General features: G+C 33.6%; 6 protein-coding genes across 8 annotated transcripts; 4 read left to right on the top strand and 2 right to left on the bottom strand.

The window, feature by feature from the left end:
- Window positions 1-1,064: 1,064 nt before the first annotated feature.
- LOC131612994 (monothiol glutaredoxin-S6-like) lies at window positions 1,065-2,259 on the top strand. The gene has a single exon (XM_058884723.1). It carries the CDS (start codon window positions 1,353-1,355, stop codon window positions 1,662-1,664), a length of 312 nt encoding a protein of 103 aa, XP_058740706.1. The 5' UTR covers window positions 1,065-1,352; the 3' UTR covers window positions 1,665-2,259.
- An 8,898-nt stretch (window positions 2,260-11,157) lies between these two features.
- On the top strand, window positions 11,158-11,469 carry LOC131615164 (monothiol glutaredoxin-S6-like). Its single transcript, XM_058886654.1, has one exon. It carries the CDS (start codon window positions 11,158-11,160, stop codon window positions 11,467-11,469), a length of 312 nt encoding a protein of 103 aa, XP_058742637.1.
- A 7,362-nt stretch (window positions 11,470-18,831) lies between these two features.
- Window positions 18,832-20,155, bottom strand: LOC131612993 (uncharacterized). The gene is made up of 2 exons (XM_058884722.1): window positions 20,002-20,155; window positions 18,832-19,228 (listed from the first exon to the last, which is right to left on the bottom strand). Exons 1-2 carry the CDS (start codon window positions 20,055-20,057, stop codon window positions 19,036-19,038), a joined length of 249 nt encoding a protein of 82 aa, XP_058740705.1. The 5' UTR covers window positions 20,058-20,155; the 3' UTR covers window positions 18,832-19,035.
- A 5,732-nt stretch (window positions 20,156-25,887) lies between these two features.
- On the bottom strand, window positions 25,888-29,314 carry LOC131610855 (BTB/POZ domain-containing protein At1g03010-like). Of its 2 annotated transcripts, none has more exons than XM_058882910.1 (4): window positions 28,978-29,314; window positions 28,298-28,364; window positions 26,772-27,953; window positions 25,888-26,585 (listed from the first exon to the last, which is right to left on the bottom strand). In XM_058882910.1, exons 1-4 carry the CDS (start codon window positions 29,067-29,069, stop codon window positions 26,037-26,039), a joined length of 1,890 nt encoding a protein of 629 aa, XP_058738893.1. In that variant the 5' UTR covers window positions 29,070-29,314; the 3' UTR covers window positions 25,888-26,036. The 2 variants fall into 2 exon arrangements, with proteins under 2 accessions (XP_058738893.1, XP_058738892.1); XM_058882909.1 differs by lacking the exon at window positions 28,978-29,314 and adding an exon at window positions 28,437-28,945 and having other exon boundaries at window positions 25,889-26,585.
- A 7,815-nt stretch (window positions 29,315-37,129) lies between these two features.
- LOC131610854 (peptide chain release factor APG3, chloroplastic) lies at window positions 37,130-44,005 on the top strand. The gene is made up of 14 exons (XM_058882908.1): window positions 37,130-37,446; window positions 37,539-37,619; window positions 39,128-39,185; window positions 39,307-39,410; window positions 39,900-39,951; window positions 40,319-40,368; window positions 40,632-40,697; window positions 40,785-40,949; window positions 41,365-41,437; window positions 41,555-41,687; window positions 41,946-42,003; window positions 42,093-42,140; window positions 42,522-42,605; window positions 43,652-44,005. Exons 1-14 carry the CDS (start codon window positions 37,231-37,233, stop codon window positions 43,721-43,723), a joined length of 1,260 nt encoding a protein of 419 aa, XP_058738891.1. The 5' UTR covers window positions 37,130-37,230; the 3' UTR covers window positions 43,724-44,005.
- A 3,950-nt stretch (window positions 44,006-47,955) lies between these two features.
- On the top strand, window positions 47,956-53,615 carry LOC131610853 (uncharacterized). Of its 2 annotated transcripts, XM_058882906.1 has the most exons (14): window positions 47,956-48,279; window positions 48,359-48,431; window positions 48,656-48,677; window positions 48,765-48,843; window positions 48,950-49,131; window positions 49,257-49,413; window positions 49,680-49,920; window positions 50,112-50,353; window positions 51,175-51,438; window positions 51,732-51,842; window positions 52,184-52,408; window positions 52,496-52,699; window positions 52,843-53,019; window positions 53,109-53,615. In XM_058882906.1, exons 1-14 carry the CDS (start codon window positions 48,061-48,063, stop codon window positions 53,304-53,306), a joined length of 2,394 nt encoding a protein of 797 aa, XP_058738889.1. In that variant the 5' UTR covers window positions 47,956-48,060; the 3' UTR covers window positions 53,307-53,615. The 2 variants fall into 2 exon arrangements, with proteins under 2 accessions (XP_058738889.1, XP_058738890.1); XM_058882907.1 differs by lacking the exon at window positions 48,656-48,677 and having other exon boundaries at window positions 48,140-48,279.
- The last annotated feature ends 18,474 nt before the right edge of the window (window positions 53,616-72,089 follow it).

The raw sequence follows: 72,089 nt of genomic DNA, 5'->3' as shown, positions 1-72,089 counted from the left end.
ATTGACATCCCTACCCGCACTCATATAATCGAATAGACAATTATCAACTGAGATTGTATAACATAATAAAGAACATATTTTTTTGACTTTTTTTTTAAATAATTTTTAAAATGTTACATAATTTTGTGTAAAAAAAAAATTGTACAAAGAAATTTTTCATAAATAGAAGTTCAAATGAAGATCTATTTGAATAGTTGTTTTTAAAATGTTATTTCAGATATTTTATCATTTTATTGAAACTTTTTTGGATATCAAATTTTTAAAAAATTATTCAATTTTAAAGCTATTTTAAATAATTGTTTATAAAACGTATTTAAAATATGACTTTTTAAAAAAATTATAATTTCAACTATGTTTTCATTTTCAATAATAATATATATATTTATAGTATAAAATGTCAATTAGTCTTTCAATTTAAAAATAACAAATAAAAAATTTCTAAAGATTTTAAAAAACAACTTTATAAATCCAATTTTAAAAATAAATAAAAATCTATCTTTGAAATCTAAAACAAACATTCTCATAACATCTCTATAAGCTCAAATAGTAAAATTCTTGAAATCACATCTACTTAAAACCTTGCTCATTACCATTATATGTCCTCATTAATATTCCAATGCAAATGAGGGTGGCTTCATGCTGCAGCCTAATATTGCCAACAATTTGGGTTGGATACATTTCATCCCTCAAACATAAATTATTACTCATTTCCTCTAGAAAAGACATTGTGGGAATCTCTTGATATTTTCTTTTGGCATCAAAAAAAATGAAAATTAAATCACTAGAGGATTATCTAGACAGTAGAGAACCACAAGGATTATCTAGACAGGAGAGAACCACAAATTTAAGCACCAAAAATTTACATATAAATTTAAAATTTGAACGGAGTCTAAAAAAAAAGAAACTGACACGGAACATGACACCTCACTGTAATATAAATAAACGGAAAGTAATAACATGTTTTAGTGTTGTGCCGTGTCAGACACTGATACGTGTTAAACACCTGACACGTTTTTGTTGAGACGTGTCAGTGTTATAAAGCTAACAAACTCTTCTATATTTTAAGTGACATGGCATAATTTTCTACCCTCAAAGTTTATCCAGGAATCAAACACTTGTACATAGAAATGTAGCTCACTTCCACTGTGTGCTAACTTGTGTGAGTTTAGAGAATCCATTCATGAACATAACTTTTTAAGGTTTATTCTTTCTCAGATGTTTATTCTTCTATGTCTAAACAATCCATTCTGGTATAAATACATCTCCTCTCAATCTCAAATTTCCACAAACCAAATCAAACAAAAATTTCCATACAACCCTTCTAGCAACAAACCAAATTACATCATATAGAAATGGATTTGTTAGCATCATTGACAGAGAACAAAGCAGTTGTGATCTTCAGCAAAAGCACATGTATCATGAGTCACACAGTGCAAGCACTCATGAGAAATTTCGGAGCCGAGCCGATAATTATCGAGATTGATAAAATGGCAAATGGATATCAAATAGAGAGAGCACTGATTCAGCTTGGTTGCAGACCAAGTGTACCAGCAGTTTTCATAGGACAACAATTCATAGGTGGTACTGATGAAGTTATAAGCCTCAATGTTCAAAACAAGCTTGCTCCATTGCTTTTAAAGGCTAGAGCTATTTTCATTTGGTAGTTTATAGCTATTTATATATAGCTATGCAAAAACTCACTCCAATTTGATCATAGATAAGAGGTTTTGTTTGTTTTGTCCCTATCTTTGGATCAAAGTTGATGATAAACTAGTACTATTACTATGAGGTGATTTGATATAGAGCTTCTTTATCTTGCTATGTTTGAACCTTGTTTTTCTTCTTTGTTTTCCCTTTTGAGAAGAAGAACCTTACTCTTTATTGTTGTATATATATAATATTATATTGTAATGATTTTGCTACTTTTGTATTAAAAGATAAGTAATCTATTTTGAGTTTCTGCGGTTACTATGTGAGATCATTTAATTTTGGCTGAAGTTTATCAACAGTGAGTAATAATATATTTTCAATATATGGGAATTTATGAAATTCTGTCCTGAAGAATCAATAATTAAGAAACATCAATGCCCAAGTAACTTAACTCTAACATGCATGGACAATGATAGAGCATCACTAAACAAAAGTATATATGCATTGTTTAGTACAATGATTGATCTAAGTGCCATCCAATTTTGGCCTATCACATAGGGAGGTTTAAGATATGTGTGTACCAACAATTGATTGCTACAAGTAGTAAGGAATATCTCTCTCTCTCTCTCAACGATTTTTATTATAAGTAGAGAGAATAAGTAGGGAAAAAAAGATAAATGACACGGTTATGAAGAGATATATTATGACAGCGCACACAAGAGATAATTCTAGTTTGGTCTTAAGTCATATGACCTATTCCATCCCCCAAGAGTTTTCTCTTGAGATTTCCACTAAAATAATAACTTGAAATTTTACACATGTTCAATTCAACAATCTTAAACCAAAATTTTACAGGTTTAGTTTTTTACCTTCAAATTTATTACAAGACCACAAGAAAACTAAGGTCTTGAGTAAACAAATTCAACACAATAGTAGAACACTATAACTTTTTTCACTTACTTTTTTCTTGTTATGCCACAACCCAAGCGAGTTTCTTGGATATAATCATTGAAGAACATGCTCTTGGAAATTTAAAATGTACGTGGCTTCAAATCTAGCTACATGGAAGCATATGTGTCATCGAAATCTATGTCTATTTGTTGATTGTACCCTTTCGCAACAAGTATGAGTTTATTTCTTAAAACATTATATATATATATATATATATATATATATAGGGTTAATGAACTTTTTGATCCCTCTAAATATTTCAGATTTTGTTTTTAGTCCCTTTAAAAATTTCCTTCAAAGAATACTCCTTCTAAAATTTTTCATCCACACTTTTAGTCCCTTCTGCTAATGTCCGTTAACAGAGCTGACGTGGCACTGCCAGCGTGGCAAAGATGCTGACATGGATGTCACGTGACATTTGGTCCCCATTTTATATTTTTTATATAAATTTTATTTATAGCGACAGAAATTCCGTCGCAAACATGAACCTCATATAATAGTCCAAAATTTGTAGCTAATCTGTCGCTAATTTGTAACTAATTCCTAGCTAATTCAAAGACATCATTTTTATGACCTAGAATTTGTTTTTTTTTCATGATTTTCTACAAGAAATTTTATCATATTATAAGGATATCTCTCACAAAAACTTAATTTTTTTACTTGAGATAAATTAAATATGATCAATAGTAGTTATACATTAAGAGAAATTAGTTACTCTTACTCATAGTAGTTATACGTTAATAACAAAGAAGATTGAAGTTGAATATCATCTGTATCGATTTATTCAACAACACTTCTCTTTCAATATTCCTTTCTTTCTTTCTCCCTTGTTGTTCTTGATGTTTTCCATGAGAAGCAACTAACAATTCTCAGCCAAAAGTGTACCCTGAAGTCTGGTTTCAACTATTATTCATAGAGGTTTGTAGCAGCATCTCGCTTAGCGAGACCTTTAGCTCGCCTAACAAGCTTGTTTTTTTTTCCCACATGTTGTTTGTCAGCTCATCTAAGTGGACCTGGCTGCCTTACTTCACTAGGAAAGGCCTTCTTTTCACCTAGCCATACATACTTCCTTCCTCTTGAAGTTACTTAACCTGTAGGGAGTCTCATAAATTTCCTTAATTCTCTATGAGACAACGTCAAAATCGCATAGCGAGATTCCATTTTCTTCACCATGAAGTAACTTGGTTTTGAAGACATGTTTGAATTATTTTGTCTTGCCTTATCTCGTTCAGCAAACTATCTTCCTCGCCTAGTAAGGACATTCATGCATGTATTGCTCTATATTTGGTTGAGTGAGATCTTGGTTGGCTTTGCGAGGTGAGTGTCTTTGCTTCACTAGGTGTACCCATGTCTCGTCCAGCGAGATATATTTACCTTTTCTCGTTACTTTAGATTTTCTTTGACCATTTTCACTTGTACTTCTGAATAACATAGTTAAAAATCACACACAAGTATTTTATCATCATTTCGTGTGATTACTTGTGATTTAAGTTAATAAGTGATTATGTAAAACAAGTCAAATAGAAAAATATAGGTGAAAATATTGAAGTTGTTAAGCCAACCCCCTCTCCCCCCGTCATCGCTGCAGATAAAAAGAATATATTTCTCCCCGTTTTTCATTATCAAAAAGCGAGGTAGATATATAGAGATGATAAACAACACATTGAACATATATGTTACTTTGAAAAATGGAAGATTAATATAAGGAGAAGAAGGCCTTAAATAAATTAACTCATGCATGATTGATTTATGATTCCAAACTTAGTTCTTATAAAAGAGAATTTTCTTTAGGAAAAAGTTTTGTAAAACTATCTTCCAGTTGTTTAGATGAAGACACTAACTCAATTATGCAATCTCTTTTTTCAACGTAATCCCTAATGAAACGATACCTAGTCTCAATGTGTTTCGTTTGAGAAATAAGTATTGAATTCTTGGGGAGGTTTGTGGAGGTAGTGTTATCGCATTTTATCAGGACAATTTTGAGATTAACTCTCTAATTACTCAAATTTTGTTTCATCTAGCTAACTTGCGCACAAAAGTTACTCATAATGACGTATTCAGTTTCAATTATGGATAACAAAACACTTACCTGTTTCTTGCTATGTTAGGAGACAGGCGAGGTCCCAAAAGAAAATGACATGTAGCCCTGGTACGTTTCCAATCCAATTTATAACCACTGAAATCATAATCAAAGCACCCAATTAAAGCATTATCATACCTCCTGAGATCTAATAAACCCATAAGTGGTGTGCTAGTGAGATACCTCATGATGTGAGCATATATAGAAAGATAACAAACTTAATATCACGATGTGATGCAATAAGATACAGAAGGAAACGATTATACCTCGATATTTGCTTTCTTCAACTACTTTGCCTCCTTAGTTCTTATCCAAAATACACAAAGTGATCATTTGAGTTAAGATTGGTTTTGTTTTTTCTGTATCGAATCTTTTTAATAGTTCTTTACAATATTAAGCTTAAGGTGTTTTGCTTTTATTGATGAATTTGTAATTCAAGATAGTATTGAAGCTTTCCCATCATGAACATTTCAAATTTATTTTGCATCTTATCTATGTCCACGAGGACTCGTTAGTAGTACAAAATATAATATCATCAACATATATTTACACAAGTAAAATCACATGCTTGATTTTCTTAGTAAAATATGTTGTATCAACAGTCCCTCTTTAAAAATTATTTTCTAAGCAACGTCCATACCAAACTACATAGCCTTGTTTCAGATCATAAAGAGTTTTTTAATAACTTGTAGATATATTAGAGCCATTGAGAGCAATTGTAATAGGAACATCAATGTCATACTTATCCATTATATGACAAAAGTTCCTACTGAAACAATCATCCAAAAGGAGCACATGGTGGTACTTTAACAAATCAGTGAAACATTGATGAATAGCGGTAGTAATAAAATAAAATACTCTATAACAAATAATAAAAGGGAAGAGGCAAAAGAAAACCTATGTTCTTAGTACACACAAAAATATAGTAAGACATTTTCAACAATTAATTTCTCTTGATTATAAACCATATAACTTTTATTCTTCTTGAAACAATAATATCATATTGGTGTAGAAAGTATAATTTGACTACATAGCTTCCACTTTGGTGGTGAGTATGTTACAAATGTAATCAATTTGTTAAAGGTAACAAACAAGAAATATTAAAAAGTATAATGAATCTTTTTAGAGAGAAAAGCTCTCCCCTTTCTCTAAAACTAGGGCTTCACTTTGTGGGTGAGTGTCGCCGCTCCTCCAATCTCGGAGCTTCTCTCCTCCAACATGGAGGCTTTTTCTTCCCTAGTGGATGTTTCTCTCCCTTTGTGGGATGTCCTTCTCTCACTTTCGTTCTGTTGAAATGTCCATCCCTATTGGTTTCTTTCCATATTCTACCTTCAACCTCCATCGTGTTCTCACTTTTCTCCGTCAACAGCTACCAGGTGCTCGCAGCAGCAATTTTGAGTCCATCTTCTCCAACAATAAGGCCAAAGTTTTGGAACAGTAAACAACATGGTGTTCGTCTGCCACCAGAACTCCCACCACCGGAAGTTTCGGATCTGCTGGAACATGGTGTTTTGGTATATGTTTATGTTGTTTTGTTAATTGTTATTATGTTTAATGTTATTATGGTTTTGTGTTTGATTCAATGGTATGTTTTGCTCGTTTGTTTTTCCTACTTTAAGTGTGTAGTCAAGGTGTTTGTTTTAATGCTCCAAAGAGGTTTGGATGTAGGTAATATGTTTTTTAGGAAAAATCTTAGTGTGGTATTTGCAAACCTGGCTCTTTTTTCCAGTCAACAAATGCTTCTCCCTGAGATGGTAAGTTTTATCAAGATAGAGAACTTGTATAATCGAACCGTGCGTGATAAAGCCAAAGATATGATTTGCAACTGGATAGATTTAAAGATTGTGGTTCCAAAACTCCTTTTTGTCTTGTGAAAGATTGTTTCTGGGTGGCTTGGATTAAGAAAACGGATTGAGGATGCTCCATTAGGTTTTATTTTCTCAAAGTATATTGTTGTCTAAATCTTAGTTGACTTAGCTATTAATATTGCTTGTGGAATGTGGATGGGAAATGGCCTTACACAATGTCTTTTATTATGTCTGTACTCCTTGTTTTTCATCTAATGAAAATGATGCTTACTGTAAAAAAAAAAGGTCTTCTTTCAACAAAGTGGTGTCATTTGTAACCTACAAGAAAACATTAGACTTACAGGATGAATTTGTTAGGTGTTTATCATCTCGTAAAAAAAATTACTTGCGGGGTGTTTGTCACCTCGCAACGTAAAATAAAAAAAATAAAAAAATTTATTCCTTCTTTCATCTCGCAACTCAAGGTGGAAAACTTAAATTTTTCTGAAAAATGAATTGCAGGGTAATAATTACTCAGTAACTTTTTTTTTTTAAAATGAGGAAATTTATCGGTGCAATTATTTACGTGACAGGTGGATGTTCAGATAAAGACTGGTTTAGATGATACGACGTGTATTTCACACCGCAACTCCTTTAAAAGTTGTAGAGTGGATTTCACCTTGCAACTTGTTAATATAATCCACCGCTTCAGTTCACTTCATCCTTTTGACACTAGTGAACGCGCTACTGTATTTTTTGGAAATGACATTGCAAAGTTGGGAGGTGTTTTTCACCTAGCAATGTTGTAAGGTGATTTTCACCATATAAAAAGTTGCGTCTAACATTTTTGTGGAGTATTTGTTCTATCTCACAATAAATTAGTTGCAGGTTATATTTTAAATTTGTGAGGTGAAAATCACCCGCAAGTTTTTTTGGTGAGATCTCACAATGATAACAACTATTTTATGTCCTAGCCATTTTATTTAATTTTATCAAATAACTAGACTTCACCTGATTATCCATAATTATGGAAAGAGGCTCGCTATTTGTACACCAAAAAATACATCATTCATGTACGTACACCGTATCAAATATAGCATATGTATATGTATTGTTGTGTCAGAAAAAAGGAAAATTAATAATTAAATACTTTAAAAAAGCAAAATTGTATGACAATCAGTGTTTTAAAAATCGACTGGTGAGGGTATTGGATCACTGGTTTATTGGTCGAACCATTGGGTCACTGGTCGAACCGCATGACTAAACTGGATTTAATCGAATAATTCAGTTCAATAGACCAGTCGTTATAACAAAATTATATAGGTATAAAACATGTCAAATCAGATGATTTAGTCTCTATAAAATATAACTAACACTTAAATTTTTTGAAAATATCATATCATAAATAAATTTACAAGTTCATAATTTAAATTCAAATTTTAAACATAAATATCACACATAATAAAATAGTAAAAAATTATAAAGTAGAACTGCAAACAAACTTTAACCACAATATAATCTACTTAAATAATATATAATTAAATAATTTATAACCAAATAATTTCATTGTCTACTAAATTTAATTTAAAAGAAGGAAAATTGTATAAATGTTGGGATTTCCTTCTTCAATATCAAAACTATATGCAACAAAGTCAACCGTCCGCAACATCTTTATTTTTATTTTTTATTTTTTATTTTTTATTTAAGTTCTTTTATTTTTATTCTTTTAATTTTTATTTTTATTTTTCATTAAAATAATCAAAATGGCGTCGTTTTAATTTTTTAAATAATTTTTTTGTTAAAATGCAATTAAACCACATGTTCATGAAAATTGCCGATTTTTCCAGTTTTAGCGGTTTAAACCGATTTTGACCGGTTCACACCGGTTTAATGACATATCTGATCCAACAACTAAACCAAACCAGTTATCTGGCCGGTTCCCGATTTGACCGGTCCGACTGACCGGTTCGGTCCGGTTTTTAAAACACTGATGACAATATCTCAATACATCCCATGAGTCTTTTACGCACCACTGATTTGGCAAAAATGCCCTCGTGCTTCCGTAGATGCATCTCCGGAAGCACATTTTTTTGTTTAACGTTATTTTCTTCCGTAGATGCATCTACGGAAGCCTTATAACATAGTAATTCTTGGATTTTCCCAATTAATTGGGAAAATCCCAAATTAATTAAGTTCATGGCATGTTCCGTAGATATATCTACCGAACATTCTGATTTTCCCAATTAAAAAACCATTTTTTTTTAAAAAAAATACTTCCGAAAATGCATTTACGGAAATTGAAAATATTTTTGAAATTTCGCGTGGTGTATAAGATATTCATAGGATGGATTGAGAAATCGGAAAAGATGAAACATCCACCAACTTTATATTTCAGTACTTCACCTAATCATGTTTTATAGTTAGGATAATTTAACTTTATCATTTAGTTATTCATCTAATTATCTATTTAATAATATAGTAAAAAAACTTCTAAAACGCAATTAAATATAATTTATGGATAAATAAAATCATAAATAACAACTATTCTACGTGTCATTTTTATATACTAATAGCAGTTGTTAATTATGTATATTAAACTTTAAAAAAACCACTGTCTTGATGCATAAATCAACAACAATATCGTAATTATGCATATATGTGTCTGGAGATATTTGTTAAGGGTTTTTGTGATCTCATTGCAATTGATTGTACTTAAGAAATAATATTCCAAGTAACTAACTGCGAATGAGGGTAGCTGCAGGCTGCTTCTTAACATAGCCAAGAACTTGGGTTAGATGCATTTTACTCCCTCCAACATGACTAGTCATTAGCTTTAGAAAACACAATCTCGGAATCCCATGATATCTTTAAACAACCTAAAAGTTTAGTTAAAAATATATACATTTAGGGGACAGGGTCAAATGATACAAAAATGTCAAGTTTAATTCGATAATTCTTTATGAAGATCCATATAATAAAATTATCGCATATCCATATAATAAAATTCACAGTTATATTGAAAGCTTACATCATATAGATCAAGTCCATAAAATTTAACACCAATCGAAAATCATTTGATATGTTAAATAGAATGATCAAAATTAACGGTTTTGTTGAAGTTTTGTAAGACGTTAGTTTTTATACATTCCGTTGACATATCAAATAATTTTTTATCAATGTTAAACTTAATAGACAAAATCTATATCATAATAACTTTCAATCAAACCGTGAATTTTGTTATACGAATATGTAAAGAGTTATCATAAGTGTCATGTTATAAAATTTGATATCTTAGTGTCACTTAATCATGTCATATATATATATATATATATATATATATATATATATATATATATATATATATATATATATATATATATATATATATATATATATATATATATATATATATATATATATAGGGCATATCATATGAGAATGACATATTTATATGAGAATGTGAGAATGAATCTGAACCATTGGATTTTAAAATAAATGGTGGAGATTATGAGTGAATCTTTTTTTTCTCTCTCCTGTATCTTGAAATAAATGAAGTAGGAGAGAGAAAAAAATAATTCACTCATAATCTCCACCATTTATTTTAAAATCCAATGGTTCGAATTCATTCTCATATTCTCATATAAATATGTCATTCTCATATGATATGCCATCTATATATATATATATATATATATATATATATATATATATATATATATATATATATATATATATATATATATATATATATATATATATATATATATATATATATATATATATATATATATATATATATGTATATATAGGAGGGTTATATTGACTCCAAAAGTAAGTGTTCAACACTTACTCCAAATCATAACCATTGATTATCATTAATCCAATGGTTTTAATTAAAGTTTTAAATAAAAAAATATTTCCAAAAATAATTAGATTAAATGATCAATTAAAACCGTTAGATTAATGAAAATCAATGGTTATGATTTAGAGTAAGTGTTGAACACTTACTCTTGGAGTCAATATAACCCTCCTCATATATATATATATATATATATATATATATATATATATATATATATATATATATATATATATATATATGGGACGTATCGAATGAGAAGTTTTAATAATAACCACTGAATTTGAATTAATGACTCAGATTTATCTCATATTTTAAAATATTTAATTAATGTTTAAGTGAACATAATATTTATGTAATATATATTTAAAAATATCAAACATATTTTAAGATATACAAGAATCCTCCAAAACTTTCCCCTTCAAAAATTAACTCTCAAACGGACCCTTTCCTTTGTATCTTAAGGGACTTTGGATAGATGGGCCAATGCTACAAGTAAACACATTGCTATGATTCTAACTAGCCTCTTTTCATGTTAAGTGAAATGGTATAATTTTCGACCCTCAAAGTTGATCTAAGAATCACACACTTGTACAGAAATGAAGTTCACTTGCACTCACTATGCAAACTTGTGCGAGTTTAGGGAATCCATTATTGACATAACTTTAAGGTTTATTCTTTTTGAGATGTTTATTCTTCTTCTATATGTGTAACTAAGTGAATGAATGAAACAATGCATTCTAGTATAAATACACCTCCTCTCGATCTCAAATTTCCACAAATCAAATCAAAATTTTCATATAATCTCTCTAGTAACTAACCAAACTCAAATGGATATGTTGGCATCATTGATAGAGAACAAACCAGTTGTGATCTTCAGCAAAAGCACTTGTTGCATGAGTCACACAGTGAAAGCACTTATAAGCAGTTTTAAAGCCAACCCTATAGTTATTGAGATTGATAAAATGGCAAATGGACATCAAATAGAGAGAGCACTGATTCAGCTTGGCTGTCGACCAAGTGTACCGGCAGTATTCATAGGACAACAATTCATAGGTAGTACTGATGAAGTTATAAGCCTCAATGTTCAAAACAAGCTTGCTCCATTGCTTTTGAAGGCTAGAGCTATTTTCATTTGGTAGTTTATAGCTATGCAAAAGCTCACTCCAATTTGATCAAACACCATGGGTTCTTCTTTTTGCTATGTTTGTACTTTCCATTCTTCTTTGTTTTTCCTTTTGAGGACAAGAGAGCTTTACTTTTTCTTTTAGTATATTAATGTAAAGATTTTCCTCACTTGTGTTTATTAGAAAACAAATAATCTGATTTTGAGTTTTGCGGATATCAAGTGAGACAGACTTATTTTAGTTGAAGATTATCCAAATAAATAAATAATAATAATAATAATAATAATAATAATAATAATAATAATAATAATAATAATAATAATAATAATAATAATAATAATAATAATAATAATAATAATAATTTTTAAATTATTAATTTATAAATATTAATCATTTATTTACATTAATTTATAAATATCAATAATTATTTATATAAATATAAAAAAATATAACAACAACAACAACAACAACAACAATAATAATAATTAAGAACATTTTTAGCTTTAATTATAGTTATAAATTATAGATATAAAAATATTAATTATTACTATTGTGATTATTATTATTGTAAATATTATTATTATTATTATTAAAATATAAATATTTTTTTTAGGAATATATTAATAATAATAATAATTAAGAGAGTTAAATATATAAAGCCCCACTATAATATTAACGAGATTTGATTTTAGTTTTGGTAAAGTTTTTTTTTTAATCCTCTTATCATATGTGGCATTTTTAATTTTTTAATTTTTATTTTATTTTAATTTATTAATTATATATTATAATTTAGGATTAAACACAGAAATTATCTCAAAAAAATTGTTTGTCATAGGATTCAAACCCAGTCAGCTTCGCTCATGTATCAAGTACCCAACCATTGGGCTAGCGCTTCTATAATATAAATCATCACTTCAAAATAAATTAATATCAAAATAATTTATCATAATATCAGATCTGCATTATCTTTCCCAATTTCAAAACCCTAATAAATTTCTCAATCTTCTTCTACTTTATTTCCTGCAAAATAACAACACTACCAGAGAAAAATTCATTTCAATTCCCTCTACAGCTTTCTCTTTCTGTCTCTAGGTTCTTTCTCTCACCCATGAAATCCTTTCTTTCTCCTACTTCTCATATCAATTTTATTGAAGTTTCCTCAAATCAACAAAACAAACACGACATATCATCCATGATTAATTACATATCAACATGTTCACAGAAACAACAACAAAAGAGGTCGGATCGACGCGAGGAAGTTGCAGACCGCGAGATTTGATGGCGGTGAGATTCAATTATGCGAGATTCATGCGTTGGTTGTATTTTCAATTTTATTTGCGTATCAAAGATGGTGGTCGACTCGTTCCTATTGTGATTCTTCCACTCTTTGCTTCATATTTTATTTGCGTTTCAATTTCAACTGTGTTTCAATTTCAATCTAAAGGATTTATGAAATAATGTTATAATGTTCAATTTCAATTTGTGTTTCAATTTCAATCTAAAGGATTTATGAAATAATGTTATAATATTTCAATCTGTAGTTCAATTTCAATCTAAAGGACTAAGGTTATAATGTTCAATTTCAATCTGCATTTCAATGTGTTTCAATTTCAATCTAAAGGATTAATGTTATAGTGTTATAATGTTTAATTTCAATATGCATCTCAATCTTTGTTTCAATTTCAATCATGTTATAATGAAGACTAAAGGATTTACTAAATATAATATTTAACAGTCTGAAGCATTAAAACAAAATTGGTTCAGAGCCTAATGGATTGGAGGCTGCCTGGTAAGCTTTGGAAAAAATAAAATATACACATAAATAATCCACGTGGATTAGGGTCTTACTGATGGAATCTTAAATTACAAAGAGGGGATCCAAAAATTTTTTTTACAGGGACTAAAATCAAATCTCGCTAATATTATAGGGGGATTTGTATATCTAACCCTAATTATGAACATTTTTTACTAGTTATGATTATAGTTATAAATTATAAATATTAAAAATAATTCTTAATTATTATTATTATTAGTCAGAGAGAATGTTGACTTCAATATTAAAGAAGATGGTGTTCCTAGTATCTCGGAGGACGACCAATTATACTTGTTTGCATCAATCGATTTCACTTTCTTGATACCCTTTTGAGGTATCTCGTCAACTCAAAAGATCTCGAAAGCCTTGAGTCAATCGACACACTAGGCTTGGTATCACGTTCAAGATGAGCTTTAATCTCAGCGTCGCTTGGATCCTGTCTATTAATAGTAGTATGCTAGGTCTTGATTAAATTTCGAGTCTCTCCCATATTTAAAGCAACAAAGTTGAGTGCATGATCACCTCTCACATCCTCATCAGAAAGAAGAGCGTTGGAGAAAGTTTCTCTATAAAGATAACCACTAAAAAACCTCCCAGACTCAGAATTATCAAACACAATTGTAAAGATTGGAACTGAATGATTGTTAACTGGGCGATGAGAATCTGAACTAGAGAATGTTTCTTCCCTAACTAAAAGGGAAGAAACATTACTCTTAGAACCACTAGACAAACTTATGTGATGGTCATTTATATTACCCATGTCAAATTAAATATTAGGTACTATGAAATAAGTTCAAGGTAAAAAGGGTACTTGGAGAGAGTAGAGTATGACGAAGATGGTATATATTAAATACAGAATGGAAAGCTTGCTTTGGAGAAGGCGAACTCTCAAAGAAACGCTTTTGAGAAGGAAGAAAATCACTCTTGCCAAAGGAAACTGACTCTCATAAATGGCGAAAATTCTCCCAAAAAGCCAAGAGACCTTAATATATATGAGATGGGGCGTCATACCAGATCAATGGAAAACTGAAAGTTAAAAATCAACGGCTAGATTTCCCCTTGGAAATACAAGCGAACTCAAGTGTCATTGAATGCTCTAGAGAAAAGCCATGCTATGACCTGTGAGTCTAAAGTTACGCGCCCGAAAAACTAATGAGACGTTTCAATGATGGGAAATGCATTTAATGTACTTGTTTCTCATTACTTATGCAACTACTCAATGGCCCTCCCACTTCTCATTGTGGTCGGACACAATAGTAAGATGCCGACCAGGACTTTGAAAGACTTCTTGGTTGGCAATCGTACATTTAGTAAGCTTTAGGACAACTGTTTTGGACCAGCCAAAAGATGCGGAAGCCCAACCATGCATGGTCCAATTGGAATCATCCAACGTATATAATCAATACACGTAAGATTCAAGGTACACTTTTTTAATTTCCATCTTTCACTACACTCATCTTAGACTATATAACTCACTTGAGCGTTGGAGTGATAATAGAGCAGGTCCACCATGAGCCATTGTATTGGAGATCAACATTGTCGTTTTCATAGTCATACGTCATCAATCAATACCTATTATGTTTCATCTTTTTCTAGAAGTTTTAGGTTGTTTATTCAAAAATAAACAAAGAGAATTGTTCATCTTATTAATTAAGCGGTAGTATTTCTAGTTAGTTTCTAACTTATAGTTTTTTGCTTACTGTTTCTAAATTATAATTGACACGTCTATTTTTATCAAAAACATTTTCATGAAGGAAATATTATATTCTTTTTCGTAAAGATTAAAGAGATTAAATTAATTAATGCATGCGCCACATATTCTTCTGTCATTTGTCTTATATTATATTCTTTACAATCTTTTAAGTAAGATCTTAGTTTACTATTACTTTTATGTTTACCCTAATCTTTAACTCTAAACTTCTTCATCAAGAGTTCTTAACTTTAAGTGCTTTCTTTAGTATGGCTTGCTTTGGTAAAAATTCAAAAATAGTGTCGCATAAATTGGAATGTATCCATTTATAGTATGGAATGTATATTAAACTTACACTTAGCCGTCATAGAGAAAGCCAAAATAGCACAGTTGTGAATGCATGCTTCAGATTTTTGAGTAGGATATTCTAAATGAACGAGAGAGAATGAAAAAAGATATGCATGTAGTAATATATTAGTAATGAAGTTGTCGAGGAATCCATAGTCCCCACTGCGATGCCAAGAACTGACCTAGCACTAGTTTTTGTGTCCAGTGTGCTACTTCTCTTAACGCATATGCCGACCTCCTTTTCGTCTTTATTTTCTGAGGGTTTAGTATATGCCCTAAATAACTAAATTTCTTTGGAGAGAAGAGATGTTATTTGAATATACTCTTATAAATACCGTTTATAAATACTATATAAAATAAAATTAATGAAAGATTAAAATTTTATCAAAAAATATAAATTGTATCAAATCAAGACATTTTTGTGATAGGATTCTTTATGTTTATGATATCAATACTACTACTTTTTTACCAATCAGCTCTGTTGGAACAAATTTTTTTTCACTAAGATGGCTTATTTGTGGTAGTAAAAACTGTGACAGAAAATGCGTTATTTTTCTGATCTCCATCTTTCACTACATTCATCTTAGATTACGTAATTGACTTGGGTGTTAGAATGATAATGTTGCAGATCCATTCTGCGTAATTGTAATAAAAATCAACATTATCGTTTTCAGAGTCATATGTCATCAATTTCAAAGTCATGTCATCAATTTCAGAGTCATGTGTCATCGATCAGTACCTATTATGTTTCCAGTATGAAACAATTTTCATCTTTTTCTAAAAGTTTGTGGGTTTGATTGTTTAAAACTGACCATGTAACTTGTTACACTACTTTGGAAGGTAATTTTCTTTTTGGCTCTTCGCCTTTTGTATCCGAGTATAAACTTTCATTCTAAATTAATATAACTTGCTTAAAAAAAAAAAACCTCTTACATCACTTAAATTATTTATTTTCAATTAAAGTTGAAAACCAAGCCTTGAACTTTCATCTCTCTATGGGTGAACTAGATTCAATTTACACTTATGCAGATAACTTTTTATAAGTATTCTACAATAAACAAAAGTTGGCCAAAGCCAAAAGTAAAATTTGGACGGTTTGAATTCTTAAGTAGCATTAAACAATTGGAAAACAATACATCTAATAAGTCAATTCCTGTGTTCGAATAACCAATACTTAAGGCCATTCTTAAAATAGTGCAAACCAGAATCTTCGAATTCTTAGGTTTAAAACTAGTATGCCGAAAGAGCATGGTTTCGGTAGCTCACAACCACCGAAAGCTTGAAGAACGAATAGAGAAAATTCATATAAAATATGTTGGCGGCGAAGGATCAGATACATTAATCACATTGAATTTTAAACAATGGCATAAAATGGAAAATTTATATATGTACGAAGCAAATTATTTTACTTAATTATCTGAATAAAATTATTAATATGTTATTCAAGATTCTGCACAAAAGTTTGGTCATGTTAATGACTTTAGTTTACTTTTGACGTGTTTTGCATCGTTTGTTGTTTGAGTGTAATTTTGTGTGTGTTACACACAGTCTTGGGTGGCTGGATGTGAGACGTTAACATATGGACGTACCCCAAAGTCTTCAGAGACACACGCTTGGCTAGTTGGTAATAACTATGCCGTACTTATTTCTTTCTCATGCCAAAGCCAACATCAATTACGCACACATTAGATTGAATTTTACCACTTAAGGCTATGAATAGAAATAGATCAGGCCGATAACAGGAGTCTACAGATTAGTTTATATAGGTTCAGGTCACACATTATTTTTAAATAGAAACGATTTAGACTTTTTTATAAGTCTATTTAGTTAAAAAAGTTAGGTCTCAGGCCCTAAAAAAATCTTTTAAGCCTATCAGGCCGACCTATTTAAATAAATATGAATACTTTTTCATGATCATTAAGTTATGTTTTGTACTTTGAATTAAAAATACATAGATAAAACTTGGTTATCTTGAAGAACTTGTGAAAATAAGATGAAAACACTAAATGAACATTGTTTTCATAAGTTTTTTTAAACAAATAGTCTCCTAGAACTTATGCTAATAGGTAAGTTAAAATAAGTTAGTCTATTTAAATATTATTTTAATTGCTTATTTACAAATGTCTAAAACAAATAGGCTTTTATGTAGGTTAACAGGCTAACCAGACCTTCGAAAAGGTCAGGCTTAGACCTAAAAAATAAGCTTACAAACAACCAAAATAATCAAAGCTTAAATATGGATTTTGGATCCGCTTATTTTATCTTTAAAAATATGTATTTTAAAATTAATATTTATGAAAATTATTTGAAATAGTTTTAAATTTAAATAATTTTTTAAAATATTGATATTAGAAAAAAGTTATATCAAAAGATGAAATATCTTTATTTAAATTTTAAACTAATTTTTCATTTTAAATTTTAAAAAAAAAAATTTTTTTAAACAAAAATTTGTAACATTATGAGAATTTTTTTAAGGGTTAATTACAGTTTTAGCCCCTTTATTTTTTCTAATTCACGAAATTGGTTCCCTTATTTTAAATTTAAACAGTTTTGGTCCCCTTATTTTATATTTAAACTGTTTTGATCCCCTTTCATAATTTTGTACTTAAAATTAACGGTATTCTTAATTTTTTTAATAATAAATTACTTATAAAACATGACAAATCATCGTATATAAATCTATTATTAAACTTTGTAGATAAAAATATAACTTAAAAAATAAAAAATCTCATCGTTTTACTTTGAAAAAACATGAAAGGGAGACTAAAACTGTTTAAATTTAAAATAAGGAGACCAAAACTGTTTGAATTTAAAATAGGGGGACTAATTTCGTGAATCTAATAAAATAGGGGACCAAAACTATAATTTAGCTTTTTTTTTTTTAAAAAAAAAGTCGAACAAATGCATCGTTTCTATTTTGTATTTTGAGCACCTCTATTCATGACACTTATTAGAGATATAATTATATTATTTAGCTATTTTTAGTTTAACTAATTGATTATTTAGAATTATTAGTTATTATTAATTATATAAATCTTAATACTATTACATGTAACAAATATTCTCTCATTATTCAATATTTTTCACTATGATTTCTATTAAGAATTGTAATAAAAATATCCCTAAGTGCATTTTTCATTATAATTTTTAAGAAGAATTATAATAACAATATCTTTAAGTGCACTCTCTCTTAAGAATGCATTTCCATATCATCTGTCCACATAAATATATCGTTTGCCAAATCATAAAGAATCAAGGCCAAATACATAAGTTATGAAAATAGTAGGCATTTCAAAAACCAAAACTGTGAATTTCAAAAATGAAAGAAACAAAACATGGAACCAAAACTAAGGTTTGTTTAAATTTATCTATTGACAAATTTTGTAATAATGTTTGAGAAAGATTATAACAACAGCCTATGATATTGTTTATAAACTATTTTCAACTTAGGTTCATAAATTCCACAAAATAATTAATAGATTATACAGAAACAATTTAACTTTAGCTAATGATGCGTTTACCCAAGTTAAGATAATATTAACTTGCATTCAGCAAACTTATTATCAATAACCAACATTTACAACATTAAACATCTTCATGTTCACAAATTATTAGAGAGGGCAATTTTGAGCTCAGATCAAAATTTCAGAGCAGAACTGAAATCAGTATAGAAGGCCATAAATAGAGGTTTCATCAACTTGGTTTGCCAAAATGTTCTAATTTGTAACCTTCACTTGTGAATATAGTCTTTCAAAATATGATTATTGTCCTGAAGGATTGCATTTCTTCGCCAATTAGCTACTGCTTTGGCGACTGTAACATTAGCATTACGAATCTCATCGGTAGAAAACTTATGCTCTGTGATTCCTAAAGGTCCAGGTTGTAGCACCTTAATAACAGTTTCTACATCTTTCTCAAGTTCCCTGTCACAAAATAAAAACAAGTCTTTTAATTACATAAGCAGTAATAAACTTGCCCAAGCCCCATTTTAACAAAAATATTCTACATTCCACATTCTAATCTACCCAACCATACATTCATTCATTTTGATGTACTAGTTTCCTATGGAGCATACTCTTGATTTAGATGATAAAATGGGATTTTATAACAGTTGATGAAAATAAAAACTGCTAAAGTTTAATATTTGTCATGAACATCAACATCTGATTACTATCAACTAATAAGATTGCTCATTTGTAACCAGTAACTACAAACACTAATCTCATGAGTTTATAGATTCATTTTAGAGGTTAACATCACCCTAGTACCTTTTTCTTCCATGCTTGATTAACCACTACTAGTTAAGTGTGCAAATCAAATAGGGGTTTTATTTTGTCATGGTTTAACGGTGTCGGTGACAAATAATTCATGACATCCTTTTTAGCCACAGTTCAACACTCTGTGTTGTAGTCCGTCTTGCACGTGCTCAGAGAGGTCTTAATTGCTAAATTCATTCTCACTCTCAATTATAAACATAGGCTTAAGAAACATGCATCTAAAGATGGTTACAATTATAAACATCAAACTCAATGCAATCAAAATTCATAATTAATAATAAGAAATGTAAAGCTTTTAATAATTCGTAACCCTAACATTTAGTTCTAGAGAACAAAGAAATAAAGCTTTAATCAAAAGATGAATGAATGAAAGAAACAATTAAGAGCGCGATCAAGTAGAGAAAGCAATGGTGAATTACCTAATTAAGCCAGAAAATGGCAACGAACTTCGAAACCCTGCAAGAGATAGCTTCATCCCTTCACTTCACACACGCTATTCGCAGAAATCAAATCCACAATGTTTCCGTTGATACGGCGTCGTATTCACAGGATGTTCACACAAGTGGCCTGGATATCGTTTGGGCTTGTGGGCTTCTGTATAAGCTGACCCATTATCTAACTAAAGAGAAAATTGGATTTCGTATCTACCTGTTTTGACTGTGTACCCCCTCCCTCCAAATATAATAATTCCAATGCAATTTCTTGTCTCTGTATCACAGGTAGTTGTGGATGTCAATGAGAAGGATCACCTTGATGAAATTGGTGTGAAGTGTTTGGTGCAAGTGTGAGTAATTAAAGTCTCACATTGCCTATGAATGAGTGGAATGTTGATTATATATAAGAGAGATGACTCATTTACCTAACACCTTAAGGTTTTGGGTTGAGATGTGGCATCTTCCTCTCTTGTGGTCCTGGAGCATTTGTCTCATTAGCCCTCTCGACTCTCCTAGACTCCCCAACATGAAGATCGAAAGAACAGAGGAGTTTTAAATACTCATGAGTTCCAAATTTACGTAAAATACGTAGGTACTTATCGACTTATTTTAAGCAGCAATCAACATTAAAAAAAATCTTTTTAATCTATGAGAAATGTTAAAACACCTGTTTGGACTTTCTACTTGCATATTTATCAAAAACACGTGAAAAGGATGAAAAACCACTAAGCAACACACAAAGAACTTGTCAAGATCGACTTTCTACAAACAAGGATCTTTAGGCTACAATATGGGTGCGCTAGACAAGTACAGGCGAGAGGAGACTCTCTGGCTAAGTAAATTCATATGGAAGGAAGAATTTGTGCTCTAAGCGAATATGGGTGGTGCACCTAGAGAGCTAGGGAGGCTAAGGCTAATTGTAGGGTGAGCTGGCGTTTCTTAACCTTGAAGAAAGTATGAGCACTAGGTGAGGATGGGCAGTGCGCCTAGCGAGTGTAACTTTCTCTAGCCTATAAATAGGAAATTCAGCTTCGGTTCTTAGATATTTTTGGTGGATTCAAGAGAGTACAGAAAAATAGTAGGTTCACCTTGGTCTCACTTAATAGGAGAATAAGATAAGGGGGTTAAAGGCCAAAGCGCTGCTCGCAGTGACACTTGCAGATGGTTCTTCGAATTTGTCTTCTTCAGATTACCTATATAACTACGATGAGTAAGCATAGCTAGAAATCTCTTTATTGGGGGGGGGGTAGATGTAGTTATTGTATATTAATGTTTCATTAGATCATGGCATTTTATGTAATTTTACTTAAGCTTTAACATTGATGATTCTCCGTTCTTAATGTTTATTTTAGATTATCTATGTAAAATCATTCTTCATTATATGAATTGACATACGAAAGGTGTTGGCTGTTGTTACTAGATCCAAGTCTTCATCTATTGGCTGTTAATGCCTAGACAAAGGGTTAGGCTTAACATTCGTAGAATACTGCCAACTGTTAATCCATGTTTGTATGTCACTGTTGAAACTTAAAGATGTTATATCTAATAGTGCAAAATATCACACATTAGGTAAAACAATTGTTCTCACATTGTTGAGTCAGAAAACATATACGGTGAGAGTAACATGTGTTAATATTAATAGTTGATTAGAAGAGCGTATTATTAGCCAATAATTATGCATTAGTATAATAATGATGAAATATATCCCTAGAAAATGTTCTCACTATTAACATCGAAATCTCCATTTATTTTCTATCATTTACTTTTCTGCAACCAAACAAATTTAAACTCTTACTTAGAATCATAAAATTTGTTGAATTTGTCTTTAATCACAACTAGTCCATATGGATACGACAATATTGCACTTGCTTACTTTAAAACTACGCAACAAATACTTTTTGACTAACTCTTGGTTAACCAGGATCTTTTAACAAGGAGTTGGACCAGATTAGAGAGTCTTATGTGCTGTTGTTTTCGTCAGATAATTTTCACGGGCAAAAATTCTTTAAGTGGGAGAGAGTTGTAAAACCCTGATAATTAGATTTAACTATTTAATTATTATTTGATGTTTTTATGTGATTATGTGATGCGTGACGTTTATGCTGATGTGTGTGGGGTAGTAGAATTGAGGTGTTAATTAGAATAATAATATAATTTCTAATTTAGCATTATTATTTAAATAAAATAAAATTAGAGATAATGAGGAAGAGTTAGTAAGGGCATATTAGGAATATCACTAATAAGGGTCCTAAGGCTAACTAGATAAAAAGAGAAAAAGGAAGAAATTTTATTAATCGTAGAATTTTGGAGAAAACGAGAAAAGAATAGAGAGCTAGGGCAAGAGAGGAGAAGAATAACGACTGTAGAATTTGGGAAGAGAATCAATCAAGATAATAATCTAAGGTAAGGAGGGTTATCTTAATTGTTATATTTTCCTTAAAGGATTGATAATTGTATGTTGGTTTGGGTTTGGGGATTTTATGATGAATTTGATGATATTGATGAAATACCATGATGAATTGTTTGAATTGCATGATTAATATGTTGTATGATATTAGTAATTGTTGTATTGGTGAATAATAACATAATTTAGACTTGAATCCACCATTGTTGAGGATTTGAAGGTCTAGGGTTTGATGAAGAATGATGGAGGTATGATGAACATGTGTGTTTTTGTGATTAGAATGATTAATCCATGTTAAAACTAGGTTAGTAGATCTTAAATCGCATGAAAATAAGGATTAAAATCAGTTTTTGGATAAAAATTTGGGTCTGGTATGATGCAGGTTGCGCAGGAATTTTCTACAGAATCGCAGAGCCTGCTTAGTACGGTGGAGCCCGCTCAATGCGCTCTTAAAAATAAAAAGAACCAAATTACAGTAGAGAGCCCGCTTAGCGCGGTATAGGTGTGCTTAGCGCGAGTCCCTGAAATTGAAAATTAATGTTTTTTTTAAAATGATTTTAGAATATAGTAACTTATATTTTATTATAATTTCTGAGAATTTTCTGAAATTTTAGTGTGCACGTTTGGGTAGGTTTATAAGGTATTTTGTATGAAATTTGGCTTGTGAATTCTTAGGTTTCTATACTTGATTTTGATGAATGTTATGTGTTGATTGATAACATGATTAATTGATGATTGTGTGTTGAGTTGAACAAGATGCTTGTGATGTTGTATGTTTGAATGATGACATGACTTTGATGAATAAATGAATGATGATGCCATTTTGACTAGTTGTGGTCGTTGATTTTTGTGAAGTTGAGCATCATGCATTCATAGCATATTCGTAGGACGATAAGTCCAGTGATGTTGTAGGACCATATGTCCAATGATAGCCCTTAATCCTATTGTGCAGATAGAGTGCAATTTGTTGATATGCTCCGGTTCCAAGCGGGAATCGATCCTATGGTGGGGATCTTTGGAGAACGATGACTGAGTCATCATTGAAGTACTGGTACCAAATGTATGAGTCCATTGTTATTGCATCACATTGTTGTGATATTGCGTGAACTAACGATGCTTGATTATTTGTGACATGATTGATGATTTAAAGTGATGATATGGTGAATAGGTGATGATGTGCTGGTGTGAGTTAGTTCACAAACCAAAAATATATTTATGGTTCTAAACCGTAGTTATATTTCTATTTAGTACCCAACTCTTCCAACATAATTAATATCTAACATGGCGTGAATCGGAAATATATTTTCAGTTTTCAGAAATATTTTTGAAATTTCGCGTGGTGCGCTAAAAAAACATGAGGTGGAATAAGAAATTCTGTATTTTTTTCCTTCTCCACGTAATTACTCACAATTATTATATTTTAAAATTAAACTTGCTAGTTGTCTATTTAATTGCATGCATGTGCAAAAATATTCCCCTTTTAAAAAACTTTAATTATTTGGTTTTTTCTCTAATGAGTAAAAACTAAGGTGGTAATAGTAGTTGTTTTCTATATAGTATACGGAGAGAGAGGTGAGCACATAACTCTTGAGATTGACCCTCTTAATTAACCAAAAAAAGGAGAACGTAGGGCAACTAGTGCAAAATAAAACATAAAGGAGTTCATTTCTCATGATGTGTTGTTCCTCTTTTTTCATGGCACCATCATTTTCTTGCTTTTGCTCAAAACCTTTTCTTGTCGGAAAAGTTTTATCCAAGCAGAGTGGGAAGTGAGGAGAGTCAAATATTTTTTGTGAACATGGTATGATTACGCATGAAAAATGGTGTAGAAGTGGGAAATAATCAATAATCATTGCTTGTTTTTATTTGGTTATGAATAATCATTGCATTTTTTGTCACTCTAGTCATTATGCTACCACATAATCAAATTATGTGATTCTTTGACACCAAAAAAATATATGATATGATTCATTGTATCTGACTTTTTGTTATAAACTTTCAAGTCCTTTACTCAAAGGCTCTAATTTGTAGCCATGTTTTGATTTTGATGTCTTAGAAACTCTTGTCATAAAGTGTTAATCCCATGTACATCTACTTTGTCAATATTAAGGTGAAATAGGTTAGGTGTATCTTTACTTATTTAGTATTGACGGCAACAAATGTGTAGGGTGTTTTACATGAATTTGATAACAGTTAAGAATTTTACATAGCATAATATATAATTCGAACATATAGGGACAATTTTTACCTTACATGCTGATGTAGAGTTAACTAATATTAAAATTATAATTTTATCTTAATATTAAAAGTCTATCCATTTCGGTCACCATCATTTATATATGCGCATCAAACTAAATAGATGTGATGTTAAGAGTCTCACATCGGACAATATATGATCTAAACATGTGTTTATAAGTGGAGGCAATCTTCACCCTACTAACCGGTTTTGTAGGGATGAGTTAGGCCCACAACCACATTTCTTAACATGGTATCAGAGCCTCGGGCCACCTATTATAGTTTCCGCTATCGGGTCACCCACTATTTATTTCCACTCCACGTTTCAGTTGTCTAGTCCTGGGCGTGAGGTATAGTGTGTTAAGTGGGGACAATCTTCACCCTACCAACCGGTTTTGTAGGGTTAAGTTAGGTCCAACCACATTTCTTATGTGTTGGAAAAACAAATTTTACATATTGACAATTCAGTATATTCGTCGTTATACTAAATCCAATAGTGTTACACCTGAGAGATATAATGAGAGATATTTAAGTTACACATTAGTTAAAAATAAAATCTAAAAAAGAATTTATATAAAAAAAAGAACACTCACTTTACAAACCGATTTTATAAAAATGATTTTTTCTCAAAATAAACTTACTTTAAGATGTATCAAAGCATCTTATAAGATCTGTTAGGCTTTTTACTATTAAGTTTTTATTCTTTTATAATAATGAAAAACAAAGTCAAATTTAAATTAATATACAATAGTTCAAATAATTTTAATAATATTAGTGTAATTTTACGATTGATTCACACCATAATTATTTTAATTTATAATCTATATAGTACCGACACTTCTGAAAAATGAGTGTCTGACACCTACACCGACACTTGTGATTAAGTTTAATTTATTCATATTTTTAAATGAGTAGTGCTATATGTTACGAAATAAATTGGAGAAGAAATGCAAGAATGGACACATGTCATTCTTTTAGGGGACAATTTTAAATTTATTTTAAATTTAATTTTCTTTTTAATAGGGATCATGGGATGGTTGTGATATTGAATGGCTGGGATTTATTCTTGCCTTTCTTGTTTTGCATTTTCTTAACATTTAGCATTTTCCTTTTTAAATTATTACTGATGTCACCATGTGAGTGTTATTATCAGGATGTCCGTGCTTCCTAGTATAATACATATAGATATGTTGTAACTATCCTTAATGCGCCCCAAGTGACATAGACTGCTATTTAAAACCATGATGAACACCAAAAATCACCAAGTATCATTTATAATAAACTCAAAATTTGGTCAAGTTGAATCACATTCACATCATGCTTTACATGTTTAAGCAAATTATACATTGTGACAGAGATTATACATCTTAACAACATATAATCATGAAACTGAGTGACATTTTCGCCTTTGAAAAGGAAATCGCGACCGAGTTTGTGAACCAGACCTTGCAGTTCCACTCCCACGAATACTATTTATACGAAACAAAGCATTAAATTTACTTAGTTTCTTAGCAAATGACTTGAAAAATTTCTGTGCAGGACCTGTTTTCACAAGCTCTTGTTTCATAGAAACATGATCTTTCTCCAAATCATTCAACCTCATTCTCATTCTTGTTACTTCAAGCTTCAACTCTCGATTTTCTCTTCTAACCGATGCATAGTTATCTCTAGGTGAAATTGCTCCACTTCCTATGCCACTTCCTGATCTTTGAGGAAACTGGCCATGATTTCCACCAAACATGATTTGATTGTGTCCTCCGTTCATCGCGTTTCGAAGCCTAATTTGTTCGTAGTAAAGAACTTGTACGCCTATTTGTACCGGGAGCCTTTCGTTTTGTGCTGCATGGCTGCATGCTTCTTGAGATAGTTTCTGACAATCGATAGTTTTGCTTAAACGGTATCGCTCTGAGTCCTTAATGTTCGAATGAACCTATAAGATAAACAAACCAACAATTATAATACGAGTTTAATAATTTTGTTTCTTTACGAATCGAAGCAACAAGGGCTGAATCTAAGTGGATATAGTCATGCCAGGCATAAATAAACATATCTGTGATAGAGTAATGAAATTCTTAATAGTATTTGCAATAGAAAGAATTCGATTTCGAGTACTAACCTTAAGGAAGATATCAACTGCTCGATAGAGTCCATCGCTTGTGACACGAGCATGATCAGGAAGTAATTCCGCGAGTGCTATGAATTTCGATGGCAAAAGGTTTGAGTCCAGTGCAACTTCAGTAAGAAAATTATCCATTAATTTAGATACTTTAAGAATTGAACTTTGTTTCGGAGATCCAGGACTGTCGAATTCGTACTCGTACATCATTTGATTTTCATCTCTGAAATCACTATCTTCATCATCCACTTCATCCAAGTTCAGGAAAGTCGAAAAGATCCTCAAAATCGAATCTATATCATACATTGTGTTGTGAGTACTCAAAGGCGAGTTTGTTGGAATAAGAATGTCTTCGAGAATGGCCTGATCGAGCTGTAGACCAATTCGCCTCTCGAGATCACTTCTACAAGAAGTTGGCACCATTGTTGCTATCGCGGTTTTTAGTAAGCACGATAGAAACGCGATTGGAACCGAGCTTTTCCTTGATTGAGTTGGTAGTAAACGAACTATAGTTTCGACAATAACCTTTTGTTTCTTCTGCGACTCTACGTCGAGGGAACTAACACTACTAGTCCCTTGAAGAGAATTATGTGCATAGTTTACCAAAATCTTGCTGATCAAGTCTTGTTTTAGTCCCTTCGACTTCATAACGGATACAACTCGTTCGAAGAATTCAAGACTAAGAACATTCATCGAGTTTCCCCACCAATCTAGAGGCGTTTCCGGTTCCATCATCGATGTTGCCTTGGAAGGAAAATTATGATCAAGTTTTAACAAACCAGACGTAAGTTGCTCTTTGCAGGCATTATTCGCTATCGCGTTGATGAGCCTATTAACGAGATTGATTTCTTCGGATAAAGGAACAAGATTCTCGCAATGATGAAGAACATTTATAATGCTTGATGTGTTTGGGAGTACTATTTCCTTTAGATATGATTCGGCTCTCGTCACCAAATTCTTTTCTGAGAATTCTTCTGTCATTTCGAGAAAATGAGATGTGCAATGTATCATAGCAATATTTGAGAGATTGAAATCAACATTGATTCCATAACAGAATTTCGCAGCTAGTTCAAATGCCTCTACACCACCTGGCACAGCCGGAAAACTTACGCGCGAAACTTTTGAATCTTTTGCATCTAGTAGTAGTTTCCTAAATCTTCCACTTCTAGAAACAAGAGGAAACTGAAAAATAATTTGCAAGATTTTTAAGTTATTAGTTCATAGTTATAAGTTATAACATATCAACAGAGCCGTCTTAAGTTTTTCAAGGCCTTGTGCAGGTGAGTTACGGTTCAATCTAGACAAAACATCTAGAGGGTCTATTTTGCCATAGTTTAACCGTGACAAATCTATTATGAGGCCTATTTAGTCACAGTTTCAATGTGACAAATTTGAGGCTCAGTGCTATAGCACATGTTAACACACCCTCAAGTTTCAGAGTGACAAATTTGAGGCTCAGTGTTATAGCAACACACCCTCAAAGACGGGCCTGAATATTAAAATGGAAGATAGATTGTTTCATTTACCTTGTGAAGTGAAAAAGTTGATGCTCCTACTTGAATAGTAAGATCACTAGAAACATCAGAAATTGGCCTGCAAAAAAATACTCATTCTGAATCACTATAGATACACAAACATAAACATGAAAGTTTCAATGAATATTACCAAAGACATTGAAAGAGACTACTAGCACAAAATGGAACTAAATCTAAGTGCTTTGTACACCACAAATCAATAGACAAGTTAAACTTCCAAATCAAGATCTTGGAAAAGAATATTTTAAGAATGGCTATTTCAATAGAGTGGAACCCATTCATGCAAATCATTGGAGTTAACAGTAGTATGGTCTAGTTGATTTCACAGTTGTCATGTTCTATATGAAGCCAAAAAAATTGTCCATTGTCGGTGAACTCCTATTGCTTCTCCAAATTCATTCACACTAAAATCTAAAATAATAATTGATAGATAAAAACATATCATCAAACTCTACCTCTTAATCAACTAGTCTGTCACGTCACAGACACAACACAGACACTCTGACACTATATTTAATGGTTACATTCTATTTCTGTCATCTTTTCAAATTATATTATCAGTGTCGTTTCTAGTGTTTGTGTCTGATGTCTGTGTGACTGTGGATTGCGATAAACTTACAAAAATGGTGTAAAACATGTTAAGAAGTAGTAGAAGAATATATATATAGTACCATTCAGTGGCATGTCTTATGCTTGAACTTGGACGAAAAGTTCTTTTTCCAGAAACACTAGGCTTCAGTTCACCAAGTGTTACAACTCCCATTTTCAAACAACTACTTCAACCTCTTCATTCTTTATCAATTGAAACTTGAGTCACATGAACCAAAGAAAAAAAAAATCACTTTTATAATGAACTTTAAGAAATAATCAAGTTTAAGATGAAAGAAAATGAATGCAGGTGAGGTTGAACTTTTCAGTGAAAGGTGGTGAAAGTGTGTGTGTGTGGTGTTTGAATTGAAGGAATCAAATGTGCTTTTATGAGTTGTTATAATGAGTAATTAACTAAAGGTACTTAAGTAAAGTTTAACATAAATAAGTAGAAAAATTATGTGTAAAGTTAGTTAAAGTTGAAATTAAAATTTGAAAAGCATATGAGTTGGATTACATTGCATGTTATAATGGACTAGTTAAGCTCAAATTATTCTACATGTATGAATTGAATTGGTGGGGAAGTAGTATAATATAATGTAACACGAATGTAGAAGATGTGTATATTAAGAATAATATTAATATTGTGATTGTATGTTTGTAATAAAGTTGGTATCACAATTTCTTAATGTGACAACTGTTGGGTGAATGATGAAAATAAGCACATCATGATGAAAGCATCAATTTCTTTTGTTGGATGGTTCTGAGAAGCCTGGTTAGTAATTAATCTAAGCAAATGTATTCTAAAGTATTTAATTATATTCGAAATAATGTTGAATACATAAGGCTATGATCATATGAAAGAAACGTTGTGCAATAAGTTTTGTGTGAGTAGAAAATGAAATTTAGACATTAGTGAATGTGTCAATAGTATGAAGGTGACAGCATCATGATGTGGGGGTAAGCATTTTACCCATCTATATCCATTTCATATGGCATCTTCAATTATACTTGTATTCGGCCGGAATTGAAAATGTTTTCTTTAAAAATTTAAGTGATTAAGAGAAGTAAAATATATTTTAAGTTCTGTAAAAAAAAATATATATATATATATATATATATATATATATATATATATATATATATATATATATATATATATATATATATATATATATATATATATATATATATATATATATATATATATATTTTAAGTTGTAGAAACTAAAAATTAGTCAGGAAGTCGACAAAGACAGCGTAGCTGCGAGAGAGGTTAGCGGCGGAGTTGATGCGGCGCTGCAAAGTGAGGTTGGCGATAGAGCTGACGCGGCATGAGGTTGGCTCAAAAGTTGGCCCGGCGATGCAAAGTGAGATTGTCAGTGGAACCGGCATGGAGGGAGGCTACGCCAGAGAGAGTTGCAGCAGTAGGACAGTGGGTCCGGGTCCGGAAGGCGGTTTGGTTTTTTCGGTTCATGAGTATTGGGATTCGTTGTATTAGCCCTTGGATATGTTTGTTAGTGGGTTATTTTTGGGCTTGTTTAAGGAATCGTTGAGTTTCAATAGTTATAAATATTTATCTCTTGGATGTTTGCTCATCACAACCTTCAAAATCTTAGAGATGAAAATAGAGAAAAGGGTTTGGGAATATTAAAGGTAATCTTTGAGAAGAAATGATAAATTCCTAAGTGCATGTTCTTGAAATTTAGGAATTTTTTAAAGATATTTAAGAGGGGTTGAGAAAAACTTCTAAACACTTTGAACTTGTGTGATTTATATATAGAGTGGGTTGTGTGATTTACCAAATAGGATTTGTTTTTGGGAGTTTGACTGACTATTTTCTTGTAACTCATTTATAATCTTTTGTAACAATTTTTCAAAGTTTAGTGAATCAAAGAGTTGTTTTCTATCCTAGGGTAGATCGTTTTATCGAATTGGATAAACAAGTTATTATGTTTCTTGTTTTATTTTATCTTCTTTTGTCAAGTTAAATTGTTGTATTATTACTTAGAGAGTTATTTTGTTGAAGGTCATTTATTTTGATTGTCTTTGTTCTTTGTCCCCACACATCAAATTTCTTGGTGTGTTTGAACTCTAAATAATTCTTCATAAGTGCTTTTTAATTATTTTACCAATTTTTCACAACAGGTGGTGTCCACCGTGGGGCAAAAGGGCTTTGTTTGTAAGTGAGCATCATGGATTCTAAATAGAATGTCGAGAGGTTTTCTAACGACAATGATTTTGAGTTGTGGAAAGTGAATATGCAAGCAATCGTAACTCAAGATAAATGTATCGGAGCAATGAAGAATGAGGCATTGATGCCTGCACACCTATCAAAAGTAGAGAAGGTGGATATAATGAGAAGTGTTGTTATCTTATGCCTTAGGAATAAAGTTCTAAGGGGAGTCGTCAATGAGAAGACTACGATTTCAATATGGACAAACCTTAAATCATTGTATATGACCAAATCTTTGACTCAAAAGTTATATCTCAAACAACAACTCTACTCATTTTGAATGGTAGATAACAAATTCACAATGGAGTAATAGACATAATTTCACAAGACTATGGTTGATCTTAAGAATATTGAGGTGAACATTGATGATGAAGGCAAAGCTCTACTCTTGTTGAGCTCATTACACAAATCATTTAAGCTCTTTAAAGATGTCATTATTTATGTTAAGGAAAGTACTATTACTTTGGGTGAAGTTTAGATAGTTGTGAGATCCAAATCATTGTTAAAAGTGAAAGAATTGATATTGACGATAATGGTAAAGGGTTTAGTGTTATAAGAGGAGGGAGTGGGCGTAGAGAAATATCCAAATCAAAGAGGTTTGACAAATTACGGTTAAAATGCTTCATTTGTCAAAAAAATTATCACTTCAAGGGGAATTATCCCGAGAAAAAAATGCTTCATCTTGCAGTTGCCTCCTATGAGGATATTTATGAGGATGTTGGTGTATTAATGGTATCGAGTTGTGTGGCTAAAAAAGTGTTAGATCATGGACTCAGGTTGCTTTTATCATATGTGTCCAAGAAAAAAATACTTTGACACTTTGAAGCTGGGGCAAGGTAGAGTTGTTCTCCTTGGTGATAATAAGGCTTGCAAGATTCATGGCATTGGTACAATCGTTAGATTTTAAATGTTCAATGATCGTGAGTTTCTTCTTCACAGCGTGAGGTATGTTCTAGAACTCAAGTGAAATTTGTTATCCATAAATAGGGGTGGAAAATGGGCATGCCCGCCCCGTAAAAGCTCGCAAAAATTTGGGGCGGGATGAGGCGTACATACTTAAGAGTGAGAGCCTAAAGCTCTGTCCCGCCCCGTACTAAAAGTGAGGGATGGATGAGGCGGACTCGCGAACACTTCTTCTTTTAAGCCTAAAAATACAAAATTTATGTTAATGTTCATGCCCGCAAAAGCCCACTAAAAAAATTGGACGGATCAGGGTGGACGCATTAGATGGTGTGGGCCTAAACCCTTGGGGCGGGTCCATTTTTTCACCCCTATCCATTAGTATGTTTAATGACCTACGCTATTAATTAGATTTGAACACAGAGTGTTGAAAATTTCACATTGTAACTCAATTGTAATCTTTTGTAAAAACTCTTAGAAGTATAGTGAATCAGAGAGTTGCTTTCTCCCTCAAAGTATATTGTTTGGTCGAATTAGGTAAACAAATTATTGTATTTCTTGTCTTTATTTTGTCTTTTTCTATCAAGTTAAATTGTTGTCTTTTTGCTTAGAGAGATATTTTTATTAAAGCCCATTTATTTTGATTTACATTGTTCTTTGTCCTTGCATATTAAAATTATTTAGTGTTTTCGAACTCTGAATAATTTTTCGCAAATATTTTTATTATTCTACTAGTTTTTCACACCAAAAATAAATACTATAAATTTCTCATTATTTCTTATTCAATATTTGGTTATGGAAGAATTAGTTTTGTTAGTGTGAAGTTCACAAAACAAAAACAAAAAAGTATTCTGGTTGGTTATGGAAGAGTTAGTTTTGTTAGTGTAAAGTTCACAAAACAAAAACAAAAAAGTAAAATTTTACTTAAATATATTACTTACATAAACAGACTGAACTCGAATCACATAGTTTATCATTCTAAAATATAAGTCTAGATAAAGACACAAGAGGAGTGCTAGCAACACTCTCTCCAACACTCACTTTCTTATTGGTTGAAACATATATGGATCACTCACTTTAGAAATAGATTTCATTTAAAGTGGTAGGACTCACACATATTTCAATCAATAAAAAAATGAGTGTTAAAGAGAGTGTTGCTAACATTTCTCAAGACACAATTAAACTAAAGAACATAGCTAAGAAGTCTAAACAATCAAGACGAAGGATTCACAAAAATTTAAGATCATATGAGAACAAGTTGAGTTTGGCTTTAATCCACCCTCAAAGGTAGATTTTCACGTGATCAACGATTTGAGATGAGGACATATCTTTTCGATCAAATAACTTATTATTATGATGCAATCAAATAACTCAATTTGTTCCGAAACAATCACAAAATAACTTAAAATTAAAGTGAGTATGCTATGAAGTTATCTATTAAGATATATGAAAACTATATTGAAAGTATAATTCAAGTTAAGTAATCTAAGGGCAAGCTCAAATTTGTTAGGATTTATTAAGTTAGTTATTTATTATACAAGTCACATATTTTTATATATGTACATATTTGTAATTCACTTTTATAGCCTTTCAATATTAACAATTCTCCATTACTTTTCGTTGTCTCTCGCATTCTTTCTCTCACTCAAACTGTATCAAGCACTAAAAAATTGGTATTTGGAGCTTCGGTTAGGCTCTTGACTGTGTTTTCAAGAATCACACGTTAGTGATCGTGTTCCCGCGATCTTGGGTTGTTAATCAATCGTTACAAAGATGAACAGTGACAATGGTAGTATTTCAAATTCTCTTTTGATTCTTGGCGGCAAAAATTGGATCTGATGGAGTAAACAAATGCAATCATGAACCCTTAAAAGTGGTTACTAATGGTGTTCCAGCGCTTACTCAAAATGCAATCGAAGCCTAGAGAATCGTCTTCAAGGATGCCAAGAAGAAGGATTGTATGACGGCCTGTTGTATTCAATCGACGATAGACGCATAACATTTTGATCGGACTTCTCATACTGAATTGGCAAAGGAGGCATAGGATATTCTAATCAAGTATTACGAAAGAGGTGAGAAGGTGAAAGTTGTTAAACTGAAAGTGCTACGAAGGTCGTATGAATGACTGCAAATGGAAGAAGATGAAAAGATTGTCGGCTATATCACGAAGGTGCAGAATCTCGTTCATCTCATGAAAGACTGTGGTGAAGTCCTAACTGATAAGATGATAGTTGAGTAGGTATTGCGTGCGTTAACCTCTCACTTTGATCACGTTACCGTAGCTATTCAAGAATCCAACAATCTTGAAACTATGAAATAGGAAGGTTTAGTTGGTTCGTTGGAGCTAATGAGTTACGGCTTATTGAGAGGAAATGGGTCCAAGATTCAATGCAATCACTATAGGCGCAAACATGGAAGAAGCATAGTGGTTCCAACAAGTTCAAAGGCAAATGAGATATGACTCAAAGCAAGAAGTCTTGGGTGAATCCTCAAAAGCATAGAGTATATGATAGGACTTCTGAATCCTTGAAAAAATGAGAAGAAATCTCATATCATAAAGACAACAAAGGTGTGAAGTGCTATATCTATGAAAAGTGGGGTCATTTGATCAAGAATTATTAGTACAGGAAAGACAAAGGGAGTGATAAAAGGCAAGGATCATGAAGGAGAAAATCTTGCAAGTCAAAATTCAGATGATTCTAAGGATATGGTGCTTATGGCTTCAGTGGCAACTGAGCAAGTCGACTCCAAGATCTGGTTTCTTAACACAGTTTGTTCAAATCACATGATTGGTTGAAGAGAGTGGCTAGTAGAGTTTGACGAGTCTAAGAGGAGCAACATCAAACTTGCAGATAATAGCTCATTTCAAGTAAAAGGTATAGGCAACATTGTTATTCAAAGGAGCAATGGAGCTAAAGCTATGATCAAATATATACTTTATGTACCTAGCATGATTTGCAACCTCCTAAGTGTTGGACAATTGGTCAAAAAAAGTTTCTCAGTGGTCATGAAAATTGAGCCTTAGAATTATTCAAGGCCCATAATAATTTGGTCTTAAAATATCCTTTATGCAAGAATCAGGCGTTTAAGACTATGATCAGTACGATTGAAGTACAATGTCTAAAAACAGTTGTTGGCCACAAGCATAGTTGGTTGTGGCGTTTGAGGTTTGGACATATGAATTTGTGGTCACTAAATCAACTGGTTACTTAAGATACGGTAACTAGTATACCAAGGCTTGTGATGTCCGACAAACTCGTTGAAGGTTACTTAGTAGGGAAGCAACTCGTAAAATCTTTTGTTTCAACTATGCCAATGAGTTCCTCCTGCATATTTGAAGTTGTATATTCAGATGTATGTTGCCCGTTCGAGGAGCATACCATTGACGGAAACAGGTATTTTGTCTCATTTATCGATGAGTATAGTCGAAAGCTTTGGATCTATGTGATCAAACTCAAGGATGAAGTATTTGTGATCTTTAAAAGATTCAAAATATTTGTCGAAAACCTGAGTGAAAGGTCAAGGTTTAGCGAACAAATGGAGGTTATGAATATACATCAAATATGTTTGAAGACTTTTGTACAGAACATGGTATTGATCATGAGATAATTGCTCCTTATACACATCAACATAATGGAATAACAAAAAGAAGAAATATAATCATACTAGATATGGTTAGATACATGATGAAGCATAAGAATATACCAAAATCCCTATGGGGTGAAACACTCACCACGGTTGTCTAAATAATGAACAAGTGTCCTACCAAGAAACTGTAGAACAAGTTGAAGTGTGTTGATCGTTGATGTTGATATTCCTAGTCGAACTCGAGAGAAAAAACCCAACTTTGGTGGAAGGAATATTTTTTAGGTTGAGAGAGTGAGTAAGTAGAGAAGATGAAAAGTGAAGAATGAGGTCGGAGAAGAGTCTGGCGCGGGTATAAGATCAAATTCTTTGGGAGCTACATAACTGGAAACAATATGTAAATGCACCTACGAAACAAATCAACGTAAAGTAAAAAAAATACGCTCGAAGATACATCTACGGAAACATGGAGGTATTTTTGGAAACTCACGTGATGCCTAAGAGGCCCAAGGGGTGGGATAAGAGTTTCTCTTATGAGAATTTCTTTATGCACCCATACTGCTTTTCACTGACCTCTGGTGAAAATCCAAAAATACTCCTATATTTCTGATATGGATCTCTGAAGTCACATTTATTCTTAAAAAAATGTGACTTCGCATATGCATATCCGAAGTCACATTCTTTTTTGGGAAAAAAGGTGCGTTCGGATATGCATCTCCAAAGTCACCCTTTTTTTTGGGAAGAAGTTGTCTTCGCATATGTATCTCCAAAGTCACTCTTTTTTTTGGGAAAAATGTGTCTTCTTATGTGCATATCCGAAAATATGTCTGAGACATAATTCATAACAACAAAGCAACAAAACCTAGATTTATCATAAATAATTAAAATTACATAGATAGTTCAACATAAATTTAACGTTACATATTGTTATAAACAGGTAGTTGAGGATAGCGCAACATTTTGATAACATCTCATTCCGATCTTTGAAGTTCTGCATCCAAATCATCACCAATATAGACAAATAAGAGATGAAATGAAGAAACTTTACTTCAAATTGTAGCTTTCTATGCTCTCTTTGCTATGATCAACCACTTGAAACTTGGTTTGAAGACGAAAAATAGATTGGAAATGACTGGGGTTTTGGAGAGGGTTTTGGTTTGTGGTAGAAGGTGGGAAAAATGTATATAAAGTGAAGGTGGGAAAATGTATATGAAGGGCTTTTTCGAATATGCATATCCGAAAAAACCTCTGACATTTTAAATTTAACGTTTAAATAAAAAATATTTGAAGAAGAATTTTTTCAGATATGCATATCTGAAATATCTTAAAAATGTGAAAAATGTGCGTTCGGATATACACATCTAAATGGTATTTTAAAATTTTCAAGAGATGTTTTTTTATCATATATGGGTGCACAAAGAAATTTCCTTCTCTTAAATTATGAAAAACGTAGTACAAGCTGAGCCCAGCCCAATCTTTCTTGTTACACATCAGTCCAATCCAAACTATCTCCCCTCTTAACAGCAATTCACAACTTCTCTCACATCCCTCCGCGTCATCTCCTTCTTTATCCAAACACAAACATACACAGTCATCCCCGTCTGACTTCACCACTATGAACACTTTCGCGGCGAGCTTCACCGCTCGAACATGCAACCCCCGCCGCGACGCAATTCCGTTAAAACACCGCTCCCTCCACCACTTCATCAACAGACGCGTCACGTTTCTCCCCACCAGAACAACTCTCCCATCTACAAGAATCGTTTGCATGGCGGAACCTTATCTGCTATTGAAGCTTGAATCTGCTGAGAAAACATGGAAAGAATTATCGGTATGCTCTTTTACATGTTAATTCTATACTAATTGCTATTATTTCGTTTCCTGTAGCGAGTTTTTTATTTCTGAAATGTAATATGATTTCAGGTGAAGCTTGCTGATCCAGACGTTGTTAATAATCCCAGTGAGTATCAGAAGTTAGCTCAATCGGTGTCCGAACTTGACGTGGTACTCTAACTTTTATTTATTTTTTCTTTCACATGTACATGGAACTAGGCTGAATTTAGAAATGGAAGAAATGGAAAAAAACATTTGAGTATTTAATTATGGAATAAGGAATTTTGTCATTCTGCACAAATTGGAGGCTAAAAAAAATTAAAAGTAATGTAATTGGATGAACTGCTACATCTGCTCCCTTTCATTTTTTTAAATTAATCCAAACATTGGGTTAGGGTATGTTTGAATTGATGGAATGAAATAGAATGGGATGTGTGAGATTTTGGATCGAACTCTAGTATGGCCGAAGGGTAGCTTCTTGGTTCGACAGGGTTAAGCATGAAGTCGAAGGTTGTTCACATGCTTGTGTCGAAGATGCTAGGGTTGTTAGCATGTTAAATTAGGTTTTAGTGTTTAAACCCTAATTTGTTAAGTTAGCTTGTTTATTAAGTTGACTTGTGTAATGGGCCTTGTGGAAAAAGCCCATTAGTTAGTATGTTAGGTTTTATTATAAATAGCATACTAGTCTCTCATCATTGCTAAGCTGCAAATCCTAATTTAGGGTGAGAGAGGTTATTTGTTATTCTTGTAAACTTGTAATCTTGTTTTAAGAGAAAGTAAAAGAATAACGGTTATAACCAATTATTGTGTTCCTTTTCTTCCTTGTCCTTTATTCATCCCTTATTTTATACTTTGTTCGTGGCATTGAATTCACAACAGGATGGAATGATATATATTTATGTTCCATTATTTGGATTAGTTTAAAAAAAGAGGAAGAAATGAAGCGGAACCGGATGAAATGCATTTCATCACTATTCATCATTTTTTATACATCCAATTTGGGCGGAATTACAAAAATGCTTTATTCCGTCATGAAATACCCAAACAATGGAATGACATTTTTATTCCGTTCCGTTTGTTTTACAATATCCAAGCATAGTCTTAGGCTATGTTTAGATTCGTGGTATGTGATGGAATGAAATGGAGGGTAAATAATGTGATTCTATTGTTTGAATTTGTAAATAACGGATGAAGTGGAATGCAACATGATGAAATCCATTCTATTCAATCGGATTTGGGGTGTATGCAATGGAATGAAACATTATTAATAAAATACCAAAACAATGAAGTGAGGTTTCTATTTCGCTCAGTTCTGTTTCATCAATCCAAACATAGCCTATCAACTAAAATAGATTTATGCTTGCAAAAGTGTTGTTAAATTATGGCTATAGTAATTTTATACTGCATAGAGTAACTGAATTTACAAAAATCACAGTTGTTTGGTGATAGACTACTTAGTAAAAAATGTTGTCAAACTGTGACCACAGTTGTGCTATAGCAACGTTGCATAATAGAGTTTGAACAAACGGCTCTTTTCTATGGGCATTGATAATATTGAGAAGTTAAATGAGAGGTTAAAAAAAATATAGTTGTTATTACCAGTACAACATTTTTTTAATATTTATTTTTTTCCAAACTAATTATTGAGAAATTTGTCCAATGTGATATTCTGATGTTAGGTTGTAACCTTGTATACGAAATTTAAAGACTGTGAGAAGATGCTTGAAGAAACAAAAGGTTTGCTCAATGACTGTCATTTTTTAATCCTTTTTTCAGACATTGAGTTGAAGGATGATTCATGTTCTGTATATTTATTATTTATTTTGTTTTCAACTTCTTCTCAATCAACACGATATAGCCTTAACAAAGGATGATGGCAATGATGAGGATATGGCGGAAATGATATCTTACGAAATTGAATCTTTGTCCAAGCAACTCGCAGAACTAGAGGACAAGCTGAAGGTTTGTTTTTATTCATTTTATTGTTTTATGAATTGGGAATGTAAGTTACAGTTTTTGTCTTCACTGCTTGTGACTTGTGTTTAACCATAACTTATGAAGACTAAGTCTGATCATTCGTTAAATCTTTTTCTCGTATGTTTTGTCATCACGAATATGCTAATTTCACCTGAAAGTTTGTATATTGTTTGCATAGTATAGATCAATATCAATTAAGCAACCCTCAACCCCAAATGTGAGATATCAGCTTATATGTCAAAACCGTGCAGAGGAATTTTGATACTCTTTCAACGTTCTTATCATATGTAGTCACTTTTTCACTGGCCATCACAAGCAGAAATTTCCTATCTTTTGACTTTCTTTTGACCTTACCATCCTCTATCTTTAGCTATCTTGAGTTTTCAATCACCCATCTTTCATTCTCTATATTTTCTTTTCTTTTCCATTTCTCAGATTTTAGAAACTTACTAATTGCATCTTATATGTTGGCAGGTTTTACTACTTCCCAGTGATCCTCTGGATGCAAGAAACATTATGCTTGAAGGTAGATTCTGCTCTTCTTTTCAGTGCATTGTTGCAACTAAATGATTTAGTTTTACTTCATGGCTTAATTTAATGTTGTATCACTGAGACTTATGCTAGAGAACATAAAGCTGATTTTCAAACACTAGTGCCACTGTTTTTTAGTTTTACACTTTTACTATGATTGTAGTGGATACTCATCGATTTGACTTATACATCACAAGGAGTGGTGCGATTTATGGATCCGCTGCTTCTCCTTGTCTCCTACACCACACTGTAGTTACATTCTGGATATCTGAGCTTAGCATATCAATATTATTATCATTATTTCCATTTCTGTTATTAAAATTTTCAACTTATGGAGTATTTTATCACCATTTGCTTTGCAGTAAGAGCAGGTACTGGTGGTGATGAGGCTGGAATATGGGCTGGTGATCTTGTAGGTACATGCTTTTATTTGTCCTTTCTAACCAGTGAGTGTGTATGAAGAACAATGGTACACTGCACACACACAAACAAATTATGTTATTGTACCATATCTGAATCGTTTGACTGTCTCCGTGATTTATTTTCTGTCTTTCCATTCTAGCCATTTTGATTGTCCTAGTTTAAAATAAATGTTTTAATCAATGCAACATTAGTGCAATGTTAAATTATAGTCATATTTTTATGAAAAATTATGCTGTTTTGATGTTGAACCAGGTCCGAATGTATGAAAAATTTAGTGAAAGGAATTCTTGGAAGCATTCTGCCATTTCATGCTCTGAGGTATTCTTCATGAAAACTCAATATAGTTTTAAACTTACAATGGCTTTTGTAAATTGTATAATTTGTTTTTTTTTTGTCATCTTTTAGGCAGAAAAAGGGGGATACAAAACTTACGTGATGGAGATAAAAGGAAATCGTGTCTATAGTAAATTAAAATACGAATCTGGTGTCCATCGAGTTCAACGCGTTCCTCTAACAGAAACACAGGGCCGCATACATACTTCTACTGCAACAGTGGCCATCATGCCAGAGGTAGAGTGCATGTTTCAGGTTTTAGCAATACATTATTGATGACTCCGACATATAGGTTTGAAAGCATTTATGAAGTCTTACTGCCTTAGCATTTGAAAAATTGTTAATTTGGTATTTTATTCCTAAAGTTACTGTTTTTGCATAAAGATCTATCTAAATCATAAAAGTAGCTAGCGTAGGTCTAAGTTTTTGGAGTGGGTATAGATATAAGGTCGTCTCAATATGGTGTCTAGTCTCGTGGAAAGCCTATATCAATTTGTGATTAAAGACCATGTTTTATTTAAATGTTTCTTAAATTCGTATTTTCTATAATGAGCGTAGCATTTAGCCTACTGATACATGAGTCGTTGCCTCCCTTTCTCCTTTCAAGATTTTGGAGCACATCTAAATCTATAAATTTGAAATCTTTATTTAGGTTGATGAAGTTGAAATCGTAATTGACCCAAAAGATATTGAACTGACAACGGCACGTTCTGGGGGTGCAGGAGGTATGTATAGATATATGAACATGAAACTCTTTCAATCAAGTAATCAATCTTTAAATTTTCCAGAGCTAGATACAAATTCCTTTCCTCTAGGAATTCTGATACAGTCATATCTTGCAGGCCAGAATGTTAATAAGGTTGAAACAGCAATTGATCTTGTTCATAAACCAACGGGAATCCGTATCTTTTGTACTGAACAAAGGACTCAGATTCAAAACAAGAATCTTGCTTTTCAGTTACTGCGAGCCAAACTGTAAGCATCAACATTGCCATTGCTATTTAGGTTTTTCAACCTTTTTTTTCCTACACTTTTCTCTCTTAAAAACATGTTCGCAGGATGAATATGGCTATAGTTTCTTGAGTTTCATTACACATGAGGAACTGAAAGACATAAATATCACAAAACAAAAAGCTGACCATACGTCATGAGCACATTTAGTACTGTTTCCGAGTATTTTCTTTATCTGTCTTAATATGTTGCATTTAGATTTGATATTGGATAGTTTTACAGATATGAGATAAAATCAAGGGAGCAGCAAGAGACAATACGAAATCAAAGAAAATCACAAGTATGATCCCTCTTGTGTATTTTGCTAGAGTACACTCGATTCCATTGCTTGTTGATGCCTTGATGATTTGCAGCATCTTTTATTTACAGGTTGGTACAGGAGCACGTTCCGAAAAAATTCGGACATACAATTTTAAGGTACTTAATGTTGCGGTCCATATTTTTTCTTGGTTTGGTTGTTGCACAATCTCACTTGTTAGTGTTTCCATTCCTGATCCAAAATGTATAGTGTCAAAACTTCATAATCAAATTCATAACAAATAACAAATTTTCCCTTTATAAATTATAATGTGGGAAATGCCATTGATATCATTAGAAACAAAAGTAAGAAGATACAAAAGAAACATGCACCTTAAATTATTTTTTGAATCTCTGAAAACCACATTCATCGAGTGAAGTGAACAAGTCCAGTATTCTGTTATTTGTTCCCGTCAGCATAACTGAGAAATTTATTGAAGTTCCATTTTTTCATGATGAAATTATGATCTTATTGATAAATTTTGACACTTAATCTTATAGGAGAACAGGGTTACTGACCATAGATTGAAGAGGAACTTTGAGCTCACCTCTTTTCTAGCTGGTGACATAGAGGATGCTGTTCAGGTATATTCTCTAGCACACCTCCCACTGCAAGAACTTGCTCTTCTTTCTCGTTTACCATTGTCAGACTCCATGCAGTATATGCTTAGGAAATGGTATATACTAATATATGTGGAACCATGCAACTGACCTGGGCAGTTTTTTTGTGGTGGATTATTTAGGTTTTGTGGTGGTTTTTATGTGATGAATTGAGAGGGTTTTGTAATAGATGAAGCGAGAGGGAAAATAGTATGCATTCTCGGTTCTGTATTTTATCAAAATGAAAGTTAGTTACAATATTGAACTGAATAGTTGTTTATACCCAGACTAGGACTGTGCTGACTCAGCACAGTTAGTTGTTACAACGTAAGGCCTTGTTTGGCTAGCACAACTATTACTCAATTATCTTGCTTCAAATCCAAGGTTAGGGTTGTGCATGGTTGGTTGTTTTTAGAAATCAAATCATAATCATTTTCAAACCATTTAAATGGTTTGGATTTATAACCATAACCATATTTCAATCAAAACTGGTTAGGGATTAGCAGTCTCTTTGTTGATCCTTTGTAATTGTTTTTGTTTTGGGCTTAGGCCCTCCATTGTATAAAAAAAAAAGGTTATAAATTTGGTTATGATTATATAACCGGTGTTTTAAAAAAATCCTGTTTTAAAAATATTTTTTATTTTGAAAATTATAAAATATATAATTGAATTAAAATATTTAGATTAATTTTGGATTTTGGATAATAACCGGATTATAACCGAATCCAAAAATAATTTAACCGGTTAGTAACCATTTAATTATATTCGGATTATATGAATGGATAACCAACTATTAATAACTAAACCGGTTAATAATCATTTAATTATATCCGAATATTTAAAACGGATTTGAATTTGAATTTAGTTATGAATTTAGACCTCACAACCAGATTTTTTGTACACCCCAGGGTCTTACTGAAGGGATATACTACGAGTACTGTCTGGCTTTGCCATTAATTTAGTTTCATATGAATAAATAAAAGTGTGATTTATCATGGCTATGCATTATTAATTTTTTGTTCTTTCTGCAGTCTTGTGTTTCACAGGAACAAAAGGAGCTTATGGAAGAACTTGTTGAGTCTATGGGTGCTTCTACTAAATGAAGTGCAGTTGATTTTGCCCATATATATTGGTGCTTCTGCTAGAAGAACTCTTGTGATAATTTCCCATTAGGGAAAGATCTGTCAAATATATTGTTCTTGCGAATATGTCCCATCAATGAAAGCTTGACACATACCGAGTTGATTGATAGTCGATGAGTAGATATGGGCTAGTTTTACGTGTAACACTTGGATAATACTCCGTTGGTAAAAAACTGTTTGTGCTGTAATTAACATGCATTTTGTGCTTAGTGCATGGTAATGATATTGTGTGGTATTGATCTGCGGGTTCGATTCTTCCTCCTTCCTCCTGAGTTTTCATTGATTTGGATCAACTTAATGACTCTGAGAATCTAAACTGATTCAAAGTTACAAAACTTGGACTTATGTCCGGTAGAATTCAAGCTACAGTTTGTGACCTTGGTTTTTAAGAAAATGAATGCCAAGTTACCAACCACACAGGTTCAATCGAGGACTACATTGGCAAGAATTTTTTGCAAATTTTGGGTATAACAATTGTTTTGCTAAACTTGGTCAAATTCTGGATTAACACCAAAAGAATTAATATTGAGTACATTGAATAATGAGGTATCAGAACATTATATAAATAACACTAAAATAAAGTAAAGAAAATAACTAAGCTTAGAGAACACCAAGAGGAGTCTTCTACTTCTACAACAAATTCAGAATCTCAAGCATCAGACACCATGGCTCATAATGGGAATAGGATTCTCTAACTTTTCATCCTCATAATGGCATTAACAACAACACCATTAACATCAATGACTACAACATCAACATTCCCAAAAATCAGAGGCAAACAAAGATTAAAACTGAAAATTTACAATGTTAACCCATTTCCAGGTACCACATGCATTGAATCAGATTTGTACATTAGCATCTTATGTGACATTGCATAATTTTGTTGGTGATTTGTGATGTGATGATAATTGTGAACCATGTGATTAGATGATGTTTTGATGATGAAAGGTATCTATGTGTTATTATGATGTATCAACGAGTATGACAAGTAGATGAATGATATGTGTTGTTATATGATGATGTTGCTGTAACTACTAATCTTTTTCTTATATCTTTTATAATGAATTGTGATTACTCACTCTTTCTGTTTGAATGTTGCCTTCATGTGGGTAATGCGCAGGTGACCAAGAATAGTTGTAGAAGTGTTGAAGATAGCTTCATATCATTTTATTAGCTTTGTTAATTAGTGGTGTCTTGCTCTTATACGTAACATCGGGTTGGGAACACTATGTTTGACGAATGATTATGCTCTTTTGATATTGACATAAAATTATGATGATTTTGATTGTTAAACCGATTTGAATTCCAAATTTTGTTGAGACTATGATGCTACAAGTTTTGTTTTATGAATGAGTTTATTTATGACGATGAATCTGTTGCGATGACTTAAATGTTTTGTCGAGATATGATGAGCTGTTTTAATCAGTGTTTTAAAAATCGGACCGGACATCAAACCGGTGAGGGTACTGGGTCACTGATTTATTGGTCGAACCACTAGGTCACTGGCCGAACCGCATGACTAAACCGGGTTAAACCAGATAACTCGGTTGAATAGACCGGTCGTTATAACAAAATTATATAGGTATAAAATCTGTCGAACCGGATGATTCAGTCTCTACAAAATATAACTAGCACTTAAATTTTTTGAAAATATCATATTATATAAAAATTCACAAGTTCATAATTTAAATTCAAATTTTACACATAGGTATCACACGCAATAAAATAGTACATAATTATAAAATATAATTGCAAACAAAAGCTTAATCGCAATATAATCTAATTGAATAATTTATAACAAAATAATTTCATTATCTACTAAATTTAATTTCAATAAAAGAAAAATTGTTTCAATGTTGGGATCTCCTTCTTCATAACAAAATCAACCGCATCTGCATAATTTTTTTATTATTTTATTTTATTTTTTATTTTAATTTTTAATTAAAATAGTCAAAACGATGTTTTTTTAATTTTTTAAAATTAAAAAAATTAAAAATGCATTTAAACCGCCGGTTCACAAAAACCGCCGGTTTTCCCGGTTTTAGCGGTTTTGACCGGTTCACACCGGTTCAATGACATTCCCGATCCAACTATTGAACTAGACCGGTTACCTGGCCGGTTCCCGGTTCGACCGGTCCAACCGGCCAGTCCAGTCCGGTTTTTAAAACACTGGTTTTAATTGATGTAACCCGTGTTATGGAGCAGGATTGTTATTATGATGTTTTCTATGAAGTGTGACACCCTTGTGTGGTTATTTTATGTGAATTATTTCGTAAAATCATGCGAAATATTTGTGGGTTTATAAGGGTGTTACAACTACTATTCAGACTCTTATTGCAGTTGCATCTGTTCGTCAATGAGATATTTCCCAAATGGATGTTAAAAATATTCTAAATGGTGATCTTCAAGAAGAAGTTTATATGGTACCCCCACAAGATGTTTCTCACAATCAAGGGGAAATGTGTACGTTGAAGAAAACACTATATGGTTTGAAACAAGCTCCACGAGCTTGGTTTGAGAAGTTTACCACTGTGGTTACATCTATTGGCTTTCGTTCTAGTGATCATGATTCTGCTTTGCTTGTCAAGACCACTTATCATGGTCGTATTTTACTTTCATTATATGTTGATGATATGATTATTACAGGTGAAGATACAAATGAAATTAATGATTTAAAATTACACTTAGTCAAACAGTTTAAGATGAAGGACTTAGGCACTCTTTTTAGATATTGAAGTTGACTACTCTCCTAGAGGTTGTCTTCTCTCTCAATCCAAGATATTGCCAACATTCTTGAATAGTGTCACTTCACTGATAATAGAGTAGTAGACAACCCTCTTGAGTTAAACGTGAAAAATGCTTCATCTGTTGGTGTTCCTTTGCCATATCCCACATTATATCGTACTTTGGTTGGCAGCTTGATGTACCTTACGATTACTAGACCAGATATTGCTTATGTTGTTCATGTTGTTAGTCAGTTTTGATGTCTCTCCTACTACATTTCATTGGGCAGTTGTTCTTCACATATGTCGTTATCTTCGGGGAACCCAATTTCAGAGCCTTCTCTTTCCTTTTTCGTCCTCATTGGAACTACATGCTTATTCTGATGCTAATTGGGTTGCGACCCCACATATCGTAAGTCTACCACAAGGTTTTGTATCTTTCTTGGAGACTCTCTTATTTCTAGGAAGAGTAAGAAACAAGATAGTGTCTCTCGTTCATCTACAGAAGTTGAGTATCATGCTATGGCATTCACCACTACTGGATTAATTTGGTTGTGTTGGTTACTTTCTGATATGTGTGTCATTCTTTCTGAATCGACTTTCATGTATTGATAACAAGAGGGCCACTCAAATAGCCCACAACTCGATCTTTCATGAACGTATTAAACACATAAAGATTAATTGTCACTTCACTCATCATCATCTTCAACAAGAGACAATTACTTTATCATTTGTCTCCACCGCTTTACAAATTATTGATTTGTTTACGAAGACACATTCCATTTAACGTTTTTCGTTTTTTTATTGACAAACTTTCGATGCTTCGTACTAATACATCTTGAGTTTGAGAGAATATATATATATATATATATATATATATATATATATATATATATATCTTTTATTTTTTAGTTTTTTTTCATCCTATTAAAACCCTAAGCCAAATGATTTTTTCCTTCTCTATGTTTTGTTGATAACAACTTTAATATTATTTTTTTCTTTTTACTAATTTATACTGACACATAATTTAAATATGTAATTTTATCCTCCAAAAAGGGAAAAATGGAATGAATTGATCTCAAATTTTTATAATATTGGATATTATAAATCGTTTTGGAAATATATTTTGTATTTTAATATAAGTCGCTTTACAATTCCAATAAATAATTAATGTTATTTTTTCTATTATATCCTTAAATATTTATTATTCTCTCTCATTTCAATTATATAAATTTATCTTCCTCATGTCATTAATAAAGGATAATTTTGTAAAAACCTTCATAATTTCTCATTTTCATACAACAATTATTATTTTTCTTAATCTGTGTGAAAAGTCTAAAACGACTTATAATAAAAAACGGAGGGAGTACTGTATAGATTATATAGACAAGGACAAACAAGAGCCACTTGTCATGAAAGCAACCATCCCAAGTGTTGAGAAGAGAACTAGTATACATGGCAAAAGAGAACTAGTGTACATGGCAGGCAACTCACCAAAAACAGAAACCAAGACTAACAACTGAGATAACTACTACTACTAATAAATCCACCATAACACAAACACACTTCAATTCTATGTTTCATCAAACCTCCATCACCGTTCTCAACCGCTTCTTCCATCACAACCAACACTTCCTCTTCACCAAACCAATCTCTCGATTCCCTCTCCCACTCTCACGCATCGCACTCTCCAAGGTCCTATCCATGTCATCATCTCACTCCAACCAACACAACTTCACCAATCGTCTTGCTTCCGAACAAAGCCCCTACCTTCTTCAACACGCTCATAACCCTGTAAGTTTCCCTATTTTCAATTCTTCAATTTTTCAATTCCACTTAATTCTCACTGATTCATTCATTCCTTCCATTCCAGGTTGATTGGTATCCATGGGGAGAAGATGCTTTCGCCGAGGCTCGCCGTCGAGATGCACCTATCTTCTTATCAAGTAATTCCATACTCCATACCTTTTGTTTTTGAATGTTAAAGTTTCCTAATTTAGTACCTAGGAATGAAAATTGAACAACTATACTTGAAAAATTGTGAATTTCATTGAGATTAATTAAATGCAAGTTTAATCCTTTATTTTTTTGAGGAAAATTTGATTGTGGAATTAATTAACCTCTGGTTTACATGTGGTGATGTGGTTTTAATGGCTATTTTGATTTGAAGTTGGGTACAGCACTTGTCATTGGTATGTGTGGCTTATAATCTGATACTTTTGATGTCAATATTTTGAGGAGTTTGTTTTGAGAATGACAATTTGGGAAATTTGATTAAGGTGTCATGTTATGGAGGTTGAGTCTTTTGAGGATGAGGGGATTGCGAAATTGTTGAATGATGGGTTTGTTAGCATTAAGGTAATTTGGTGATTTTATGTTTTCTCTTGCTTTGAGCTCTTTCTTACATTAACGATCATCTTTAGTTTTACCAGTTGCTTAACTTTGTCTTGTGCTAATGCCGTAGGTGGATCGTGAGGAGCGGCCGGATGTTGATAAGGTATACATGACGTATGTGCAGGCTTTGTATGGCGGAGGAGGTTGGCCCCTGACTGTGTTTCTTTCACCTGACCTGAAGCCTTTAATGGGTGGAACTTACTTTCCCCCTGAAGATAAATATGGCCGACCTGGATTTAAGACTATACTCAGGTTAGGGTTATTGCACATGTCAGCTTAAATCATCAACATACTTAAACTTAGGATCAATGCTTTAAATCATTATTCTGACTCTTGGAGATCTTGTATACTATTTGTATTGTTCCTCTTCTCTCTAGAAAGGTAAAAGATGCTTGGGAAAGTAAGAGGGATATGCTAGTTAAGAGTGGAACATTTGCAATTGAACAGCTTTCTGAGGCATTGTCTACTAGTTCAGATTCTGGTAAATTGCCTGATGGTGTTTCTGACGAGGCATTACGTCTATGCTCAGAGCAAGTAAGGCTTTGTGCATCTGCTTTTGTTTTCTATATCAATTTCAAATTTGTTAGCAAGCCCCTCTCCCTTTCTTAGACACAAAAGGGGATATAAGAAAAAGGGAAAAATGGTTTGTGTTTTCTCTTTTCTCCACATAAGGAACATGGGAAAGTGAGGAATGGTCATAAACACGACAATCTTGTTTTCTCACTTACAAAAGTTTATTTAATTTAAGGCTGATAGATACTAGTGTTCGTAACTCATAAGGCTTTCATATTTTCTTTAAGCTCTCTGAGAACTATGATTCAGAGTTCGGTGGTTTTGGATCTGCTCCAAAATTTCCAAGACCGGTTGAGATCAACTTGATGTCTTACAACTCGAAAAAGTTGGAGGATACGGGAAAGTTAGATAGAGCTAAGGAAAGTCAGAAAATGGTTTTCTTTACATTACAATGCATGGCAAAAGGAGGCGTCCACGATCATGTTGGAGGGGGGTTTCACAGATATAGCGTGGATGAATGCTGGCATGGTAATTTTTTCTTGGACTACCAGTCAGTTGTATCTGATATGTCTATGAGCTATAATAGATATTATACATATGCAAATTCCTGAGCATTTTGATTTTGCCATGTTAATCAGGACGCGCTCTACTACTATAATGCTCTTTATTCTGAAATGTTGTTGGGATAATTTAACCGTTGATCTCTCATATCTTTGCAGTTCCACATTTTGAGAAGATGCTTTATGATCAAGGGCAGCTTGCTAATGCTTATTTAGATGCTTTTTCTATCACAAAAGATACCTTCTATTCATCTATATCACGGGATATCCTGGACTATTTGAGGAGAGACATGATTGGTCCAGAAGGTGAAATATTTTCAGCAGAGGATGCTGACAGTGCAGAGACCGAAGGAGCTACACGTAAAAAGGAAGGATCCTTCTACATATGGACCAGCGAAGAGGTCTGTCATTCAAATTTTATCGTCTTTTCTGTAATATATTTCTTATGGCGAATTGCATTATAGGTCCTTGAAAAGAAATTGATTCATTTGGTTCATTACAAAAAATTATCTTTCAATTGGGTTCAAAATCCTACAGTGCTCAGGGATGAAATAAAATACAATAAGTAATAACATGGTCTTGAAGTTGTTGGAATGGTCCAATGGTCCACTGATGTGGCAGTCAATTGAATATAAATCAATTTGTTCTCTCACAGAAAATAATAACTGTTTTTCAACTCTTGTTTATTAATTATTCACTGTTAATAGTAGGCCTAAAAACAGGTCTGGCCATCTATCCCAGTCTACGGCTCACCTAAGTTAATTTTTCGGCCTGGCCTGTTAGCATGTTTAAAGGTTTGGTATCCGACTTATCTCTATGTGCGTTAAAGCACAAATAGGCCAACTCAGGACAATGATAAATAAGGGTCAAAGCATGATGAAAAAAATAAGGGTTGAAATAGAGTAGGTTAAATTGAATAATGTAAGATTGATATTATCTTGCTTATTTGATTTAAGTCTTTTTTAAGATTGACATCATCTTGTTTATTTAATTTAACTCTTTTTCAGTGTCTGACATAAACATAAAAGCCTTTTAAAAGTATATTTTGCAATTATGCCATAAATTTATCACGGAATAATCTAAAATCTAAAGTCTTTTATGTATGCCAATTTGCTGGTTTTTCTTTTCTTTTTGAATGAAAAATTGCTTAATTCTTTAAAAGGGTAAATAATTAAGTATATTATCTTAACCTGGTACTGAACTACTGGTTTGATTTGTTTAGGTTGAAGACTTACTTGGAGAGCATGCTGCTCTTTTTGAGGAACACTATTACATAAAAAAGGCGGGTAACTGTGACCTATCTGAAATGAGTGATCCTCACCATGAATTCAAGGGAAAGAATGTCCTGATTGAGAGAAAGGATCCTTCAGAAATTGCCTCAAAATATGGTATGTCAGTTGACACATATCAAGAAATTCTTGGAGAATGCAGGCGTAAGTTGTTTGAAGTAAGATTGAAGCGCCCCAAGCCACATTTGGATGATAAGGTATAAGGTATTTCCCTTGAGCATTCTATTTATTTAGGATCCACTTATAATGATTTAGGTTTGAACTTTTTAATCTACTCTAAAGCGAGCAACTCACTTTAGAGTGTTAAGTGATTAACATAATTTTTGTTGAACAAATCAATGGTTAATATTGTATTTACATGCATAGATAGGGTATGTCGAAATATCAACCATTGATTTTCCCATTTTACTCTTTTCGCTTCAGAGGAGCCAAATCCTAAACTTTTTATCTATGCTCGCAACTCTCAAGATAATATATCCTATGCTTCTAGGTTATTGTATCTTGGAATGGACTGGCAATCTCATCTTTTGCTAGGGCTTCTAAGATTCTAAAGGGTGAAGCTGAAGGGATCAAATTCAACTTTCCTGTTGTTGGCACTGAAGTAAGTTTTTTTCCTCGATTAATGTAGTGGTGTAGGTAGAAAACCTTAGATATTTTATTTCAGCTTAATGCCTATAATATGGGAGACGATCCTCTTATTATGTTGCTTCCAGAAGATGTTTGTTAACTAATTTCGCCATAAGTGTACAATTTTATAGTGGTAATCATAATTCTTGCTTTGCACAATATGTAGTTTCTGGCTTTCTTTATGTGAATAGTCACTTGAAAGTATGAAAAAATTGTGGGTGAAGCTGTTAGGGAAGCACTTAAATAAACTCTTTTCTGTTAAGTCATTGATTATGTATTTATTTTTTCTCCTCCTTTTGTTTGTCCATATTCCAGCCAAAGGAGTACTTGAGAATAGCAGATAAAGCAGCATCCTTCATTAGGAATCAACTTTACAATGCAGAGACTAACAGACTACAACACAGTTTCAGAAACTCTCCATCTAAAGCTCCTGGTTTCTTGGATGATTATGCTTTTCTGATTTCTGGGTTGCTGGATCTCTATGAATTTGGGGGTGGAATCAACTGGCTTTTATGGGCCATTGAATTACAGGAAACCCAGGTAGAGATTGATGTCCAGACTTGATGGATATTTCATTTATTTTTCCTGCCAGTCCTTCACAGTGCTAATGAGATGAGTTGCTTGCAGGATTCTTTGTTTCTTGATAAGGATGGAGGCGGATATTTCAACAATACAGGAGAAGATTCTTCAGTTCTTCTCCGTGTGAAGGAAGACCACGACGGGGCAGAACCGTCAGGGAACTCTGTCTCCGCAATAAATCTTATAAGGTTGGCTTCCGTGGTTTCTGGAAGTAAGGCAGATTACTATAAGCGAAACGCAGAACACCTATTGGTATGTAAACTCTTTCCTCCTAAAAAATCGTTTCTTGTTTATGCACTGACACTGGTGGGATAGGATTATTACTGGGAAACTGGAAATGCATATATTATCTATCAGTTGCAACTCACTGGGATTCCCTTCATACGGTATTGCAGGCAGTTTTTGAGAAAAGATTGAAAGATATGGCCATGGCAGTGCCTTTAATGTGTTGTGCAACAGACATGCTGCGCGTGCCTTCCCGGAAGCAAGTGGTGGTGGTAGGCGAAAAGACTTCCGAGGAATTTGAAAACATGCTCGCTGCGGCTCACACATTATACGATCCCAACAGAACAGTAAGCAAAATCACTCTTTACAAACTCGATGTCCCCATATTTCTTTCTGGTTGTCATCAATAACATTTGCGCGCTGATGTCAATTGTAGGTTATTCATATAGATCCCAACTACAAAGAAGATATGGAATTTTGGGAAGTAAATAACAGCAATATTGCTCTAATGGCAAAGAATAACTCTGCAGTTGGCAAGGTTGTAGCTCTTGTATGTCAAAACTTCACATGTAGTGCCCCTGTGACTGATAGTTCATCACTTGAAGCTTTGCTCTCCCAAAAATTCTCCTCTTAGTGGAAATAAGAATAAGCTATTTGGTTTTGATTTATGAGTATGGGAAAAAGTGCATGCCAATGAAAGCTTCCTCTTAAATACATGCATAACTCATTGGTTCTGACTTCTGTATCAAATAAAACTAGATGTTATTCTCTGTATCCTCTCTGTATCCTTTGGTGAGAAAATGTACTGAAAAGATATTTATTACACAATTCAATAAAAAATAGATAGGATAAGAGTTGCATATAATGAATGATATAGGATAAGAGAGTTGCATAATGATGGGACAAAATAAAGACATGATATAAATTTATATTATATCTTGTATTTGATGAGTCATGCTCCTTTCATTTTCTTATGCCCCACTTTAATTCTGTCTTGCTATGATCAAGATGCACGTAACAATAGAACTTGTCATATTTTTCTCCATGTTACCATCTAAATTGTCAACTACCATCAGGACTAGTCAAAAAAAGTTTGACACGGTTTTACCAAACTGTTTATATTAGTTCAAATTATTTGACTTTTACTCTTAAATCGAACCGTGCAAAAGCTGTCTTGGAGTATTTTTTATTTTCATTTAATAAAGTTTATACTAGTTTTATTTATTAGTAAAGAAAAAGTAGATTTTGAAAACCTCAAACTCTTAAAACACTTGACAATATTTGGTTTTCAATTAAAATCACCTTCAAAATCTCCTTTGCAAATTTTGAAGTCATATGCAAGAGGCAAGTTTTATTTTTTGTTTGCGTTCTTTTCTTATTGATTATGTCTAGATTGTATATTCTGAACGTTGTTTGTGTCTGCAATTTACAATATGGATTTTATGCAAGCCATTTTTGTTTTGCTTTTTAACGGCTCATTTGTTCATGGCTTATGTTTATGTTTTTTTCTTTCTCTGTTTCAATGATAAGAGATAGTGTTACAATGAATGTCACGAAGAGTATCAGGGGTTAATCAGATGATAATTGTTTTTTATTAAATGTTGGTAAAACTTTTAATTCTATATATATTTACTTTTTCTAATTTTTTTTGGTCAAGTAGTCCAAAATTCATCCTTTAGAGGTGAATAATTGAGATGTCGCGAGTTCAAACTTGCGTCCCTGCATCTGATGTCTCTGCACAACTATCAACTGAACTGACTTAACGAGACTAATTTCTTTAATTTAGACTAGTAAGATGAGATACTACGATATTTGTAACTATGAGTTGTAAATGTCTATTAAGGATGATATATTATATATAGTGGAGAAGTGAACAAAGAAATCGTAAAATCATAAATTTTTGACATGGTATCAGCACGTTTGATTAAACCTATGCAAATCTAATTCACACTAACTTTGTTCAATGATACCCCTACTCGATCACTCTTGAAATTTCTTGGTCTTTGTTCGATGATTATTCTTTTGCGAGCCCTCAATTGCTTCAGCTTGTGCTTTAGTGGTTGTTTCATGGTTTCGTCTTCACGATTTGTCATTGATTCACTATGGATTGTTTTGTTTCTTCGAGATGTTGAAACTGCTGTTTTTAGCACTTCAGTTGGCGTAACCGGTTACGCCTGTTACCGTAACCGGTTACGAACCCGTGAAACAGATTTACTGTAGATGTTGCGTTTGCGTAACCGGTTACGCTGTTTGCCGTAACCGGTTACACTGAAGCCCAACTGTTTTTCTGTTTGTTTTAGGGTGTTTTAAATCATTCCAATCATTTTGTAACTTGTACTATATAAGGAGCTCACTACTCCTATGTTGTGGTTAATGCCAATTCACTATCTCACCCTCAATTACTCTCTATCTCTCTATTATTTCTCTTCATTCTTTAATCTTCATCTTCTTCAATTGATCATTTTCCCCATTAAAGAAACCTTAATTTGATTTGTATGTTCCAACATTTGGCATCAAGAGCACTGGTTCTGATCCGATTCCGCTGCAACAATGAGTACCAATGATCGAATCCCATCCAATTTACCGATTCTTGATTCGAAGAATTACGACAAGTGGTCTAAGCAAATGAAGGTCTTGTTTGGATATCAAGAAGTTCTCGATATCGTCAACAATGGAGTCACACCTCTTGGGGCTGAACCTACAGCTGCACATCAAGCCACTTTCAGGGAAGAGAAGAAGAAAGATTACAAAGCTCTCTTCTTGATACACTCTTGCGTCGATGGTGATAACTTCGAAAAGGTCGGTGATTGCGAGTCCGCGAGGCAAGCTTGGTTAATTCTTGAGAAAGCATATGCTGGGGCTGCGAAGGCGAAGGTTGTGAGGTTACAAACTCACAAGAGGCAATTCGAGTTAACGCAAATGGAAGAGAAGGAAACGATCAACGATTATGTGACGCACATTACGCGCTTAGTGAATCAAATCAAGTCGTGTGGGGAAACGATCTTAGAGCAGAATGTTGTGTCAAAAATCTTACGTTCGTTGACGTCAAGATTCGACAACATTGTGGTTGCTATTGAAGAGTCGAAGGACCTTACGTCGCTGAGCAAGGATGAGCTTCAAAGTTCCCTAGAAGCACATGAACAAAGAATGGACGAGAGAGGAAGCGACAAGGCAAAGGCGGAATTAGCTTTGCAAGCTCGTTTCAATGAAAGGAGTAAAGGTTCGAAAGGGAAATGGCCTTCGAAAGGGAAGCAAGGCGATGGTGAACCTAAACATTCGAAGGGACAAAAGGGTGAGAGCAGCAGCTCAAACGGTTATGGTGATCGAAGCAACGCGAGAGGTGGAAAACCAAGAGACATGAGCAAAATACAATGCTGGAAATGCAGGAAACTTGGGCATTTTCAATCAAAGTGTGGTGCTAAACAGCTTGAAACTAAAGGGGATGAAGCTAAGGTTGCTAGGCAAGAGGTGGATGATGAAGCCACACTCTTAATGATGATTACCGATGAGTGCGAAGGCATGGCAGAGGTGCTGGACAGCAGCTGCAAGTCACGGGACAGCAGCTGCAGCAGTGCAGAAAAAGCGACAGTTTTGAGTTCGGAACAAAATGTGATGATTTCGGTTCGTGATGGAACTCAAGGCAAAGAGGAGTGGTACTTAGACTCCGGATGTTCAACGCATATGACGGGAAGAAGAGATTGGTTTGTGCAAATCAATCAAGTGGCGAAAAACAAAGTGAAGTTTGCGGACGATTCCACTCTCATGGCCGAAGGTGTCGGTGATGTGTTGATCGAGAAAAAGGATGGTGGACATTCTATGATCAAGGATGTGCTATATATTCCAGGTATTAAGTGTAATCTTATGAGTATTGGTCAATTGCTCGAAAAAGGTTACAATATACGGTTGGAAGATAAGATCTTGCGGGTTGTTGATGCTAGTGGAGTGTTGATCCTAAAGGCTCCCATGGCTACCAATAGGACTTTCAAAGTTGAGCTGAAAGTATTGGAGCATAGGTGCTTAGCTACAGCTGCAAGTAGAGAGGAGTGGTTATGGCATTATCGTCTCGGTCACTTGAATTTTCGTGATCTCAAAGCGTTGCAACAAGAAGGTATGGTTACCGAGCTGCCACACATTAACGTTCCAGCTGAGTTGTGTGAGGAATGTGTGAAAGGAAAACAACACAAAGGAAGTTTTAGCAAGGATGCGGGTCATAGGACCAATGCACACCTTGAGGTGGTGTATTCCGATGTTTGTGGACCTATGCAAGTGGACACATTTGGTGGCAATCGATATTTTGTCACGTTCATTGACGATTTTAGTATAAAGTTGTGTACTTACGTCATCAAGAGAAAGGATGAGGTGTTTGATGTATTCAAGAGGTTTAAGTCCATGGCGGAGAGGCAATGCGGTCGCAAGTTGAAAGTTCTCAAAACGGACGGTGGAGGTGAGTATACCTCGGTTGCGTTTGGGAAGTATTGTGATGATGAGGGTATAGTGCGTGAGGTTGTACCACCCTATACGCCGCAGCAAAATGGTATTGCCGAGAGGAAAAATCGTTCGATTATGAACATGGTTCGAAGCATGTTAAGCGGTAAAGGTCTACCGAAGGAACTATGGGGAGAAGCGGTCTCTACAGCCACATACCTATTGAATTGTTGTCCTACAAAGAAGCTTGAAAAGCTTACACCGGAAGAGGCTTGGTATGGATTCAAACCGAATCTAAGTCATTTGCGTGTATTCGGTTCGGTGGCTTATAAACATGTGCCGGGACAATTGAGAAAGAAGTTGGACGATAAAGGAGAAGAAATGATATTCGTTGGATATCACTCTACAGGCGGTTACAAACTGTTCGATGCGAGAAATCGGAAGATTCAAATTAATCGAGATGTTATTTTTGAAGAAAATAACAGCAGCAGTCTCAGTGTAACTGGTTACGGCCAGCCAGTACAAACTGGCGTAACCGGTTACGGACAGGAAAAACAGGGCAAGAATTCTGCAGAGAACAGCGTAACCGGTTACGAGCAGAACAGAATTCCAACTGCTGTATTTTTTGATGATCCAGTCAGTCCCGAAACAGTTCCGCAGCCTCCGAATGATGTTCAAACTGAAGGACACCGTAGAAGATCAACAAGGCAAAGGGTGTTGCCTTCTAGACTCCAAGAATGCGAGAGATTCCAAGATAACGAAGTTAATAATGAAGGTGATTTCGTTCATTTTGCGCTTATGGCCGAATCCGAACCGGTGAATACGGAGGAGGCTCTAAGGGATCCAAAATGGATTTGTGCAATGAAAGAGGAGCTGGAATCAATCGAGAAAAATGGTACTTGGGAGTTAGTTGATCTACCTCATGGTAAAAAGCCAATTGGTGTCCGTTGGGTCTTTAAAGTGAAAGCAAATCCGAAGGGCGAGATAATCAAGTATAAGGCTCGATTAGTAGCGAAAGGGTTTTTGCAACATGAAGGAATAGACTTTGAGGAGGTGTTTGCTCCTGTGGCTAGGCTTGAGACCATCCGATTGGTTGTTGGTATTGCAAACAACAACAATTGGAGCGTTTATCAAATGGACGTCAAATCTGCGTTTTTGAACGGTCCACTTGATGAGGAAGTTTATGTTGGACAGCCCCCTGGTTTTGAAGTAAAGAATCAAGAGATGAGATACTACAAGTTGCATAAAGCCTTGTATGGTTTGAAACAAGCTCCAAGAGCTTGGAACAAACGCATAGATGGCTTCCTTATTGACATTGATTTCAAGCGGTGTGTGTCCGAACATGGTGTATATGTGAGATCAAATGCTAAGGATGGAGTGATGATTCTTTGCTTATATGTGGACGATCTCTTGATTACCGGCAGCTGTGAGGAGAGTATTTCAAGGTTCAAGAAGGAACTCATGAGTGAGTTTGAGATGACGGACCTTGGAATCATGAAATACTTCCTTGGCATAGAGTTCCAAAGGTCAAAAACGGGACTGCTCATGCACCAAAGGAGGTATGCACTTGAGATCTTGAAGAGGTGTGAAATGGAACATTGTAATGTTGCCATTACACCATGTGAAGCAAGGCTACAGCTGTCCAAAAGTGAGGATGAGCAAGATGTTGATCCAACTCAATATCGAAGATTGATTGGATCATTGCGGTATTTGTGCAATACGCGACCGGACTTGGCATTTAGTGTCGGTATTGCGAGTAGATTCATGGAGAGACCAAAGGTATCTCATATGGCAGCTGTCAAGAGAATCCTTAGATATATTAAAGGGACTCTTGGTTGTGGAATTCTCTTTCCGGCATCGGATACGAGCCGAAAGTGTGATTTACTTGGTTTCACTAATTCCAATTGGTGTGGTGATAAGGATGATAGAAAGTCAACAGCTGGATACATCTTTATGCTAGGTAGAACTCCAATCTCTTGGTGTTCGAAAAAGGAACCGGTGGTAGCACTCTCATCTTGTGAGGCCGAGTATATTGCGGCATCGTTGTGTGCTTGCCAAGCCATGTGGCTTATGAATCTATTGAAGGAGCTTAATAGTAGTGAGGGTGAGGCTATTACTCTCCTTGTCGACAATGTCTCCGCGATCAACCTTGCGAAGAATCCAATTGCACATGGAAGAAGCAAGCACATAGAGATGCGGTTTCATTACTTAAGGGAGTTAGTGAGCGATGGAAAGTTACGATTGGGGTATTGTCGAAGCGAAGATCAAGTAGCTGACTTATTGACAAAGGGTGTGACCAATGAGGTGTTCAAGAGGCTGAGAAGGAAGCTGAGCATGGTGGACTTGGACCAACTGAAGTGAGGTGGTGTGTTGAAACTGCTGTTTTTAGCACTTCAGTTGGCGTAACCGGTTACGCCTGTTACCGTAACCGGTTACGAACCCGTGAAACAGATTTACTGTAGATGTTGCGTTTGCGTAACCGGTTACGCTGTTTGCCGTAACCGGTTACACTGAAGCCCAACTGTTTTTCTGTTTGTTTTAGGGTGTTTTAAATCATTCCAATCATTTTGTAACTTGTACTATATAAGGAGCTCACTACTCCTATGTTGTGGTTAATGCCAATTCACTATCTCACCTTCAATTACTCTCTCTCTATTATTTCTCTTCATTCTTTAATCTTCATCTTCTTCAATTGATCATTTTCCCCATTAAAGAAACCTTAATTTGATTTGTATGTTCCAACACGAGATTGTACTTTGGTTCTGATCATGGATGAACTCTAATCATAAATTGGTTCGTGGCTTTGGTTTTGTTTTGGCTGTCTTTAGTCATATTCCAGTTCTTATTGGGTCTCTCTTCTTTTTTGTTGTTGTTGTTGAGATTTAATGTTTAAGGATTTTATTGATTTTGTTATTAATGTTGTTATTGGTGTTGTTGTTGATGATGATGAGGAAGATTTAAAATTTGTCAACAAATTAAATATTTTGCAGATTAAAACGAAAAATAACAGATTAAAAATAAAACTTTGTAAACAGAAATTTACCCCTCGGTTATTATTAAAGGGTCATGCTAACATGTGCCCTTAGGGCACATGTTAAGAATACTATAATTAGAAAAAGTTAGATAAAATTAAATGCAATAAAGTCATATTTAAAGTTTTGATACATTGAGTGCACGCGTTCCAAGAAAAAATTTCTATAAATATCTCATTAACTTGTGCCCTTGGGGCACATGTTAGCTTTTCCCATTATTAAAAACCGAGGTAGTAAGTAACGCAGTTTTGAAAAACCAAAAAATGTAGCTGTTGGAGAACGAACACATGATTAGTGTCATTTTTCACCTCGGTTATTCAAAAATCAATGGGTAAAATGATATGTTTTCATGTCGCCCTTCGTTACCTCGCCTGCTTAACCGAAGTTATATCCCCTTCGAGTCTGATGTGAAATGAGATTATTTGTAGTAGTGGCATCATTAACATCAACACATTCCTCCCACAAAAATCTTAAATCTTAAATTAATGGACTTGGATAAATATCTATTCAACTTCCTAATTGTCTTGGGCCCGAAATCATCATAAATATCATCATATATTTGCACTTCATGCACAACCACATAGATAAGTTATAAATTATGAGAAAAACAAACAATGAAGTATGGTTGGTACTAAGATTACTTAACGGGATCATTACATAAGTGGAAAGTACAAGCCTAAGGTTTCTTGGCTCATGGACAAAATCTAGGATCCTACAAGCACATAGATCCATAATAATCTCTCTTTTTCCAAGGCTAGCCTCTTAAGGAGTTTGACGTGCTTGATGTTACATGAGCTTCCCTCGTCAATCAAGATTTTTAACACATTATAATTGGCTATTTTGGCCGTTATTATCAATGGAAATACTCTGTTGGGGATACCACACATATATTTGCTACCTTTGAAACCTAAATGGACCTTTTATTCGTTGACTCCTTCTTTTCGCTTGTTGTTTTTAACTCATCGGCCGGTCTCTTTGTTGTTTTCCTCATAGATTCTTTCTTGCAAGATAGCCCTCTTGTAATTGAGGTGGCAATGGGGGTACTTCTTGTTGATGACAGAGGGAGATGAGAGGCACTATAATAGTTCTTGGATAATTTTGTTACGGTCTCTCTAATTGAATTACGATCAAGTTATACAGGCTCGCAACAAGCTCGTTAGTGCCTTGTATTCCAAATCCAATTTGGAGTCGATGAAGGGTTTATGAAATCTTTTACTTTAAAGACAATAACTATGTCGAAGGCAGAAATCATTTCGAAGTTTAGCCTTTGGTTTACTTTTGAGAAGGTGTGACGACTAGAGCCTCTACTCCAAATGGGAGAGACGACTATTTTAACACAAAGACGAGTTCCGATAAGGCAGTGTCAGATGTTGAGGCGGCGCTTAGATGAGCGACTGATCGGGTTGCTTTGAAAGATACCATTGTCAATGATTATGGAAGTTAACTATGATTAGATCGGTTAATAAAATGGTTGTGACAACACAATAGAAGAAATTCGAGAAGTCCATAGTGGATTTCGTGAGAATCAAGAAACAGTTCTCATAGACGACGTCAATATTCTGACATGAAATAGAAAATTGATGATGAGTTGTTGAAGTCTATTGTGGAAGTCTCTGATACGATAGTGGAAGCCTTTTGTAATAGAGAAAGAGAGAGAGAGATAATATACTTGCAAAATTAGCATTATAACGTTCTAAATTACAGGGAATGAGTTTGGAAGTATGTAATGAATTGTATCTTAGTGTGAACCACTCATATATGAACAAAAGTTAGAATCGCCTTTCGTAAATGTGACGGTTGATATGAAGGACCGTTGGAACCATTGAAATGAACAATACATAATTTCTATGTGCAGCTCCTTAGCGAAGGTACACGTGTTTGTCTAGATACAAGGTGCTTTGAATTGAGTCTTTGTAATATGCCGTTATATTATGCCGTTTTTATCGGACGGTTGGACTGATTTTATTTTAACGGACAATAGCTAGATTGTTAAATTAAACATTTTTCATTTTTGAAAATCTCTATTCGTTGTGTGTAAATTTTTAATATTCTTGTCTGTTCGTATATTATGATGGGTTTAATTTCATTAACAAACACACTCATGAATAATTAAAAAATTTCAAATGAAAGCAGCTCTTCATATTGCACCTGATACAATTTGCTTGACTATAGATACCCATTATATTCTTCTTAATTGTTTAGAATAATCACAAATAAAAACAGCTCCTCATATTGCTCTTTATACAATTTTCTTGTATATATTAAGTATAAAAATTGGGCGATAGTTCCCCAATACAATATATTCTATGTATTTATTTATTTAACTTATCTAAAAAGTAATAATTAAAAATTAGAATATTCAAAATGGAGATAAAGTTCATGTAGCCTATATTGACCATGACAAAGAAACGACGCACACCCACGAAAATTAATTTTTCTTCTCATGAATGGAGTAATAATATTTTTCATTCTTTTGTTATGGTCCCATGTATTGAAGTTGAAAGCGATGGAAATCATATCCATTCACAAACCAAAATAGAGCATTGCTATCTCCAAGCATAGAGCTGGAATATGCCATACAGAATTTGGAATTACTACACATCAAGAAAGAATTTAATAATTGGAATATTAACATTTTAATACACCAAAGTTGACATGATTCTTCAAAACATTAATGTGACACGTGCACAAAAAATTAATTAGATGTCTCACGACTCTACTCTACCACATCATACAAGAGTAAGACTATGGTCAAAGTTCATGTTGAAAATAGTTGAAATTATATACAACCTCGTTATAATATTATTTGATATTTATTTTCTCATATTTCAAAAAAAAAATTCACAATTTTTATTTAATAGATCGAACTCTAATATGGTCGAATAGAAATTTTTTGGTTCAACAATTCAATAAGATCTTATCATGTCGTCGAAGTCTGATTACATGTTGTAGTCGAAGCCCTACAATGTTGTATTCGAAGTATACTCAAGTATGCAGTAATTGAAATGTTAGGATTGTAAGTATTTTGAATTGGGTCTGTTTGTTAAGCTAAATTGTTTGAGTTAGCTTGTTGGCTAAGTTAGTTTGTGTAATGGGTATGTGTGTAAAAATTCATTAGTTTAGTTTGTTAGTTTTATTATAAATAACATACTAGTCTCTCATTATTGCACACGGCAAATCCTAATTAGGGTGAGAGACGTTATTTGTTATTCTGTAACACTTATAATTTTTTTCCGAAGAGAAAGTAAAGAATAACACTTTATAACCAATTTCATCGTGTTCTTCTTGCTTCCGTCTTTCCTACCCTTGTGCGTTTTTTTGCCAAGAAAAAAAAACTTAAACTTATTATACTTTGTTCTTGAAATCGATTTCACAATATTATACTTTCTTCTTGCTTCCGGCTATGGACGCTGCGTTAACGGAATGAGAAAAGACAACCATGATCGAGAAAGCACACAACGCAATTTTGTTGAGCCTTGGTGATGAGGTTCTTCGACAGGTATCAAAGAAGACGACGACATCAAGGTTATGGGTGAAACTTAAAAGTTTGTACATTACCAAATCACTGGTAAATCGACTCTACCTGAAGCAAGCTTTGTATTCATTCAAGATGATTGAGGACAACGTGTTGGCTGAGTAGTTGGATATGATCAACAAGCTAATTCTTGATCTTGAAAATATTGATGTGAAGATCGATGATGAAGATCAAGCGTTGTTACTATTGTGCGCATTGCCTCGATCACATGCTCACTTCAAAGAATCTCTCTTGTATGGAAGGGAGTCCCTGACCTTGAAGAAGTTCAATCAGCCCTGTATTCTAAGGACTTTAATGAACGAAAAGAGCATAAATCTTCGACTATTGGTGAAGGTTTGGCCGTTAAGGGAAAATTCTTGCGAAAGGATCGTAAGTTCGACAAGAAGAAGGGCAAGAGTCAGTTTAAGTCTTATAGTGGCGAAGCATTTGGTATTCGATGTTATCATTGTAAGAAGGAGGGTCACACAAGAAAGGTATGCCCTGAACGCCTGAAAGATCATGGAGGTAAGGATAATGGCAATGTTGCTATTGTTCAAGATGATTTCAAATCATCTGATATTCTTGTGGTTTCAAGCGGTGACTCTAGTAAGGAGTGGATTATGGATTCTGGTTGCACTTGGCACATGACTCCTAACAAAGACTTATTCGAGGAATTATGTGATCAAGATGGTGGTTATGTATTGCTGGGAAACAACAAAGCTTGCAAGATTGCAGGTGTTGGATCTATTAGATTCAAGCTCCATGATGAGTCAATAAGGTTGTTGACTGAAGTCAGGTATGTTCCTAATTTGAAGATAAATTTGATTTCTCTTGGTGAATTCGACAAGAAAGGATATGTTTTCCATGGAGAGAAAATTATCTTAAGAGACATGAAGGGGTCGAAGGAATTCTTGAGAGGTATGAAGAAACACGGTTTGTATACCCTTGAGGTTGAAGTTGTAAGTGGTTCAACAAATGTTGTATCCACGAATCCTTTTTCGAAGACAGAAATTTGGCACATGAGATTGGGCCATCTCAGTGAAAGGGGTCTGGTCGAATTAGGGAAACAAAATCTGCTTGGTGGAGACAAAGTCGAAAAGTTGAAGTTTTGTGAATCCTATGTACTTGGAAAATCTTGCAGAGTGAAGTTCAACAAAGGCAAACAAAGAACACATGGATCCCTTGATTATATCCATGCTGATCTTTGGAGGCCTGTAAAGTGTCCATCACATTCTGGAGCGAGGTATTTCCTATCCATAGTAGATGATTATTCCAGAAAATTATGGGTATTCATCCAGAAGACTAAGGATGAAACTTTTGAGAATTTCAAAAGTTGGAAGACTCTAGTCGAAAATCAGACTGGCAGAAATGTCAAGAGGTTGAGAACCGACAATGGCCTTGAATTTTGCAATGAGGCGTTCGACAGTTTTTGTGCTCCCTCTGGTATTCCAAGGTATAGAACTACTGCAGGAACTCCACAGCAAAATGTTTGGGTGAAAGGTTTAATCGAACTATTTTAGAGAGATTTAGATGCATGTTGACTAGTGCTGGGTTAAAGAAGGTGTTCATGACTGAGACTGTTTCGATACCAATATATCTGGTAAACAAATGTCCTTCGACAGTGTCAGATATGATGACACCTGAAGAAGTTTGGTCGGGACATCCACCAGATCTCGACAGACTTAGAGTATTTGGTTGCGTAGCCTATGCACATATTAGGCAAGACAAGGTCGAACCTAGAGCTCTAAAATGCATGTTCATGGGATATCCTAAAGGAGTCAAAGCTTATAGGCTATGGTGCCTAGAGCCAGGTCATAGGAGGAGTATCACCAATCGAGATGTAGTTTTCAATGAAGCAAAAATGGCTTTTAAGAAAACTGACGATGTTGGTCGAAGTGCAGAAACATCTGAAGAAGAGCTGGAACAGGTAGAGATTCCTGTTGAGGTAGAGCATGTTGATGTTGAATTGCATATCCTTGATGAAGTCGAAGAAGAAGTAGAAGATGCTGAGGAAGTTGAGGAAACTGTCGATGATTATCTATTGTCAAGAGATAGGTCAAGAAGAATCATTAAGCCACCTCAAAGACTTGGGTATGCAGATCTTATAGCTTATGCCTTAATCTCTGCAAGTGAGGTTCTAGATGAAAAACCTAGAGACTACAAGGAAGTTATGAGGAGTCGAAATAAGACTGAATGGCTGAAGGCCATGAATGATGAGATGAAATCTCTTCATGATAATCACACTTGGGAATTGATCAAGAAACCTTCTGGGGAAAGGTTAGTCAGCTTTAAATGGATTTTCAAAGTTAAGGAAGGAATTGAAGGAGTGGCGTCGAAAAGATACAAGGCAAGGTTGGTCGCAAGGGGTTTCACTCAGAAAGAAGGTGTCGACTTCAATGATGTGTTTTCTCCTATTGTGAAGCATAGATCCATTCGAATGTTACTTGTCACGGTGGCACGGTTCGACCTTGAACTGTAACAAATGGATGAGAAGATTGCGTTCTTGTATGGTGATCTAGATAAAACAATCCTGATGAGGCAACCTGAAGGATATGTCGAAAAGGGGAATGAAGAATATGTGTGCAAGCTGAAGAAATCCTTATATGGACTGAAACAATCTCCTCGATAGTGGAATAGGAGATTCGACAAGTTCATGGCACGCATAAGTTTCATTAGAAGCCAGTTCGACCACTTACTTCAGATTTCGACCCGGTAATTCATTTGTTATTTTGTTGCTTTATGTGGATGATATTCTCATAGCAAGCAATAATGTCGAAGATGTAATGAGGGTGAAGTCTGAACTCAATAAAGAGATCGATATGAAGGATTTGGGAGCTTCTTCCAGGATTCTTGGAATTGACATTCGAAGAGATAGAAAGAAGTCGAAGTTATGCTTATCTCAAGAGACATATCTACGAAAGATTCTCGAAAAATTTGGTATGTCATATTTGAAGCCAGTTGTGACTCCGACAAACCCTCAATTCAAGTTGACTATTGATCAGTGTCCCAGTATTGATGTCAAAAGAGCCTATATGAATAGCATGCCATATGCTAATATATTTGGTTATTTGATGTATGCTATGGTGTGTACTAGACCAGACATAGCATATGCAGTAAGTCTTGTAAGCAGGTACATGGGGAATCCTATAAAGGCTCATTGGCAAGCATTAAAGTGGATTCTAAGGTACATAAATGAATCTCTAAAAAGAGTCCTAATTTATGGTGGAGCCTTGGGTGAAGATAGTAAACTAGTAATTAAAGAATATGTCGACTCTGATTATGCAGGTTGTATGGATTCTATAAAATTTATTTCTGGATATGTTTCACTATGTTTACCACAATAATTAGTTGGAAAGTAACACTTCAGAAGGTTGTTGCTCTATCAACCACTGAATCAGAGTATATTGCCCTAACTGAAGCTGTGAAAGAAGCATTTTGACTTGAAGGTTTTGCTAAGGAGCTGAAACTTCAAGGTGAAAGTATCATTATTAAATGTGATAGTCAAAGTGCAATACACCTATCGAAGAATTCAGCCTATCATGAGCGAACTAAGCACATTGATATGAGGCTACATTTCATCAGAGAAGTAATCGAGCATGGAGAAGTCCAAGTGCTGAAGGTTTCGACAAATCACAATGCTGCTGATATGATCACCAAGTCATTGCCAAGTTGCAAGTTTTTCCACTGTATGCAGTTGTTAAAGCTGCATGAAGAAAGCTAGTTTGTTCCCTTGATATTGTAGAGTTAGATCCAAGGTGTTGATTTGTGAGATATTGGATCGAACTCTAGTATGGTCGAAGGTTAGCTGGTGTCGAAATGTGCATGTTGTAGTCAAAAATAGGTCTAGCATGCAGGTGTCGAAGATGCTAAGGTTGTTAGCATGTTAAATTAGGTTTTAGTGTTTAAACTCTAATTTGTTAAGTTAACTTGTTTATTAAGTTAGCTTGTGTAATGGGCCTTGTGGAAAAAGCCCATTAGTTAGTATGTTAGGTTTTATTATAAATAGCATACTAGTCTCTCATCATTGCATACTGCAAATTCTAATTTAGGTGAGAGGGTTATTTGTTATTCTTGTACCACTTGTAATCTTGTTTGAAGAGAAAGTAAAAGAATAGCAGTTATAACCAATTATTATGTTCTTCTTATTTTACCATCTTTTCTAACCCTTGTGAATTTCTTGCCATCAAGAAGAAACTATTTATACTTTGTTTACAGTATCGTTTTTCACAACATGAACAAAATCCTCTTCTACACCAGTTTCATTTTTGCCCATCTTGACCACATTCTTCATCAACTTATCCTTTTTTCCCCTCACGTTCACCACTATTAGACTTTTATATTCTACTATAGGTTTATTTAACACTATCCAGTTATCAATATTGTGCTCCACATAAACTTCAACAAATTCAAACCTTGTAACTTCATCAACAAAATTTAGAATATCATAATCATTATTCAATGATCTTGGTCCAAGAGCAAATAAAAATCTACAATTTTAATACCATAGACATTTGATATTACTATACCCATAATATTTTTATCATTTTTTCAATATGCATATACGATATTAAATTCATATCTTAATTCCAATCCATCTTAGAAACTTTACCATATAAATACCATTTCACATGGGTATTTACAAGTTAACCCTTATAAAAAATTATAAGCTTAACCACTTGTTTCTCTATTGTCCTACACAATCTAATATTAAATTGATAAAATCAAAACATGACTAAACGATTAATCTGTGTTAGAAGTGAATAAAGCAAGGGTAAACTAATAACAAACACATTTTAAAAGGGGTAACTATAACAATTAAACAAAAACAATGGCAAAGTAAAGGAAATGGAAACACAAATGATATAAGGTCGAAATACTGAACTAATTCATACTCGCAACTTACTTCACACTAAGCATGTTTAAGAAAATAAAAACACAATCACATGTTAAAGTGGAGAAAATGATATTGTGTTGGATCACGATTTTAACAAGTTTTCCACCGAAAAAATTACCGGGTCGAGTCACGGATCGGTACGCTTTCTTTAAGACGTTTCGCGGTACTGCCAAAATTATGCAAAACAACTCTTAATAACCACGACGCCTCCAGGATAAAACAACCTAGTTCTATACTATACAATTACTACTTGCACGATAGAAAATCGGTCTAGAATTACATCCTCGAATGGTATTAAGACCATACAAATATGGTATAAATACCATCTTAGTATCTGGTATAACGACCAGTCGTAGTAATTTCTCAAACCAAGAGAAATCTCAATAATTCTCTAAAGAGAATCCAAGAAAAAATTATACTTGATAATTTCTCAACTCAAACGAGGAGAAATTAACATTATTCTCTAAGGAGAATTCAAGAAAGTACTCGGAAAATTCAATGAGTAGAAAGAAAGGGGGAGAAATTGGCGCTTTGACAATTTAAAAGACGCAGAGTTATGAGAGTGAAGAAGGAAAAACTCAAAATAAGTTTTTAATGTGTTTTGGAATGAAACAAGTGACTTCCTTATATAATGAAGTAAACTAGCCAAGATTTCTAATCTAAGCAATGTGGAACTAAATTTTTTTCCAACTAACACACAATGTGGGACTTGACTTAGGAACTTTTTCAATTCATCTCCCTATTTTGGAATATTGACATAATGTTCCAACAACACCCCACTTGAATTTAAAAAAGTGTTTCAGAAGTAACGTCGAACGTTTCTAAAATTGTGCATAAGCAAAGGTGTCTACGACTTGAACCTTTGCGTAGCAAGTAGGATTCCGATTCAACAAGAGTGCCACAATTGTCTTGAACTCTATCTCAGACATCAAACTCGCACACAACCTTTTCTTAAGGTGTATTCTAATAGCCCGTGCTTTAATGACCCTGCACATGTATCCTAGTTTAGTGAAGGCTCTAGGAATTCTGCCTTGAAATTCCATAGGAACCGGCCTCAGTTCCACAATCACATAGGTGAGTCTATCAAGAGTACTCTTGTAGCCTAGGTACTCCCTCATACAGAGTATAGATCTCATTAAGAGTTTCTATTATCTCATCCTCTTATTACTTCATGATTCATGCTTCTTTTATTTACTCTAGCATGATCGCCTCATATTACTCATAACTTGTTATTACCCATTGAACCTATTTCTTGGGATCTCCAGTCATTTAGGTCGGGTTACCATCATGTGCAACTCATTTCTGTGTAGGCATTAGTCCCATCTTTTTGGATGTATTATGGACTTTCTCTCTAGCTAATCCTTTCGTCAAAGGATCTGTTAAGTTTTCATCAGTGCGTACATGATCCACTCTTACAGCTCCTTTAGAGATACAATCTCTAAAGACGTTGTGTTTTCTTCTTATTTGATGTCTTTTACCATTATAATAACGGTTCTCAATTTTTGCAATAGCCGCGGTACTATCGCAGTGGATCAACACAACTGACATATGTTTTTCCCATAAGGGAATCTCAACTAGCATTTGCTAATGCTATCATTTTAGACTTCATCATGGACTGAGCCAGGATAGTCTGTTTCTTTGATTTCCAAGATACAACTCCTCCAACTATGTTGAATACATAACCACTAGTAGCTTTAGAATCACGTGACATGGTATTCCAATTTGCATAACTATATCCTTCAAGTACAGCAGGAATTCTCTTATAAAGTAGGCTGATATCTATGGTCCTTTTAAGGTACCTCATGACTCGCTCAATAACTTGCCAGTGTTACTCGGTCTACTTGTACATTTGCATAGCAATTCTACGACATATGTAATGTCGGGTCTTGTCAATCAAGGGCATACCTAAGACTGCCAATGATGCTCGCATACTCTATTTGTCACCTACACTTACACCAGTGTTCTTAAACAATTTCACACTTGGATCATATGGTGTTCACGCAGGTTTATAATTAAAGTATTTATATCTCTTTAAGATCTTCTCCACATAGTGTGATTGATCCAAAGAAATTTCTTGCTCGGATCTCGTGATCTTGATACCAAAAATCACACTTGCTTCTCCAGGATCTTTCATATCAAAGTTTTTGCACAACAATTCACATCATTAATGGTCTGAATGTTTGATCCAAATATGAGTAAATCGTCTACATAGAGACATGTGATAGTGCAGATGCGATTCTCGAATTTGTAATAAACGCATTTGTCACTTTCATTCACTTTATACTCATTTGATATCATTAAGTTATCAAACTTTTCATGCCATTGTTTAGGAGCTTGTTTTAATCCATACAGAGACTTGTCTAACTTCCAGGCCTTGTTTTCTTGTCCGTGTATCACAAACCCTTCCGGTTGTTCCATATAGATTTCTTCTTCTAAGTCATCATTAAAAAAAACTGTTTTAACATCCATTTGGTGTACTATTAAGTTATAAATACTAGCTATTGAAATAAGTACCCTAATGGATGTAATCCTGGTGACTGGAGAGAAGGTGTCGAAGAAATCTATATTTTCTCTTTATCTAAAACCCTGGGCTACAAGGAGAGCCTTGTATTTATCAATTGTTCCATAAGGTTTTAGTTTCTTTTTCAAAACTCATTTAAAACAAGTTGGTTTGCAACCAAGAGGCGAGTCTACTAAGTGTCAGGTCCTTTTAGATTCTAGAGATTTTATCTCATCATTGATAGTTTCTTGCCATAAATCTGCATCCATAGATGACAAGACTTCTTGAAGATTTATTGGATCTTCTTCTACATTATAAGCTGCATAATCAGACCCATAGTACTTAGAAACTCTTACTCTTTTACTTTGTCGAAGTTCTGTTTCTACATTATTGTTGCTTTCTGTGCTTCTTATCACAAGAATGTGACTTGATTGAGTGCCCCAACTATTTCTCGATTTGAAGGAAAATTTGTATTCATAGAAATCAGCATCATTTGATTCGATGATCACTTTTGCATTTAGGTCATAAAACCTATATGCTTTATTGTTTGCTGCATACCCAATGATTACACATTCGTATGCTCTACTAGCGAGTTTAACTCGTTTTGGATCCAGAATTCTAACATAAGCCAAAAACCTCCAAGTTCTCAAATAAGACAAGATTAGTTGTCTTTTCTTTAATATATCATAAGGAGATATATTACTCTTTGACTTGGGAACTCTATTCAGGACATAACAAACAGTCAATAGAATTTTCCCCCACTAGTGAGGTGCAGCACCATAATTCGTCACAATTACAACAACAAGTTCAGTAAGAGTTCTATTCTTTCTTCCTGCTTTAACATTCATTTCAGGAGAATATGGAGAAGTCGTTTCATGTAAAATTCTATGTTGTTTAAAAATAATTAAATAAACTAGAATCATACAGTTTACCTATCACTATAAATTCTTACTAAATCATTTTCAAATTCTTTACAAAGTTTTTAAACTTATCAACTTCATTCACAAAAATATCTTATTTATAAGAAGAACAAAAAAACATATACATGATTC

This window comes from Vicia villosa, linkage group LG6 (genome assembly GCF_029867415.1).
Source record: "Vicia villosa cultivar HV-30 ecotype Madison, WI linkage group LG6, Vvil1.0, whole genome shotgun sequence".
Taxonomy (NCBI): Eukaryota; Viridiplantae; Streptophyta; class Magnoliopsida; order Fabales; family Fabaceae; genus Vicia; species Vicia villosa.
Note: the sequence above shows the minus strand (reverse complement) of the source record. Positions and strands in the feature narration are given on the sequence as shown.

Bases quoted from the DNA above. Each gene is read 5' to 3' on its own strand.
- LOC131612994 (XM_058884723.1), top strand. From the start codon at position 1,353: ATGGATTTGTTAGCATCATTGACAGAGAACAAAGCAGTTGTGATCTTC.
- LOC131615164 (XM_058886654.1), top strand. From the start codon at position 11,158: ATGGATATGTTGGCATCATTGATAGAGAACAAACCAGTTGTGATCTTC.
- LOC131612993 (XM_058884722.1), bottom strand. From the start codon at position 20,057: ATGAAGCTATCTCTTGCAGGGTTTCGAAGTTCGTTGCCATTTTCTGGC. The intron at 19,229-20,001 runs GTAATTCACCAT...ATTTTGTGACAG, and splicing joins CCATTTTCTGGCTTAATTAG to GGAACTTGAGAAAGATGTAG.
- LOC131610855 (XM_058882909.1), bottom strand. From the start codon at position 28,597: ATGATTTGCATGAATGGGTTCCACTCTATTGAAATAGCCATTCTTAAA. The intron at 27,954-28,297 runs GTAAATGAAACA...ATTATTTTTCAG, and splicing joins CAACTTTTTCACTTCACAAG to TTTCCTCTTGTTTCTAGAAG. The intron at 26,586-26,771 runs GTTAGTACTCGA...TTTATCTTATAG, and splicing joins CAGTTGATATCTTCCTTAAG to GTTCATTCGAACATTAAGGA.
- LOC131610854 (XM_058882908.1), top strand. From the start codon at position 37,231: ATGAACACTTTCGCGGCGAGCTTCACCGCTCGAACATGCAACCCCCGC. The intron at 37,447-37,538 runs GTATGCTCTTTT...ATATGATTTCAG, and splicing joins AAACATGGAAAGAATTATCG to GTGAAGCTTGCTGATCCAGA. The intron at 37,620-39,127 runs GTACTCTAACTT...TTCTGATGTTAG, and splicing joins CGGTGTCCGAACTTGACGTG to GTTGTAACCTTGTATACGAA.
- LOC131610853 (XM_058882906.1), top strand. From the start codon at position 48,061: ATGTTTCATCAAACCTCCATCACCGTTCTCAACCGCTTCTTCCATCAC. The intron at 48,844-48,949 runs GTAATTTGGTGA...CTAATGCCGTAG, and splicing joins ATGGGTTTGTTAGCATTAAG to GTGGATCGTGAGGAGCGGCC. The intron at 53,020-53,108 runs GTAAGCAAAATC...TGTCAATTGTAG, and splicing joins TATACGATCCCAACAGAACA to GTTATTCATATAGATCCCAA.